Here is a 72,089-nt window from a genome sequence, read left to right as displayed (position 1 = left end):
CATTTGGTCAAGTTTTGACTAAATGTTTTAACGTAGAGGGGGGAATCGAGACGAGGGTCGTGGTGTATGTGCGTGCGTGTGTGTGTGTGTGTGTCTGTCTGTCTCTGTGTGTGTGTAGAGCGATTCAGACATAAACTACTGGACCGATCTTTATGAAATTTGACATGAGAGTTCCTGGGTATGAAATCCCCATACGTTTTTTCATTTTTTTGATAAATGTCTTTGATGACGTCATATCCGGCTTTTCGTGAAAGTTGAGGCGGCACTTCGGTATTGCATTTCAGCTTGGTGGCTTAAAAATTAATTAATGACTTTGGTCATTAAAAATCAGAAAATTGTAAAAAAAAAAAGTTTTTATAAAACGATCCAAATTTACGTTCATCTTATTCTCCATCATTTGCTAATTCCAAAAACATATAAATATGTTATATTTGGATTAAAAACAAGCTCTGAAAATTAAATATATAAAAATTATTATCAAAATTAAATTTTCGAAATCAATTTAAAAACACTTTCATCTTATTCCTTGTCGGTTCCTGATTCCAAAAACATATAGATATAATATGTTTGGATTAAAAACACGCTCAGAAAGTTAAAACGAAGAGAGGTACAGAAGAGCGTGCTATCCTTCTCAGCGCAACTACTCCCCCGCTCTTCTTGTCAATTTCACTGCCTTTGCCGTGAGCGGTGGACTGACGATGCTACGAGTATACGGTCTTGCTGCGTTGTATTGCGTTCAGTTTCATTCTGTGAGTTCGACAGCTACTTGACTAAATGTTGTATTTTCGCCTTACGCGACTTGTTGTTTTCTTTTTTCTTCATGGGTGTTGATTATTTGATGTGTATGCTTTTTGATCAAATTATTAACTCAGAACATGTCAGCATGTGCGATCATTTTCACATTCCAAAAAGATATCTTATAACTAGAATGTGAAAACAAACAGCGTGTTAGATCAGCCTGTTTAAAACACAACGGATTTTTTAAAATAAATTTTTAACTTTTAGAAAAACTCAATTATGAGTTCGTTACGTCAAGAAAACTTTACATCTAGCAAACTGGCTGTAAGTGAGACGACCCTGACAATTACACACGGTTTTAGTCACGCTGGCAAGGTACATGGACAAAGTTTAGGTTCTCGTCTTGCTTTGAAAACCAGCAGCGATGAGTATAAGTTCACACCTGCGATTAGTTCACACCTGTGATGTGTCGGCCTGTGACGACGCGCCGAGCGTGTTGCTCATTTCATTACCTGGTGAGATCAATGAAACATGATTGAGGTTTGATCATTATTACTGATTGCAACAACAACAACAACAAAAACGACAACAACAACAACAACAACAACAACAACAACAACAACGACGACGACAAAGACAAAGTTCATGGTAATTCAATCACCGGCCGTTTATGAAAGCCCAGTCAGTCAGCTCATCAGACTCCCAGTGATCACACCGCAGTCAGTCAGCTCATCAGACTAACACTCCCAGTGATCACACCCCAGTCAGTCAGCTCATCAGACTCCCAGTGATCACACCCCAGTCAGTCAGCTCATCAGACTAACACTCCCAGTGATCACACCCCAGTCAGTCAGCTCATCAGACTAACACTCCCAGTGATCACACCCCAGTCAGTCAGCTCATCAGACTAACACTCCCAGTGATCACACCCCAGTCAGTCAGCTCATCAGACTAACACTCCCAGTGATCACACCCCAATCAGTCAGCTCATCAGACTAACACTCCCAGTGATCACACCCCAGTCAGTCAGCTCATCAAACTAACACTCCCAGTGATCAGTCAGCTCATCAGAATAACACTCCCAGTGATCACACCCCAGTCAGTCAGCTCATCAGAATAACACTCCCAGTGATCACACCCCAGTCAGTCAGCTCATCAGACTAACACTCCCAGTGATCACACCCCAGTCAGTCAGCTCATCAGACTAACACTCACAGTGATCACACCCCAGTCAGTCAGCTCATCAGAATAACACTCACAGTCATCACACCCCAGTCAGTCAGCTCATCAGACTAACACTCACAGTGATCACACCCCAGTCAGTCAGCTCATCAGACTAACACTCACAGTGATCACACTCCAGTCAGTCAGCTCATCAGACTAACACTCACAGTGATCACACCCCAGTCAGTCAGCTCATCAGACTAACACTCACAGTGATCACACCCCAGTCAGTCAGCTCATCAGACTAACACTCCCAGTGATCACACCCCAGTCAGTCAGCTCATCAGACTAACACTCCCAGTGATCACACCCCAGTCAGTCAGCTCATCAGACTAACACTCACAGTGATCACACCCCAGTCAGTCAGCTCATCAGACTAACACTCCCAGTGATCACACCCCAGTCAGTCAGCTCATCAAACTAACACTCCCAGTGATCACACCCCAGTCAGTCAGCTCATCAGACTAACACTCCCAGTGATCACACCCCAGTCAGTCAGCTCATCAAACTAACACTCACAGTGATCACACCCCAATCAGTCAGCTCATCAGACTAACACTCACAGTCATCACACCCCAGTCAGTCAGCTCATCAGACTAACACTCCCAGTGATCACACCCCAGTCAGTCAGCTCATCAGACTAACACTCACAGTGATCACACCCCAGTCAGTCAGCTCATCAGACTAACACTCCCAGTGATCACACCCCAGTCAGTCAGTTCATCAGACTAACACTCCCAGTGATCACACCCCAGTCAGTCAGCTCATCAGACTAACACTCCCAGTGATCACACCCCAGTCAGTCAGTTCATCAGACTAACACTCCCAGTGATCACACCCCAATCAGTCAGCTCATCAGACTAACACTCCCAGTGATCACACTCCAATCAGTCAGCTCATCAGACTAACACTCCCAGTGATCACACCCCAGTCAGTCAGCTCATCAGACTAACACTCACAGTGATCACACCCCAGTCAGTCAGCTCATCAGACTAACACTCCCAGTGATCACACCCCAATCAGTCAGCTCATCAGACTAACACTCACAGTCATCACACCCCAGTCAGTCAGCTCATCAGACTAACACTCCCAGTGATCACACCCCAGTCAGTCAGCTCATCAGACTAACACTCACAGTCATCACACCCCAGTCAGTCAGCTCATCAGACTAACACTCACAGTCATCACACCCCAGTCAGTCAGCTCATCAGACTAACACTCCCAGTGATCACACCCCAGTCAGTCAGCTCATCAGACTAACACTCACAGTGATCACACCCCAGTCAGTCAGCTCATCAGACTAACACTCCCAGTGATTCCCAGTGATTACACCCCTAACCCTAATACACCACCGTCAACCACCTTCTGAAGTAAATCCTAACGATTCAGCAAGAACGAATTAAGATAACGCTCGTATAAGATGGTGCGTACGTGCGCGTGCGCGCGCGCGCGCGCGTGTGTGTGTGTGTGTGTGTGTGTGTGTGTGTGTGTGTGTGTGTGTGTGTGTGTGTGTGTGTGAGTATATCTGTATGTGTATGCATGTGTTTGCGTGTAGATATGTGTGTGTGTGGATGTGTGGGTGTGTGTATGTGTGTGTATGTACCAGTGACCAGTGTGTGTGTGTGTGTGTGTGTGTGTGTGTGTGTGTGTGTATGTGTGTGTGTGTGTGTGTGTGCACGCGAGAGAGTGTTAGTTAGTGTCACGAATACAGGACTCCTCTGAAGACGACCCTGGTAATGTACTATCAAATGTGTCGGCATCATATCATTGATAACACACCATACTATCGGATCGGTTAGTATCGGTGACAACACCCACGCCCACCTGATAAGCACACACTGACTGTATTAACATTACAATGCCCCGACACAATGACGACAACAACACACTGACACCGCATCTATCTGTAGTGGTGATAGTCGGTGCACAATATATTTGAGGTTTGCTGTTCTTTCTGATTAACACCCAGCTAGAAATAACATCATGAATACTGCACCATATTGATAATGTTAACCCCCTCATGAAAGGTAAAACTACTTGACGTGTGCTGTGTTTCTTTCACCTTGTTAATATATTGTTACTGTCCCAATTTGTAACCTATCTTTTCGGTGAAATCTACATGACGTGTGCTGTTGTTTCTTTTACCTTGTTAATATATCGTTACGGTCACAAGTTGTAACTTATCTGTACGGTGAAATCTACCTGACGTGTGCTGTTGTTTCTTTCACCTGGTTAATATATCGTTACAGTCACGGTCACAAGATGTAACCTATCTGTAAGGTGAAATCTATCTGACGTGTGCTGTTGTTTCTTTCACCTGGTTAATATATCGTTACAGTCACGGTCACAAGATGTAACTTATCTGTACGGTGAAATCTACCTGACGTGTGCTGTTGTTTCTTTCACCTGGTTAATATATCGTTACAGTCACGGTCACAAGATGTAACCTATCTGTAAGGTGAAATCTACATGACGTGTGCTGTTGTTTCTTTCACCTGGTTAATATATCGTTACGGTCACAAGTTGTAACTTATCTGTACGGTGAAATCTACCTGACGTGTGCTGTTGTTTCTTTCACCTGGTTAATATATCGTTACAGTCACGGTCACAAGATGTAACCTATCTGTAAGGTGAAATCTACATGACGTGTGCTCTTGTTTCTTTCACCTGGTTAATATATCGTTACTGTCACAAGATGTAACCTATCTGTACGGTGAAATCTATCTGACGTGTGCTGTTGTTTCTTTCACCTGGTTAATATATCGTTACGGTCACAAGATGTAACCTATCTGTAAGGTGAAATCTATCTGACGTGTGCTGTTTTTTTACCTGATTAACACACAATTACAGTCACGACACACTCTGACCTATCTTTAACGTGAAATCTACCTGATGTTTGTTGTTTGTTTACCTGAGTAATAAACAATTACATTCACAAAACACTGTAACCTACCTGTAACGTGAAATCTACCTGATGTTTGCTGTTTGTTTACCTGAGTAATAAACAATTACATTCACAAAACACTGTAACCTACCTGTAACGTGAAATCTACCTGATGTTTGTTGTTTGTTTACCTGAGTAATAAACAATTACATTCACAAAACACTGTAACCTACCTGTAACGTGAAATCTACCTGATGTTTGTTGTTTGTTTACCTGAGTAATAAACAATTACATTCACAAAACACTGTAACCTACCTGTAACGTGAAATCTACCTGATGTTTGTTGTTTGTTTACCTGAGTAATAAACAATTACATTCACAAAACACTGTAACCTACCTGTAACGTGAAATCTACCTGATGTTTGTTGTTTGTTTACCTGAGTAATAAACAATTACATTCACAAAACACTGTAACCTACCTGTAACGTGAAATCTACCTGATGTTTGTTGTTTGTTTACCTGAGTAATAAACAATTACATTCACAAAACACTGTAACCTACCTGTAACGTGAAATCTACCTGATGTTTGTTGTTTGTTTACCTGAGTAATAAACAATTACATTCACAAAACACTGTAACCTACCTGTAACGTGAAATATATCTGACGTTTGCTGTTTGTTTACCGGATTCACAAAAAAAATACATTCACAACACACTGAGACCTGCCTGTGAGGTGAAATATACCTGATTTTTGCTGGGGTGTTTATTTACCTGATTAACACAAAGTAACAGTGACATTATCGAGAACATTGCAGCATACTGACTGTGTAATTTACCTGTAAAGGGATGAGAATCCGCGTGAAATGTGTCTGACGTTTACCTGCGTATCACACACAGCAATTAGTACTCCATGTCGCCGGGTTCCTTGTGTATGATACACAACAATTAGTACTCCATTTCATTCCTGATTTTCGTCCAAACACTACTAGCGATTTTTGCGTGACAGTTTCCAGGCGATAACCTGACGAGGAAGACGCAAAAAGAAAGGCGGAAAAAGACGCACAGTATCAGCCAGTCACTGCACAGCAGGCACACAGTTGGAAGAGTCTATTGGTATTGATTGGCGAAGGGGTGGCAGGTTGCAATACCCACCTGCTGTCAATGCGCCACTCAGTTTCGCTGCCGTTGACACTGGAACAGGTAGAGACACAGACAGGTATGACGTTTGACGCAAGCTGTCGTCGTCGTAGCCGTTGGTTTTAATTTTGGTTGTTGTTGTTGTTGTTGTTGTTGTTGTTGTTGTTGTTGTTGTTGTTGTTGTTGTTGTTGTAGACTGAGACAGAGCGAGGCAAGTGTAGCTGCGTTTCAAGTAACTTGAATTGTAAGCGTATTGTATTGTATTGTATTGTATTGTATTGTATTGTATTGCACGTAATGGCCGGAAGACAAGATGTTTTTTTTAGATGTTGATCTACAGCCTTGTTTTGAGTTTTAAAACTCTTCCCGAATTTTGCATGACACGTGAAAAAAAAAGTAAGGGTGTGACGTAGGTTGAATGATATGTAACGAAATGATGAATGTAATGCTGTGAAGACTGTTGTATGATATGTGACCAAATGAATGTAATGATGTGAAGACGGTTGTATGACATGTGACCAAATGAATGTAATGATGTGAAGACGGTTGTATGACATGTGAACAAAGGAATGTAATGGTGTGAAGACGGTTGTATAATATGTGAACAAAGGAATGTATTGCTGTGAAGACGGTTGTATGATATGTGAACAAAGGAATGTAATGGTGTGAAGACGGTTGTATGATATGTGAACAAAGGAATGTAATGGTGTGAAGACGGTTGTATGATATGTGAACAAATGAATGTAATGATGTGACGAAGGTTGTATGATATGTGAACAAATGAATGTAATGATGTGACGTAGGTTGTATGATATGTGAACTAAGGAATGTAATGCTGTGAAGACGGTTGTATGATATGTGAACAAATGAATGAAATGATGTGAAGACGGTTGTATGATATGTGAACAAATGAATGTAATGGTGTGAAGACGGTTGTATGATATGTGAACAAAGGAATGTAATGATGTGACGAAGGTTGTATGATATGTGAACAAATGAATGTAATGCTGTGAAGACGGTTGTATGATATGTGAACAAAGGAATGTAATGGTGTGAAGACGGTTGTATGATATGTGAACAAAGGAATGTAATGGTGTGAAGACGGTTGTATGATATGTGAACAAAGGAATGTAATGGTGTGAAGACGGTTGTATGATATGTGAACAAATGAATGTAATGATGTGACGAAGGTTGTATGATATGTGAACAAGGGAATGTAATGATGTGACGAAGGTTGTATGATATATGTGAACAAATGAATGTAATGATGTGACGTAGGTTGTATGATATGTGAACAAGGGAATGTAATGATGTGACGTAGGTTGTATGATATGTGAACAAGGGAATGTAATGATGTGACGAAGGTTGTATGATATGTGAACAAGGGAATGTAATGATGTGACGAAGGTTGTATGATATGTGAACAAGGGAATGTAATGATGTGACGAATATTGTATGATATGTGAACAAATGAATGTAATGCTGTGAAGACGGGTGTATGATATGTGAACAAAGGAATGTAATACTGTGAAGACGGTTGTATGATATGTGAACAAAGGAATGTAATGGTGTGAAGACGGTTGTATGATATGTGAACAAATGAATGTAATGATGTGACGAAGGTTGTATGATATGTGAACAAGGGAATGTAATGATGTGACGAAGGTTGTATGATATGTGAACAAAGGAATGTAATGCTGTGAAGACGGTTATATGATATGTGAACAAGGGAATGTAATGATGTGACGAATATTGTATGATATGTGAACAAGGGAATGTAATGACGTGACGAAGGTTGTATGATATGTGAACAAGGGAATGTAATGATGTTACGAAGGTTGTATGATATGTGAACAAGGGAATGTAATGATGTGACAAAGGTTGTATGATATGTGAACAAGGGAATGTAATGATGTGACGAAGGTTGTATGATATGTGAACAAGGGAATGTAATGATGTGACGTAGGTTGTATGATATGTGAACAAGGGAATGTAACGATGTTACGAAGGTTGTATGATATGTGAACAAGGGAATGTAATGATGTGACGAAGGTTGTATGATATGTGAACAAAGGAATGTAATGCTGTGAAGACTGTTGTATGATATGTGAACAAATGAATGTAATGATGTGAAGACGGTTGTATGATATGTGAACAAATGAATAAAATGATGTGACGAAGGTTGTATGATATGTGAACAAAGGAATGTAATGGTGTGAAGACGGTTGTATGATATGTGAACAAATCTTCTTCTTCTTGTCGATCACTCAGATGGAAACGCCGGTTCTCCGCGCAAATGTTGCCGTGCGCTGTAGGTCGTCCAGACTGCCATAGAGCTTCCCTTGCACCGTGGTCGCCTCCGCCAGAACAAATGAATGCGGAAATGATGTGACGAAGGTTGTATGATATGTGAACAAATGAATGTAATGATGTGACGAAGGTTGTATGACATGTGAACAAAGGAATGTAATGGTGTGAAGACGGTTGTATGATATGTGAACAAAGGAATGTAATGATGTGACGAAGGTTGTATGATATGTGAACAAAGGTTGTAATGCTGTGACGAAGGTTGTATGATATGTGAACCAATTAATGTAATGATGTCGACCAAGACGGGTGTATGATATGTGAACAAAGGAATGAAATGATGTGACGAAGGTTGTATGATGTGTGAACAAATGAATGTAATGGTGTGAAGACGGTATGTGAACAAATGAATGAAATGATGTGACGAAGGTTGTATGATATGTCATATGGCGATAACTTCTTCTTGAGGAGCCAAATTCACTATTATAAACAAAGTGGTCTGTTACTCTTATCGGGGCCTGGAATCTTTTCGCGGCATGCGTCTTGGACAACCCGATAGCGGCAAGCCCCCACCCCCCACCGACCGTCGGCGCGCTGTGTCTGTTACACTAGGCCTTGGCAGAAACAAGATGGGTTAAAATCTAACAGGCCCCTGATCTTAAGACTTTTTTTTAATTGAAATAAAATCGAATTCATTAATATTATGTTGTCTGTGCGCTCGTCTTTACTCATACACTCACAGGTTTCGTACCAGTGTAACATCCCCCCCCAGCTTAAAACTCTTTGTTTGGCGACTTACTACTGCAGAACTTAAAACTGTTAACCCTCTAGTGCTCATGCTAGCAGCGTTTCTAAACTTGTTTTTTGTGATGTTTGGTAATTCATTATCTCCAGGCAAATATATGCACTTTTATACAGCCGCGAAGTGTGTTTCGAAGTGGTGTGTGTTGCGTGTGCCTATGCACACTAGCTTGGCTGAGGAGGGTGGAAAGCCATGCAGCTCAGAATCAGATACCGATCAAAGTCACTGTGAAACCTGCGATGAGACCCTCTTTAAAACACATCTCCATAATCCCGTAACTACAATATTCCTACAAAACGCAAAAGGGTTACTGGGTTGGTTGTTTCCAGAAGTTAATTTTAACCTCAAAGAGCAACAGTTTCTAATCATTTACGCATCACGTTGGTCTGCAATTTAGACTGCTTTGTGATCTTCGCAGGTTTCACTATCTCCTTTGGAATTGGGTCTGAATGAAGTTGGCGGCAACGAGTGAATTTGTTTGCCTCAAAGCGAATGTCCGATACCGGTCGTTGTCGTAAAGAAATAGCCTGGTCTCAGTAAATTTGCAAAAAATACACTATCCTCGTTTTCTAAGCCATTTTTCTCAAAGGTTTGGTAAACCGAGGCTTTTTTGTTTTCAAACGCATATGATTCCGTCAGAAACATCGAACACGCTTTAAATGTTGCAACAACAACATCATAATCCAAACGCAGGTAAAATACTCTCTAACTATACTGAATTTGTGTTTGTAGTGCTGTAGTACAAGTTCCTTCAGTTTTACACTACATTTTTAGCTTGAAGGGATTGTAGTATGTTATATTTTGCAATATGAATAATTGTACATATCAATATAATGAAAAAACAAGCAAATCGAGTCCAAACTTTTAGGTTTCCAACCTGGCAACTGAATAACAAGATGGCGTACATTTTGTCGTCTGCTTCCCCCTAACCCTTCATAAATGTAGAAAAAGTCCCAGAGTTTCCCCCTTCTTCTTGCCTTGGCTGCAATGTTTACGCGGCTGGGATTTATCACCGCGCGGCTCGCTGACAAGATAAAATAAACAAGCTCCCCCACTGGAATTGGGAACTAGTGGCCATATGAACAAATGAATGTAATGATGTGACGAAGGTTGTATGATATGTGAACAAATGAATGTAATGATGTGACGAAGGTTGTATGATATGTGAACAAAGGTTGTAATGGTGTGAAGACGGTTGTATGATACGTGAACACACACACATTCTACATTAACACACTGTAACCGGAGCCCTAGAGAGGGTCCGTAATTCTCATTATTCAGTGTTCTCAGGGGGAGGCTGAAGATTGCCGCCGAGGAGAGCAACTATTTATCTTCCTTTACTCAGTCTAGCCCTATGTAATGTAGTTGCACAATCAGTTTAGTCTATGCCTCGCGTTGTGTTCAATACATGTGCCTACAATACTAGCCGACCTCGGTATTCAGAGGAAACCCTGTGTGTTTCTTAGTGATCTAGACTGTGTGTTACATGAATATTGTGATGTGTGTTTTGGATGTTAGAGTTTGCCACGTACATTTTTAACAACACATGTTTACAGGACAACAGTCAAGGAGAGGCAGAAGTTACAATACATGACTGACACAAACCAAGCTCAGTCACACACTCACGTTCTTTCACCGACACACGCATGTTCACGCCGGCTCACCTCTCGTACGTATACAGTGGTGTTCACCATAACTCATAGGAAACAGTTACAAGGTTTTATTTACACTATATTACATGAAAAGCAAGTAAACAAACCCATCAAACAAAGCACCAAACAATCCTTAACTTTACCTAGCGTTCACCCCCAACTCAGTCTGATCAGTAGGCCTAACTATAGCGGCACCAACTCAGTCTGATCAGTAGGCCTAACTATAGCGGCACCAACTCAGTCTGATCAGTAGGCCTAACTATAGCGGCACCAACTCAGTCTGATCAGTAGGCCTAACTATAGCGGCACCAACTCAGTCTGATCAGTAGGCCTAACTATAGCGGCACCAACTCAGTCTGATCAGTAGGCCTAACTATAGCGGCACCAACTCAGTCTGATCAGTAGGCCTAACTATAGCGGCACCAACTCAGTCTGATCAGTAGGCCTAACTATAGCGGCACCAACTCAGTCTGATCAGTAGGCCTAACTATAGCGGCACCTACGGCTCTTTTCTTGTGTAAGCTTATCTCATTCCTGCTCTGTTTCACACACAAGACAGACACGGCAACAACACGTATGTTACGCGTGATTGTTCTGAAAAGTGACTATTACATGATTGTTCTGAAAGTCTACTATTTATTTCATCGTAATCATGTAAGCCCTCATACGTGATTGTTCTGAAAGCTTACTAATTTACATGATTGTTCTGAAACTCTACTAAAGGTAAACTTGCTTCACCCGTGAAATGTTGTCAGATATAGAACAATATGAATACCCCTGCCCAACGAAGTTGGAGGGGGGTATATATACTGGATTCACTTTGTCCATCTGTCTGTGTGTATGTCTGTATGTATATGGAACAATATTTTGATACAATGATACTAAATCTTAAGTGATATTGATATTTATACCCCAGCCCAATGAAGTTGGAGGGATATACTGGATTCACTTTGTCCGTCTGTCTGTGTGTATGTCTGTACGTAAATGGAACACTATTTTGATACAATGATACTAAATCTTAAGTGATATTGATATTTATACCCCAGCCCAATGAAGTTGGAGGGGGTATACTGGATTCACTTTGTCCGTCTGTCTGTGTGTATGTCTGTACGTAAATGGAACACTATTATGATACAATGATACTAAATCTTAAGTGAAATTGATATTTATACCCCCGCCCAATGAATACAAACTCAACAAGTAATACGTTTCATACATTGAACATGTCTTCTTTATTGTTCTCAACTCAAAATTGAAATTAAATGTTCAAAGACAAAACTTATTTATAATCTTCAAAAATGTAATGATTCTTCTTGAGTATTCCCAACTCAAAATTCTAATTACAGGTATTAAAGGGACACATAGAAATTTTTTATTTTTCCTCTTTGCCATGCTATGTGGCTAGGTCACCAAAATGGATTGATAGGCATGGCAAAGAGGGAAAATGGAAGCTACTTTTTGGCCCTTTAAAGACGAAAGGCACAACAAATAATTTTCACAAATGAAACTTTATCTTTTATTTTCATGAACTAAAAATTCAAGTGGAGAGGGGATGAGAGACGTGAGGAGATGGCCGTTGCGATATGGGTGGGGAGTCTGGGCTATAAAGTTCTTACACGCGAGACCATATACTTTTTGTGTGTGTGTGTGTGGGGGGGGGAGTATTTTGTTTATCAACTCTCTCTCTCTCTCTTTCTCTCTCTCTCTCTCTCTCTCTCTCTCTCTCTCTCTCTCTCTCTCTCTCTCTGTGAATATTTTTGTCATCCTAAATGTTGGGTGGGGGGGGGGGGGGGGGGGGGGGGGGGGGCAAAAAGACATGTTTGCCCCAACCCCCCCCCCCCCACCCCAGGACCAGCTGTCCCCCCCCCCCCCCCGTTTCCGACGCCAGTGCACTGAGTACATCCGCACACACACACACCACACATACACACACATGAAAGCTAAATTTATTAGCAAATCTCTGTTTTCAGTTACACTTTTTACATAGAGGGGGGAATCGAGACGAGGGTCGTGGTGTATGTGTGTCTGTCTGTGTGTGTGTGTGTGTGTGTGTGTGTAGAGCGATTCAGACTAAACTACTGGACCGATCTTTATGAAATTTGACATGAGAGTTCCTGGGTATGATAAGGCCAAAAAAAAAAAAGGTCTGTTTACGGTAACATTGGCCAAAAAAATAGGGTCGGTAGGTCGGGATTTATTTTTTTTATTTTTTTTTTCTTCCAAAAAAACATATTTAAGTTATTTTGCCAAAAAAAACCAAGATTTTTTTTTTTTTTTTTTTTTTTTCCCCCAAATGCCAAAAAAAAAAGTCTAGGGTCGCGCGAAAAAACTAGGGTCGGTCGGGTTACCGTACTGAACAGACCTATTTTTTTTTTGGCCTAACGAGGGAAAGAGAGCAAGCACTTATTCAGCGCTGACTGACGAGACTATGCTATGCTAAATTTCTATTTTTGTCCCCAGAGTAAGAATCTATTTGGGACATCCAGACAAAATACGAGGCGGTTGTACGCTTTTATACCCTCTCAAAGACTCAGTATCCTCTGTGATCGCTGTGGGCTGGCTGTAAGGGAGGGGATGGGGGTATCTACAGGAAAGGTGGGGGTGACTCAGTAGAAGGAAGGTAGGGTCACTGAGTACCTGCAACTCTGAGCTAGTAGGGCTCTCCCGCTACAACACATACACATACTGACATTCAAACACACACACACACACACATTCAAACACACACCCCGTCACACACACACACACACACACACACACACACACACACACACACCCCGTCACACACACACACACACACACACACACACACACAAGAAAAAAGCCAGAATGAAAGATAACCAACTGTACGAAAACGAAATACATTCATGGGACGCAACCCCTGCACTCTTTTTAAAAACCTGAGTAGCTTCCCTTGTTCACATTGCGCTCCCCAGATGGCGGAAGCAGGCACATGCACTGACTCAGTGTGCGAACTATCGGGCTGGCGAGTGATTGATTAAGTGTACACGGCTGATCCCATCCGAAATGGCCAGTGAAACTCTTCCCTGGACAATTTAGCTGACCACAGGCTTGGATCCAACAATAAGCCAAAAACATGCAAGGTAAGAGGGGTTCTTTCTGTTACAAGTTGCTACGATGTTTGGAAGTTGTGTGTGGTCTGCAAAGTCTAACTCGGCGCTTTTGTTCCTCTTTCGCAAGTGTGTTGTTAGCTGCTGTGGCCGCGGTGCCAAGAGGATGCGTTTTGCTAATTATGGTTCTGGCAGTTGCACACCGGTGCTGACGGAGTCCGATGCCTGCAGCAGGCGAAGTAATTGTGATGGGAGCACTCGCTTCCTTTCTGGTTTTGACAACTGCTACCGATCGAAATTAAACTCGGTCCACAACTTGTTTGCCTGAGCCGTGTTTTGAACCATGACTGACGGTGTGTACATGTATACAACTTGTTTCTCTGAGCCGTGTTTTGAACCATGACTGACGGTGTGTACATGTATACAACTTGTTTAGAACTCTGAGCCGTGTTTTGAACCATGACTGACGGTGTGTACATGTATACAACTTGTTTGTCTGAGCCGTGTTTTGAACCATGACTGACGGTGTGTACATGTATACAACTTGTTTGTCTGAGCCGTGTTTTGAACCATGACTGACGGTGTGTACATGTATACAACTTGTTTGTCTGAGCCGTGTTTTGAACCATGACTGACGGTGTGTACATGTATACAACTTGTTTCTCTGAGCCGTGTTTTGAACCATGACTGACGGTGTGTACATGTATACAACTTGTTTCTCTGAGCCGTGTTTTGAACCATGACTGACGGTGTGTACATGTATACAACTTGTTTCTCTGAGCCGTGTTTTGAACCATGAATGACTAAAAAGAAAACACACCAGTAACCAGGTTTTGAACCATGAATGACTGTATACTAAACGAAAGCATTTTATGCAACTTCTTTATCTGAGCCCTGTTTTCATGAATGACTGTATTAGTGTATACTTTACCGTATACATACATTTTATACAACTTGTTTATCTGATCTGAGCCCTGTTTTCATGAATGACTATTAGTGTATACATTGTACCGTATACGTATACATTTTATACAACTTGTTTATCTGAGCCGTGTTTAGAACCAGCAATGACTGTAAATATTTAGAAAAAATTTGATAAAACCTAATTCTCTGGAACATGTTTTGAATTTGAGCCATGAATGAATGTATACCTATACGTTTTATACAATAGTCAAATTGTTTCTGTGGGCCATGGATACATTATATGTTTTGAGCCCCAAATGACTGTATTATACAGTGTATACATTGCATACAACTTGTTTGTTTGAGCCGAGTTGTGAGCCACGAATGACTGTATTATACAGTGTATACGTATACATTTCATACAGTTTGTTTGAGCCGAGTTGTGAACCATGAATGACTGTAAGTACATGCACACATGTATACAGCTATAGTTTTTTCTGAGCGGTGTTAGGGTTAATGAAGTGTCAAATGACTGTGTGTATATAATATACGTAGATATAGGTGTGTAGGTTTGGGTGACTGTGCCATAGAGAGAGGGAATGTCAGGCGTAGGAGAATTGGCTAAATGAGGCAGAAGAGGTTTTCGCTGTATGCATGGAATGCACCCGGCTGCAGTTCCTGTATGTTTGTCAAGTCTCTTGAGATGTTCATATGAAAAGTAATGTTAGTACCCAAAGTTTGTTAATCTAGAAAAGTGCCGACACAGACATTCACACAAAAGTGCAAGGAAATTAGCAAGTTAACTTTAGTCACAACTTATGAACCCTAATAACCAAACTGTTGCGACAGCTTCACCGTCAGCCTACCTACCGTGTTGCATTTTAATGATGTGGCAGCATGACAAGGAATCGCTGTGCTGTCTGCATGCTGTTTAAACATGTGTCATGATCTAACTTCTGCTGTATAGTGAGGTAAAGTGTGCGTTTGTTCCAGGCGGCGTGCAATACTTCAGTCTTATCAAAGTGAAACAAAGGACTACACCAGGGTCATTCCCTGTACACAGGGCAAACAACTACAGTGATTAGCTGCACCAACAGGGGATGAGTTAGAGTAACTTGGACCCCTTCTGTCTAAATGAAGGGAAACAACTACAGTGATTAGCTGCACCAACAGGGGATGAGTTAGAGTAACTTGGACCCCTTCTGTCTAAATGAAGGGAAACAACTACAGTGATTAGCTGCACCAACAGGGGATGAGTTAGAGTAACTTGGACCCCTTCTGTCTAAATAAAGGGAAACAACTACAGTGATTAGCTGCACCGACAGGGGATGAGTTAGAGTAACTTGGACCCCTTCTGTCTAAATGAAGGGAAACAACTACAGTGATTGGCTGCACCGACAGGGGATGAGTTAGAGTAACTTGGACCCCTTCTGTCTAAATGAAGGGAAACAACTACAGTGATTAGCTGCACCGACAGGGGATGAGTTAGAGTAACTTGGACCCCTTCTGTCTAGATGAAGGGAAACAACTACAGTGATTAGCTGCACCGACAGGGGATGAGTTAGAGTAACTTGGACCCCTTCTGTCTAGATGAAGGGAAACAACTACAGTGATTGGTTGCACCAACAGGGGATGAGTTAGAGTAACTTGGACCCCTTCTGTCTAAATGAAGGGAAACAACTACAGTGATTGGTTGCACCGACAGGGGATGAGTTAGAGTAACTTGGACCCCTTCTGTCTAAATGAAGGGAAACAACTACAGTGATTAGCTGCACCGACAGGGGATGAGTTAGAGTAACTTGGACCCCTTCTGTCTAAATAAAGGGAAACAACTACAGTGATTGGTTGCACCGACAGGGGATGAGTTAGAGTAACTTGGACCCCTTCTGTCTAAATGAAGGGAAACAACTACAGTGATTGGTTGCACCGACAGGGGATGAGTTAGAGTAACTTGGACCCCTTCTGTCTAAATGAAGGGAAACAACTACAGTGATTAGCTGCACCGACAGGGGATGAGTTAGAGTAACTTGGACCCCTTCTGTCTAGATGAAGGGAAACAACTACAGTGATTGGTTGCACCAACAGGGGATGAGTTAGAGTAACTTGGACCCCTTCTGTCTAAATAAAGGGAAACAACTACAGTGATTAGCTGCACCGACAGGGGATGAGTTAGAGTAACTTGGACCCCTTCTGTCTAAATGAAGGGAAACAACTACAGTGATTAGCTGCACCAACAGGGGATGAGTTAGAGTAACTTGGACCCCTTCTGTCTAAATGAAGGGAAACAACTACAGTGATTGGCTGCACCGACAGGGGATGAGTTAGAGTAACTTGGACCCCTTCTGTCTAAATGAAGGGAAACAACTACAGTGATTGGCTGCACCGACAGGGGATGAGTTAGAGTAACTTGGACCCCTTCTGTCTAGATGAAGGGAAACAACTACAGTGATTGGTTGCACCGACAGGGGATGAGTTAGAGTAACTTGGACCCCTTCTGTCTAACCCTAACCCTAAATGAAGGGAAACAACTACAGTGATTGGTTGCACCAACAGGGGATGAGTTAGAGTAACTTGGACCCCTTCTGTCTAAATGAAGGGAAACAACTACAGTGATTAGCTGCACCGACAGGGGATGAGGTAGAGTAACTTGGACCCCTTCTGTCTAAATGAAGGGAAACAACTACAGTGATTGGCTGCACCGACAGGGGTTGAGTTAGAGTAACTTGGACCCCTTCTGTCTAAATAAAGGGAAACAACTACAGTGATTAGCTGCACCAACAGGGGATGAGGTAGAGTAACTTGGACCCCTTCTGTCTAAATGAAGGGAAACAACTACAGTGATTAGCTGCACCGACAGGGGATGAGTTAGAGTAACTTGGACCCCTTCTGTCTAAATGAAGGGAAACAACTACAGTGATTAGCTGCACCGACAGGGGATGAGGTAGAGTAACTTGGACCCCTTCTGTCTAAATAAAGGGAAACAACTACAGTGATTGGCTGCACCGACAGGGGATGAGTTAGAGTAACTTGGACCCCTTCTGTCTAAATGAAGGGAAACAACTACAGTGATTGGCTGCACCAACAGGGGATGAGTTAGAGTAACTTGGACCCCTTCTGTCTAAATGAAGGGAAACAACCACTGTGTCTGTCTGTCTGTGTGTGTGTGTGTGTCTGTCCGCAAATAGATATCCGATGTTTGAGAACAGATTTCAATGAAATTATGTGTGAGGCTGTCGTACAACCCAGGCTCGATCCTCTGCATAATTCAGGTCGGTGGGATAACTAATTGACCCTCACGGGCAAAAGGAAACCCAAGGTGCTATATAATATGACTAAAAACTGCAGGCAGTTCGATTACGTAATTGTCCAGTTGGGGCGGTATCCTGATAAATTTAATATCCTTTCTTCAGTCAAAATATAAATAACTAAGTTTCTTGGGGGAAATAGTCTGAGATTTCTTCAGTCAAAATATAAAACACCACATTATCTTTTTGAATGAAAACAACTCAGTGTTTTTATGAGAATATTCTTCGATTTGGTTCCCACAGCAGTGAAAAACACACGCACGCACATCCACGCACACATACACACACAAAATAAAAACAAATCAAATTGAATATCCTTTGTTCAAGCGTCTATAGTGAACCCTCGGACTAGTGGACCCTCGGACTAGTGAACCCCTCTCCTCAACGATGCTAGGTGAGTAGGTCTCTTCTGCTTTGTGCTACATATCAAGGTGTGGTTCAGTACTAGATCTAGTGCTCATTGATGCTAGGTCTCTTCTGCTTTGCACTGGATCTCAAGGTGTGGCTTAGGACCAGAGTGGTCATCGATGCTAGGTCTCTTCTGCTTTGCACTGGATCTGAAGGTGTGGTTCAGGACCAGAGTGGTCATCGATGCTAGGTCTCTTCTGCTTTGCACTGGATATCAAGGTGTGGTTCAGGACCAGAGTGGTCATCGATGCTACAAGGTCTCTTCTGCTTTGCACTGGATATCAAGGTGTGGTTCAGGACCAGAGTGGTCATCGATGCTACAAGGTCTCTTCTGCTTTGCACTGGATCTCAAGGTGTGGTTCCACATTACCCCATTATATATATAATGCAGAGCAGAAATGTATTTTGTTTGGTCACTGTCTTTATTGAATACTTATTGGCATACCTCAAAAGGGAATTTATACTGGGACCTATTATTAGCAGTATTACACGATTGCTGCTGTGACTCCTTCTGTGACTGCTCAGCCATGCTAGGGTTACGCCACCATTTATTCTGGCCCCCCAACAGCCTAGTTCTGATTGGCCATGCTAGTATTGCTTGGGTTACGCCACCGTTTATTCTGGTCCTCCAACAGCCTAGTTCTGATTGGCCATGCTAGAGTTACACCACCATTTATCTGGCCCTCGAACAGCCTAGTTCTGATTGGCCATGCTAGGGATACGCCACCATTTATTCTGGCCCTCCAACAGTCTAGTTCTGATTGGCCATGCTAGTGTTGCCAGGGATACCCCACCATTTATTCTGGCCCCCCAACAGCCTAGTTCTGATTGGCCATGCTAGGGTTACACCACCATTTATCTGGCCCTCCAACAGCCTAGTTCTGATTGGCCATGCTAGGGTTACACCACCATTTATCTGGCCCCCCAACAGCCTAGTTCTGATTGGCCATGCTAGGGTTACACCACCATTTATCTGGCCCTCGAACAGCCTAGTTCTGATTGGCCATGCTAGAGTTACACCACCATTTATCTGGCCCCCCAACAGCCTAGTTCTGATTGGCCATGCTAGAGTTACACCACCATTTATCTGGCCCCCCAACAGCCTAGTTCTGATTGGCCATGCTAGGGTTACACCACCATTTATCTGGTCCTCCAACAGCCTAGTTCTGATTGGCCATGCTAGGGTTACACCACCATTTATCTGGCCCTCCAACAGCCTAGTTCTGATTGGCCATGCTAGGGTTACACCACCATTTATCTGGTCCTCCAACAGCCTAGTTCTGATTGGCCATGCTAGGGTTACGCCACCATTTATCTGGTCCTCCAACAGCCTAGTTCTGATTGGCCATGCTAGGGTTACACCACCATTTATCTGGTCCTCCAACAGCCTAGTTCTGATTGGCCATGCTAGGGTTACACCACCATTTATCTGGTCCTCCAACAGCCTAGTTCTGATTGGCCATGCTAGGGTTACACCACCATTTATCTGGTCCTCCAACAGCCTAGTTCTGATTGGCCATGCTAGGGTTACACCACCATTTATCTGGTCCTCCAACAGCCTAGTTCTGATTGGCCATGCTAGAGTTACACCACCATTTATTCTGGTCCTCCAACAGCCTAGTTCTGATTGGCCATGCTAGGGTTACGCCACCATTTATCTGGCCCTCGAACAGCCTAGTTCTGATTGGCCATGCTAGGGTTACACCACCATTTATTCTGGTCCTCCAACAGCCTAGTTCTGATTGGCCATGCTAGGGTTACGCCACCATTTATCTGGCCCTCGAACAGCCTAGTTCTGATTGGCCATGCTATGGTTACACCACCATTTATTCTGGTCCTCCAACAGCCTAGTTCTGATTGGCCATGCTAGAGTTACACCACCATTTATCTGGCCCTCGAACAGCCTAGTTCTGATTGGCCATGCTAGGGTTACACCACCATTTATCTGGTCCTCCAACAGCCTAGTTCTGATTGGCCATGCTAGAGTTACACCACCATTTATCTGGTCCTCCAACAGCCTAGTTCTGATTGGCCATGCTAGAGTTACACCACCATTTATCTGGTCCTCCAACAGCCTAGTTCTGATTGGCCATGCTAGAGTTACACCACCATTTATCTGGTCCTCCAACAGCCTAGTTCTGATTGGCCATGCTAGAGTTACACCACCATTTATCTGGCCCTCCAACAGCCTAGTTCTGATTGGCCATGCTAGAGTTACACCACCATTTATCTGGCCCTCCAACAGCCTAGTTCTGATTGGCCATGCTAGGGTTACACCACCATTTATCTGGCCCTCCAACAGCCTAGTTCTGATTGGCCATGCTAGGGTTACACCACCATTTATCTGGTCCTCCAACAGCCTAGTTCTGATTGGCCATGCTAGAGTTACACCACCATTTATCTGGTCCTCCAACAGCCTAGTTCTGATTGGCCATGCTAGAGTTACACCACCATTTATCTGGCCCCCCAACAGCCTAGTTCTGATTGGCCATGCTAGGGTTACACCACCATTTATCTGGTCCTCCAACAGCCTAGTTCTGATTGGCCATGCTAGAGTTACACCACCATTTATCTGGCCCTCGAACAGCCTAGTTCTGATTGGCCATGCTAGGGTTACACCACCATTTATTCTGGTCCTCCAACAGCCTAGTTCTGATTGGCCATGCTAGAGTTACACCACCATTTATCTGGCCCTCGAACAGCCTAGTTCTGATTGGCCATGCTAGGGATACGCCACCATTTATTCTGGCCCCCCAACAGCCTAGTTCTGATTGGCCATGCTAGGGTTACGCCACCATTTATCTGGCCCCCCAACAGCCTAGTTCTGATTGGCCATGCTAGGGTTACGCCACCATTTATCTGGCCCTCGAACAGCCTAGTTCTGATTGGCCATGCTAGGGATACGCCACCATTTATTCTGGCCCCCCAACAGCCTAGTTCTGATTGGCCATGCTAGGGTTACGCCACCATTTATCTGGCCCCCCAACAGCCTAATTCTGATTGGCCATGCTAGGGTTACGCCACCATTTATCTGGCCCTCGAACAGCCTAGTTCTGATTGGCCATGCTAGTATTGCTAGGGTTATGCCACCATTTATTTTGGCCCTCCATCGGGCTTTCGGTTAGGGTTTGACAGTGCCGCCTCAAAAGCCGGATATGAGTCATGACGTTATCAAAGACATTTATCGAAAAAATGGAAGAACAAAATTCCAGGGATATCATACCCAGAAACTTGCATGTGAAGTTTCATGAAGATCGGTCCAGTAGTTTTCTCTGAATTGTTCTACACACACATTCACATACACCACCACCCTCATCTCGATTTCTCGTCTATGTTTAGATATTTAGACCCAATTTGACAATGTAAAAGTGTGGTTGGTAGGTTTTTTTTCTTCTTTTTTGAATGAAGTTTTTTTCTATCCTCATTTACACAGTCGTACTTGTCTTTAGGGTTAGGGTTACTATGTTCCTTGGATGTCGAAGAAAGGGTGACTTTACTTGCAAAGTTTGCAAACTCCAATTTTGTCCTTTTTATTTTAATCAGAATATTTTTGAAGGGTCCAAAAAGTTCTGGGGTTGTAAGGGAAAAATCGTGCTGTTCTGAAAAACAGAGACAAGGAAGGAACTTTTTTGTGCGTCAGCCCTTTATGGACAGACTGTACACACACGCACCTGCATACATACATTGGGAATATATAGAATGAAAAAAGCTCAGATTACATCAGAAGCTGAGATACTGGCATAGGTGACATTTTACACTAGTCAGTCGGCCGGCTGAGGACCGTTTTGGTTACTTTTTGGCGTCACGTTAGCAAACACATTTTTCTGGTAGATTTTAACACCACAACACTAAATCTAAAGTCGTGGTGCAATATTCCAAACCACCGGTGAGAAAAACGTTGGTTTGTGTGTATGTTTTGCTTCTTTGGCGTTACTATTCTCGTTTAGAGGGTTAATTGGGTTAGTGAAACGGACATAAAACTTAAACCGCTTGACAGAAATTCTATAACTGTAAATCATTCGAAAGGGAAGGCATTCATGTACATGTGTGTGCCACTTAAAATGACGTCATTATCTGCTTGTGCTTGTAGTTGTGAGGTAATTCAATGGGCTAAAATAAATCATAAAGAGGCAAGTAATCGACTTTGGTTTTCAGTGTAAAACATTTGAACAGTTCCAAGAAATGAAACATACACATGTTAAATTTAAAAGAATATACAAGGCAAATTAAAAAGAGCATCTTAATATCATTTGCAGGTTTAAACCTTTTGATTGTGAGTAGTTTCAACGCCGTATATTCGGCTATACTGATAGCGCGCTGACGCCAGGTGTGAACAAAGCGTTGTCGCCAACTTCACGGAAAGTGTCCCCCATTCAAAACAAAATGTGTCTCTTTGAAACCATGTACAGCTTAAATTCATAATTGTGGGAATGAGTAAGGTTTGTATTTAGTACATGTTTGTTTTTCAACGAACCCCCCGCGGGCTAGGGGGAAGAATTTACCCGATGCTCCCCAGCATGTGGTAAGAGGCGACTAACGGATTGTGTTTCTCCTTTTACCCTTGTTAAGTGTTTCTTGTATAGAATATAGTCAATTTTCGTAAAGATTTTAGTCAAGCAGTATGTAAGAAATGTTAGTCCTTTGTACTGGAAACTTGCATTCTCCCAGTAAGGTCATATATATTGTACTACGTTGCAAGCCCCTGGAGCAAATTTTTGATTAGTGCTTTTGTGAACAAGAAACAATTGACAAGTGGCTCTATCCCATTTTCCCCCTTCCCCCGTCGCGATATAACCTTCGTGGTTGAAAACGACGTTAAACACCAAATAAAGAAAGAAAGAAAGATTCTTAGGTGGTTGGGTTTAGCCATTTTTCGTTTTCCGAACTGTAGCTGCAAATAAAACGAACTTTCCAAAAAACATATTATCTAAAGTAACCCTCCCACTATAGCCAGCCAGGTGACTTCACTGGTTGGAAAACATTCTGAGCATTTGAACGTTGACATCTTGTTAGATTCAACAAGATTATATGCCTGAGAAGGGTGTTACTCTAATCTGTGTATTAAGTATGAGTGAAACTAAAACACTGGGATCTTGTTAGCTAGATTTAACCAGCTAATATGCCTGAGTAGGGTTTTTACTCTGGTCTGTGCATTAAATGTAAGTGGAACACTGGCATCTTGCTAGATTTAACCAGCTAATATGCCTGAGTAGGGTTTTTACTCTGGTCTGTGCATTAAATGTAAGTGGAACACTGGCATCTTGCTAGATTTAACCAGCTAATATGCCTGAGTAGGGTTTTTACTCTGGTCTGTGCATTAAATGTAGGTGGAACACTGGCATCTTGTTAGCTAGATTTAACCCGATAATATGTCTGAGTAGGGTTTTTACTCTGGTCTGTGCATGAAATGTAAGTGGAACACTGGCATCTTGCTAGATTTAACCCGATAATATGCCTGAGTAGGGTTTTTACTCTGGTCTGTGCATTAAATGTAAGTGGAACACTGGCATCTTGTTAGATTTAACCCGATTATATGCCTGAGTAGAGTTTTTACTCTGGTCTGTGCATTAAATGTAAGGGGAACACTGGCATCTTGTTAGATTTAACCCGATTATATGCCTGAGTAGGGTTTTTACTCTGGTCTGTGCATTAAATGTATGTGCATAAGAAGGGTTTTACTGTGGTCTGTGCATTAATTAAACCATTGGCATCCTGTTAAATGTATTGACACAGATTTGCATTAGTATCAGAACGATAACATGATGTTGGTGAATCAAACAGATTTGCATTAGGATCAAAACAAAGATATCATGTTAGATTGAAACAGACTTGCATATCAGAACGTTGACATCATGTTAGATTTAAACCCATTTGCATTAGAATCAGACCAATACATGATAGATTCAAACAGATTGACATGAGTGAGTTTTTACTCTGGTCTGTGCATTGGAACAATGACAAAATGTTAGAGTCAAACATATTGGCATAGTTTGGGTTAAATGGCTGGTATAAGAACAGTGACATCATGTTAGATTCAAACAGATTAGCATTAGTATGAGAACTATGGCGTCATGTTAGATTCAAACAGCCTGGATTGGCATAGTTTGGGTTTATCACGGATATTGCTGACCTTGATTGTGATTTGCTTCCTGTTTCTTTATCCCCACCTTCCTGGGCAGTGGTGGGTGTGGAGTGAATGCGGCAGTAACTTGTTTGAAGGAGGAAGTGATACGAGGCCCGCACTGTCTGTGGCTCAGTGTCTCTAGTTCCTTGTTGCTGTGTGTTGGGACTGAGTTAAAAGGAAACCCGGTCCTTGTGGGCCTTTTCCTTTGAGCTGTATAATCCATTTTGTGCACTTGGCTGTTGTTTTTTCATGCAGAGTGGATGAGTTGTAGGGATGTTAAAAACAATAACTAACCATCCCAGTGGCTGCGTTTGACACATTGGAATGCAGGATACTAATTTACTGTTGTGGTTCGTCATACTGCAAGGATTTAGGCTCCAAGTGGACAGGTTGCATGGACTATAAAAAAAAACCAATCACTTTTAAATCCACCCAGTGGCTGCAATTGGAAACGCAAGATACTGATCACTCACTGTTGTTGTTTGCGTCTGAGTTGTTCAGTATTAATCGTGTGTGGTTGTGTAGTGAAGAACTTTCATCTCTGGTGTCAAGTCTGTTGTTGTACACTTAGCTGTTGTGACTTGAAGTACCGCCACGGTGTAGTGTAGAACTTTCATCTCTGGTGTCAAGTCTGTTGTTGTACAGTAAGCTGTTGTTGTACACTAAGCTGTTGTGACTTGATGTGCCGCCACGGTGTAGTGTAGAACTTTCATCTCTGGTGTCAAGTCTGTTGTTGTACACTAAGCTGTTGTGACTTGATGTGCCGCCACGGTGTAATGTAGAACTTTCATCTCTGGTGTCAAGTCTGTTGTTGTACACTAAGCTGTTGTTGTACACTAAGCTGTTGTGACTTGATGTGCCGCCATGGTGTAGTGTAAAACTTTCATCTCTGGTGTCAAGTCTGTTGTTGTACACTAAGCTGTTGTTGTACACTAAGCTGTTGTGACTTGATGTACCGCCACGGTGTAGTGTAGAACTTTCATCTCTGGTGTCAAGTCTGTTGTTGTACACTAAGCTGTTGTTGTACACTAAGCTGTTGTTGTACACTAAGCTGTTGTGACTTGATGTGCCGCCACGGTGTAGTGTAGAACTTTCATCTCTGGTGTCAAGTCTGTTGTTGTACACTAAGCTGTTGTTGTACACTAAGCTGTTGTGACTTGAAGTACCGCCACGGTGTAGTGTAGAACTTTCATCTCTGGTGTCAAGTCTGTTGTTGTACACTAAGCTGTTGTTGTACACTAAGCTGTTGTGACTTGATGTGCCGCCACGGTGTAGTGTAGAACTTTCATCTCTGGTGTCAAGTCTGTTGTTGTACACTAAGCTGTTGTTGTACACTAAGCTGTTGTGACTTGATGTGCCGCCACGGTGTAGTGTAGAACTTTCATCTCTGGTGTCAAGTCTGTTGTTGTACACTTAGCTGTTGTTGTACACTAAGCTGTTGTGACTTGATGTGCCGCCACGGTGTAGTGTAGAACTTTCATCTCTGGTGTCAAGTCTGTTGTTGTACACTAAGCTGTTGTGACTTGATGTGCCGCCACGGTGTAGTGTAGAACTTTCATCTCTGGTGTCAAGTCTGTTGTTGTACACTTAGCTGTTGTTGTACACTAAGCTGTTGTGACTTGAAGTACCGCCACGGTGTAGTGTAGAACTTTCATCTCTGGTGTCAAGTCTGTTGTTGTACACTAAGCTGTTGTGACTTAATGTGCCGCCATGCTGTGGATTTCCTGTCAAACCCAGCTTTTTCTTCCAAGGTGTTAATATTTAACATAACAAGTTGAATCTCATGGAGAGATCAACATGATGTACAGCTGTCTTTCTCTGGACGTTAAGATTTAACATAACAAGGTGAATCTCATGGAGAGACCAACAATTTTAGGTGAATCACATGGAATAGATCACAGCGATGAACTGGCCGTTAAGATATATAACAGTTTCAGGTGAATCACATGGAATAGATCACAGCGATGAACTGGCCGTTGAGATATAACAGTTTCAGGTGAATCACATGGAATAGATCACAGCGATGAACTGGCCGTTAAGATATATAACAGTTTCAGGTGAATCACATGGAATAGATCACAGCGATGAACTGGCCGTTGAGATATAACAGTTTCAGGTGAATCACATGGAATAGATCACAGCGATGAACTGGCCGTTAAGATATAACAGTTTCAGGTGAATCACATGGAATAGATCACAGCGATGAACTGGCCGTTAAGATATAACAGTTTCAGGTGAATCACATGGAATAGATCACAGCGATGAACTGGCCGTTAAGATCACAGCGATGAACTGGCCGTTAAGATATATAACAGTTTCAGGTGGATCTCACGGAGAGATCAGAAAGAATAACGTCAGACATTCGAATAGATCACAGTGATGAACAGTTGTCTTTCTCTGGGCGTTAAGATATATAACAATTCCAGGTGGATCTCACGGAGAGATCAGAAAGAATAACGGCAGACATTCGAATAGATCACAGTGATGAACAGTTGTCTTTCTCTGGGAGTTAAGATATATAACAATTCCAGGTGAATCTCACGGAGAAATCAGAAAGATGAACAGTTGTCTTTTCCTGGGTGTTAAGATATAACAATTCCAGGTGAATCTCACGGAGAAATCAGAAAGATGAACAGCAGACTATCCCTTGACGTCAAGTCTTTCAGCACCGTGGACTTTGCTGCTCGGTCTCGAGCACGTGTGCGCCATTCTTACGATTATATCTCTGTGCTTGCAGATGAGAGGGACTCTCAACAGCTGCCCCCCTGGAATACCTATTGTGAGTATACATGCATGTAGTATTTCACGTGTGTTTGACTTTGAGTGGGGGGGGAGGGGGGGGGGGGGCGTGTCTGATAGTGTGTCTGTTAACATTAGTGTGTTTGTGTGTGATGATGTGAGTGTGTCAGGTGATAGTGTGTCTGTGTACTTTAGTGTGTTTGTGTGTGATGATGTGAGTGTGTGTGTGTACTTTAGTGTGTTTGTGTGTGATGATGTGAGTGTGTCAGGTGATAGTGTGTCTGTGTACTTTAGTGTTTGTGAAGCCTGTAGACTATTGTCAACTTTGGGTCGCTACTCTGACAATGAACAATGATTTCTATTTTCAGTGTATGGCTTGCAGCAGGAGGCGCCCAAACCATTCTGTGTAGCGTGCCAGCGAGAGGTCTGTATGGGTGTGTTTGTATACATGTGTGTGTCAGAACCATTCTGTGTAGCATGCCAGTGAGAGGTCTGTATGGGTGTGTTTGTATACGGCCAAGAATCTGTCAAGGAGTCTAAAAAGTGTTACAATTTTTAGACTTGTTTAAACCTCCTTAAATTTACATGAATAAACATCTCGGTATTCCTGTCCTTCAATTGCAGCATTTTATTTTCCAGTCAAGTGTTTGGTTTATCAAATATTTGCAGATAAAGCACAAATGATAATGTTACATTTACACCATAACATAATTTCAAGGTGCTGTCATTTCCTTAGGTTCAGCTTTAGGCAACTGTTTCACTATCCAATGGCTTGATGGCTGAATGTAGAGTTGATCTGTACTAAAGCAACACTTGAAAAAAGTTTCTCCTGTCTCAATATAAGCAAAATCATTTATCCGTTAGTTACTTTACACCAAAGCCCAGAATCAAACATACAATTCAACATTTACCTATTTACACTGTTTTTAAAACAATGAAATTCTCTATGGAAGTGCAGAAAAGGTTCCAGTAAATTTTCATGTCATTTGTTTTGCAAACCTTAACCTCAATCATCAGGTTATTATGTAATTTGAAAAAAGCACGGTCAGCGGTGTAGAAATTATTAATAAATCACCCTCTTTAAATATTTTTACACTATTTTGGTCCGCAGTTTTTTGAGTTACAAACAAGAAATCGTAACAAATCCTTTTCACGATAGAATAGTCAGGTTGGTACTCCACTACAGTACCAAATGTTAATTTTACCCATGATCTGTACGTTACTTTACACCAAACAGCAAGTACAAGGTACTAAATTTACATTTAATGGGCTATGCTCACATCAGTTAAACAGTATTTCTAACTTGTTTGTTCTATTTTAGCTACCTGTCTCAAGTCAAAATAAAGGGTTAAATTAATGGTTGTGCCTTTTTGGTTGTGTGTACATCTTTACACAAAAGGATGGTGTAAAGTAACATACAGAAGGCTCCGAAGATGTGCAGGTCCATTTGAAGGGTAATTTCTCTTTTATTTAGCTCATAAACCCTCAACAGACTGTTATGTGCTGTTTTTAGCATTATTATGAGCTGCATATGGTCTCAGTAAAAAAACAAGGTGATGTATGTTACTTTACACCAAAATGTCCCAACAGTGGTCCTTCTGAGGTAAATTTTGTCATTCAGTGTGCTTGTTTTCATGTTGAAACAAAGGTTTGGTCTTGCTGGTTGTTCTTAAGCACTGATAAGTTATCTTCTGTCTCTAAAACAAATTCATTGTCATTTTCAAGTACTTTCAGTATGTACGTTACATTTACACCCTTGTCAGAAGGCCTCACTTAAGTCTCTCTACAAGCCAACAGGTGCAAGCACTCTCAGTATGTACGTTACATTTACACCCTTGTCAGAAGGCCTCACTTAAGTCTCTCTACAAGCCAACAGGTGCAAGTATTCTCAGTATGTACGTTACATTTACACCCTTGTCAGATGGCCTCACTTAAGTCTCTCTACAAGCCAACAGGTGCAAGTATTGTCAGTATGTACGTTACATTTACACCCTTGTCAGAAGGCCTCACTTAAGTCTCTCTACAAGCCAACAGGTGCAAGTATTCTCAGTATGTACGTTACATTTACACCCTTGTCAGAAGGCCTCACTTAAGTCTCTCTACAAGCCAACAGGTGCAAGTATTCTCAGTATGTACGTTACATTTACACCCTTGTCAGATGGCCTCACTTAAGTCTCTCTACAAGCCAACAGGTGCAAGCACTAGGAATCCTGTGACCATAGTTTAACTACCAGGTGTCTGAGGTATAAGAAAACACACACTTTTGAGTATTATGGCATTATTTAAAGACTGTGACAAAACTTGTTTGGGCAAGTAGATACAATTTCATTTACACCAAACGCATATTTTTAACTTAGAAGTACAATTAAATTACAACAACCACAACTTTTTCGCTCAATTTAAAAAAAAAATACAATCATCATACCTAATGACCTTCCTCTGCAATGATTTTTAAGTAAGTTCGACCAGAAACATTTTTTTAAGATAGTTTCCCTTTTTTCATGATTATTTACACCAAATGTAACGTACTGACCAGCTAAAAAAGAACGCTCAAAATCCAAAACCTATGTTCAGATCAAACGTTCATTAATCTAACATATGTTTCTCCATCCATTTCTGGACCTATTAAAAATTAGATTGAGATGATACCCTTATCAGTAACTTGGTTATTCAATGCCCAATGTACCATGCGTTTCGTGTAACGCCTTGTGTGCCCAAAAAGGTGCTTTTTTTTTCTTGAACAAAGTCAATTTTCTCAGCATCCAGACGACTGACAGACATAATTTTGGTATGGATAGAATCTGCATGAGGAATACTTCATAACTGTATTGTTTATATTGTAGTCATTTAAAAACAGAACAAAATACAAAGTAAAAAGTATCCAGAACAGGATTTTTGCATTTGGACACCTTGACAGATTCCTGACCATACATGTGTGTGTCAGAACCATTCTGTGTAGTGTGCCAGCGAGAGGTCTGTATCAATCAATATGAAGCTATATAGCGCGTATTCCGTGGGTACAGTTCTAAGCGCTTGTCGAAGAGTTGTCAACACAGGACTAACAAAGAAACTAACATCTACAGACGGACACGAACCCTATCACACACTAGCAGACCCTGATAAACATACAACAAACAACTGTTTAACAACAATGTACACATCAATAGCTAGGTCCAAACAAAATAATATTAAACACAAAGAAAACACCTCTCACAGAGCACAGCACAAGAATGTAGCGTGTGTATGGGTGTGTTTGTATGTGTGTGTCAGAACCATTCTGTGTAGTGTGCCAGTGAGAGGTCTGTATGGGTGTGTTGCATGTATACATGTGTGTGTCAGAACCATTCTGTGTAGTGTGCCAGTGAGAGGTCTGTATGGGTGTGTTGCATGTATACATGTGTGTGTCAGAACCATTCTGTGTAGCGTGCCAGCGAGAGGTCTGTATGGGTGTGTTGCATGTATACATGTGTGTGTCAGAACCATTCTGTGTAGTGTGCCAGTGAGAGGTCTGTATGGGTGTGTTGCATGTATACATGTGTGTGTCAGAACCATTCTGTGTAGCGTGCCAGCGAGAGGTCTGTATGGGTGTGTTGCATGTATACATGTGTGTGTCAGAACCATTCTGTGTAGTGTGCCAGTGAGAGGTCTGTATGGGTGTGTTGCATGTATACATGTGTGTGTCAGAACCATTCTGTGTAGTGTGCCAGTGAGAGGTCTGTATGGGTGTGTTTGTATACATGTGTGTGTCAGAACCATTCTGTGTAGTGTGCCAGTGAGAGGTCTGTATGGGTGTGTTGCATGTATACATGTGTGTGTCAGAACCATTCTGTGTAGCGTGCCAGTGAGAGGTCTGTATGGGTGTGTTTGAATGTATGTGTGTGTCAGAATCATTCTGTGTAGCGTGCCAGCGAGAGGTCTGTATGGGTGTGTTTGTATATGTCGTATCCATTCTGTACAATTTGCGCATTATGTACAATGAGCAGCATATCTTGCACATTGTATACAATGTGCACCGAGTGAGCAAGATTGTTGAATGGCGTTCAAGCTACACTGATATATGAATCATAGTGAATGGTTGAATGGAATAATTGTGTGAGTAAAGTGTTCAAATAACGATGTTTGTTATGTTTAAGCATTGTTTTAATTCTCATTTCGCTAAAACTATACAGTGCATTAGGAATTTAATTATTGTGAATTAATTAAACAATAAAAACAAATACAACAAACAATGTTGTTTCAACACACGCACACACACATAACATTCGTTTGATCCATGGTGGTGGCGTTCTATCGCCGGGCCGCAGACTGACACTGACACCGAAACTAAAATACTGAAAGAAAGAGAATGGACAGACAATCCAAACAATTTCAAACACGAGTTCGGTTCAGTCCTATTTGGTCAAAATCGCACGTAGTTTGCAAGATCGTTATTTGAACCCTTTACTCACAAATAGAAAAAGTGTGAAAGGCGGTAAAAACGACGCTCTCATTAGCTGACGTTGTTGTTTCTATCTCTTACTTTTAGCATGAAATGACAATGTGAGCGTTATTATGATCGAATGTTATGTGTGTGTGCGAGTGTTGTATTTGTTTTTATTGTTTAATTTAAGAGGCAGTCAACAGGTTGCTGTCGTTTCATGTTTTCGGGCCAAAAAGAGATTGCTTACTCTTTACTCTTTACTCTAGGTAAATGTAACAAAAAATATATTTTTAAAAAAGAAAAGATTTTGAATATTTTTTTGAAAAAATTGTTTTGGATTTTTCGTTCCATTCTTTTTCTTATCACATGCACGCCAGTTCAAAACGCCGAAAGCAAAAAAAAAAACCGCATGCATATTGGTCAAATTTGAAGCGAGTTACGGCCGTTTTAAAATTAAAAAAATATGACGTCATTCTACTTCCACTACAAAGTTAAATTTTATTTCCAGCCAAACTAACAGCGCTATCAATGTGCGGTTTCACTAAAGTGGTTCCTATGCATCAAAGAATTTTTTAAAACACAGTTGTTTTTAGCTGTTTTTTGCCCCTTTAATTTACAATAATTAAATTCTTAATACACTGTTTAGTTTTAGCAAAATGAAAATTAAAACAATGCTTAAACATAACAAGCATTGTTATTTGAACACTTTACGGTTTACCATTCACTATGATTCATATATCAGTGTAGCTTGAACGTCATTCAACAATCTTGCTCACTCGGTGCACATTGTATACAATGTGCAACTTTATGGTCTTGCTCATTGGATATGCTGCTCATTGTACATAATGCGGAAATTGTACAGAATGGATACGACATATACATGTGTGTGTCAGAACCATTCTGTGTAGCGTGCCAGTGAGAGGTCTGTATGGGTGTGTTTGTATGTATGTGTGTATCAGAACCATTCTGTGTAGCGTGCCAGCGAGAGGTCTGTATGGGTGTTGTCACGTTTCACTATATCACTTAAGGTGATTATGAAATGGTTAGTTACTACTAACCAACTAACCACACCACGATCCACTCTCGCAGTCATACAATTTAATAGAGACAACAAAAGTATAAGTTTCAGACGCCTGTTTATGTAAAAAAACTCGCCACCTCCCTCGAGACTTCACTCAAAATATGTACTTTTACGTTCACAAAGCGTAAAAACCAATGGTCACTGACAAAATGCCAGTTAGAAAATAGAAAATTATAGTAACACGCTGATCCCGTGTAAAGATAAGAAAATACGACTGTTCTGCTCCAAAAGTGCTAGTTCATGCAGGTGTCACACACCCCACGTCGTCCCTACTCGAGTATAATCACAGATAACATAAAAGACAACGGTGGTCAACGGGGTGCATAAGACATGGTGCACTTAGCTTTCTTTCGCCACTGGGTGGACGTCCTGTAATTAGTCTTTTAGCCTCCACAACTGCTCCGTCGAATGAAGTGCTGGTTAGCGTGGTGACGAAGCAGGGAACTGTGGAGGCATAAGGCGCCGCACCCAGTCGCTGGTTAGCTGGTTAGCCGGTTCGCTGGTTCGCTGGTTAGCCGGTTCGCTGGTTAGCCGGTGTGCTGGTTAGCGTGGTCCCGCAGAAGGCAGCCGAACAGAAGTTAGGAAAACGAAGGCTGCAAACAGAAAGCATCGGTGCACTAAACATGTCAGCTACCCCTCACCCTCCACCTTTAAACATGTCATCTTTACATATCTCATCGAGCACGTGGGCCTGCACAAAATTAATGGACTTTTCACAACAACAAAACAGCCGTCTTTTCGTCTTTCTCTCCCTATCTGCAAAAACCATATACAGATTAGTATTTTAGCGTCACAGAGAGCAAATTATGCGCTAACCTGGAGAGAACAACAGAGAGTATTTCATTCCACAAACACAGACTCGTCAACAGCGTTAAATAATGATTTATTACCTCAAACAGCCTATGAATGTAGCACTCTCATGGAAGCAAAACCCGCTTCCTCCCTGGAATGGCCTCTGTTCGTCAACAGTGACAACAACATCCAGAAACCCCTTGTCGAATACTTATGCGAAGACCCTCGCACGACGAAGGAAAGATTTGACGACTCGTCCTCAGCAAAACATGTGGCAGTGAGAAGGTGATAACTCGTGGAAGTTCCCCTAGAGTGGCGAATATCCTATTCGGTGAAATCCATCATACTCTAGAAACTGTGTATTCGATCCTTCTTCTTCTGCCGCTGGGTGTCAAGTGCCAAGTTACCGTGTCTTAGACAGACAACCTTGACAATAACACGTGACTAACCTTGTCACATAACAAGTTCAGCTATCGACAATTCTGCCTCGCCAAGCAAAATTATCCCCCAAAAAACGTGCGGCACAAACCATCAATGGTCGCGCTGTCAGCAAAACTCTGCTGTATAGCCCGGACTCACGCACAGGCGCTTTCAGTCGCAATTGACCAAGAGAAGGCACCCTACTGAGTGACACTTTCTTGGTCTATGTCACTAGATCGTGACAGGTGTGTTTTTATGTGTGCGTCAGAACCATTCTGTGTAGTGTGCCAGTGAGAGGTCTGCATGGGTGTGTTTGTATACATGTGTGTGTCAGAACCATTCTGTGCCCGGCCGGGTCATACCTAAGACTTTAAAATTGGCAATATAGTGGCTGCTCCGCCTGGCGTCTGGCATTATGGGGTTAGTGCTAGGACTGGTTGGTCCGGTGTCAGAATAAAGTGACTGGGTGAGACATGAAGCCTGTGCTGCGACTTCTGTCCTGTGTGTGGCGCACGTTATATGTCAAAGCAGCACCGCCCTGATATGGCCCTTCGTGGTCGGCTGGGCGTTAAGCAAACAAACGAGAACCATTCTGTGTAGTGTGCCAGTGAGAGGTCTGTATGGGTGTGTTTGTATGTGTGTGTCAGAACCATTCTGTGTAGTGTGCCAGCGAGAGGTCTGTATGGGTGTGTTTGTATACATGTGTGTGTCAGAACCATTCTGTGTAGTGTGCCAGTGAGAGGTCTGTATGGGTGTGTTTGTATACATGTGTGTGTCAGAACCATTCTGTGTAGCGTGCCAGTGAGAGGTCTGTATGGGTGTGTGTCAGAACCATTCTGTGTAGTGTGCCAGCGAGAGGTCTGTATGGGTGTGTTTGTATACATCTGTGTGTCAGAACCATTCTGTGTAGTGTGCCAGCGAGAGGTCTGTATGGGTGTGTTTGTATGTGTGTGTCAGAACCATTCTGTGTAGACTGTGCCAGCGAGGGGTCTGTATGGGTGTGTTTGTATACATGTGTGTGTCAGAACCATTCTGTGTAGCGTGCCAGTGAGAGGTCTGTATGGGTGTGTTTGTATACATGTGTGTGTCGGAACCATTCTGTGTAGCGTGCCAGTGAGAGGTCTGTATGGGTGTGTTTGTATGTGTGTGTCAGAACCATTCTGTGTAGCGTGCCAGCGAGAGGTCTGTATGGGTGTGTTTGTATACATGTGTGTGTCAGAACCATTCTGTGTAGTGTGTGTCAGAATTACATTCATTGTACTTTGTAGCTTGCCAGTGAGAGGTGTGTGTTCTTTGTTTGCAGAAGTACATCCATCTTTAGGATTTTTGCGTATTTGAGCATGTTCGCTCTTTTGCATCTTTTTTTAATCTGCAATGCAACATGTTTATATTAAATTCGCTAACATTTTTTTCAATGCTTTTTACTGTGTGAAAACTCACCCAGCTGTCAGACATATCAAATACTCCGTGCTGTTCTGTGATAATTGCATCAGTGGCAATGAACAATATTCCCATTTCACAAAAGGTTTTTTTAATGTGTCAAAGTCAGCATGCTTCTGACAACAGCTGCCACCACTCCTGCATTGACAGGAGCTTAAACTGTCTCTTTATTTTGCAGGTTCCTAACAAGCCTGAATTTTATGGAAATGAGTAAGTCAATGCAAAGTCATGTATACACACTGGCAAACAGACAGATGAACACACATGTTGTCATGCACGCAGACATAGACACATATATATATATATACAAAAAGGCAGATGAACACACATGTTGTCATGCACGCAGACCTATATAGCTAAAAATACACACAGAGACTTAAACACATATGGTATCACGCACACAGACAATAACATACAAACACCCCGACACATAAATTAACACTTGTGTTATCACGCACACAGACATAGACCCAGACACAAACAGACTGTAGGTGAACACACATGTTGTCATGTACACAGACATAGGCGCAAAAACACACAGAGACTCAAACACATATGTTATCACGCACACAGACATAGACACATGTACAAACAGACGGGTGAACACACATGTTGTCATGCACGCAGACCTATATAGCTAAAAATACACACAGAGACTCAAACACATATGTTATCACGCACACAGACATAGACACATGTACAAACAGACGGGTGAACACACATGTTGTCATGCACACAGACATAGATACCGATACACTCAGACACTAACTGGCAAACAGACAGACGAACACACATGTTGTCATGCACACAGACATAGTTACAGATACACACTGCCAAACAGACAGATGAACACATGTCATGCACACAGACATAGTTACAGATACACACTGCCAAACAGACAGATGAACACATGTTGTCATGCATGTGGACATAGTTACAGATACAACAGCCACATTAACACACATGTTGTCATGCACACAGACATAGTTACAGATACAAACAGACACATTAACACACATGTTGTCATGCACACAGACATAGACACAGATACAAACAGACACATTAACACACATGTTGTCATGCACACAGACATAGATACAGATACAAACAGACACCTTAACACACATGTTGTCATGCACACAGACATAGATACAGATACAAACAGACACATTAACACACATGTTGTCATGCACACAGACATAGATACAGATACAAACAGACACATTAACACACATGTTGTCATGCACACAGACATAGTTACAGATACAAACAGACACATTAACACACATGTTGTCATGCACACAGACATAGATACAGATACATTAACACACATGTTGTCATGCACACAGACATAGTTACAGATACAGACACATTAACACACATGTTGTCATGCACACAGACATAGTTACAGACACATTAACACACATGTTGTCATGCACACAGACATAGATACAGACACATTAACACACATGTTGTCATGCACACAGACATAGATACAGATACATTAACACACATGTTGTCATGCACACAGACATAGTTACAGATACAGACACATTAACACACATGTTGTCATGCACACAGACATAGTTACAGACACATTAACACACATGTTGTCATGCACACAGACATAGATACAGACACATTAACACACATGTTGTCATGCACACAGACATAGATACAGATACATTAACACACATGTTGTCATGCACACAGACATAGTTACAGATACAAACAGACACATTAACACACATGTTGTCATGCACACAGACATAGATACAGATACAAACAGACACATTAACACACATGTTGTCATGCACACAGACATAGATACAGATACAAACAGACACCTTAACACACATGTTGTCATGCACACAGACATAGATACAGATACATTAACACACATGTTGTCATGCACACAGACATAGATACAGACACATTAACACACATGTTGTCATGCACACAGACATAGATACAGATACAAACAGACACCTTAACACACATGTTGTCATGCACACAGACATAGTTACAGATACAAACAGACACATTAACACACATGTTGTCATGCACACAGACATAGTTACAGATACAAACAGACACATTAACACACATGTTGTCATGCACACAGACATAGTTACAGATACAAACAGATACAATCATTAACACACATGTTGTCATGCACACAGACATAGATACAGATACATTAACACACATGTTGTCATGCACACAGACATAGACACAAATACACACAGGCAAACAGACAGGTGAACACACATGTATGTTATCATGCAAAAATACACTGATACACACTGATAAACAGACAGGAGAACAAACAGATAAACAGACAGGTGAACACACAGATAAACAGACAGGTGAACACACAGACAAACAGACAGGTGAACACACAGACAAACAGACCGGTGAACACACATGTTGTCATGCACACAGATACACACAGACACACACAAATAAACAGACAGGTGAACACACATGTTGTCATGCACACAGATACACACAGACACACACAAATAAACAGACAGGTGAACACACATGTTGTCATGCACACAGATACACACAGACACACACAAATAAACAGACAGGTGAACACACATGTTGTCATGCACACAGATACACACAGACACACACAAATAAACAGACAGGTGAACACACGTTATCATGCACACAGACACAGGTACACACTTGCATACATACTGACAGACACACATGTTTACTGATGACTTTGAATGTGTTGTTATGTTGTGTTTGTGTGTCAGATTCCATGGCAACGTAAGCCGTTCTGGGGTTGTCATGTTATCTTGTGTTTGCGTGTCAGATTCCATGGCAACGTTAGCCGTTCTGGGGCGGACAGCCTCCTGGTGGAAGACGGATGTTACCTGGTCCGCAAAAGTGAGCGAGCACCCGATGCCTTCACCTTGGCCATCAGGTGCGTGCAACAATAGGGTGGGGGGTGGGGGTGATGTTTTCTTGGCTGTAACAGTGAGCGAGCACCCTAAGCCTTCACCTTGGCCATCAGGTGCGTGCAACAATAGTCTGGGGGGGGGGGGGGGGGGGGGGGGGGGGGTGATGTTTTCTTGGCTGTAACAGTGAGCGAGCACCCTAAGCCTTCACCTTGGCCATCAGGTGCGTGCAACAATAGTCTGGGGGGGGGGGGGGGGGGGGGGGTGGGGGTGATGTTTTCTTGGCTGTAACAGTGAGCGAGCACCCTAAGCCTTCACCTTGGCCATCAGGTGCGTGCAACAATAGTCTGGGGGGGGGGGGGGTGGGGGGTGGGGGGGATGTTTTCTTGGCTGTAACAGTGAGCGAGCACCCTAAGCCTTCACCTTGGCCATCAGGTGCGTGCAACAATAGTCTGGGGGGGGGGGGGGGGGCGGGGTGGGGGTGATGTTTTTTTGGCTGTAACAGTGAGCGAGCACCCTAAGCCTTCACCTTGGCCATCAGGTGCGTGCAACAATAGTCTGGGGAGGGGGTGGGGGGGTGGGGGTGATGTTTTCTTGGCTGTAACAGTGAGCGAGCACCCCAAGCCTTCACCTTGGCCATCAGGTCCATGCAACAATAGTCTGGCAGGGGGAGGGGGGGGGGGGGGGTGGGGGTGATGTTTTCTTGGCTGTAACAGTGAGCGAGCACCCCAAGCCTTCACCTTGGCCATCAGGTCCATGCAACAATAGTCTGGCAGGGGGAGGGGGGATGTTTCCTGGTCTGTAACAGTGAGCAAGCACCCGATGCCTTCACCTTAGCCATCAGTTGAGTGCAACAATAGTAAGAGGGTATAAATAGATGTATAATGATGTGTGCAGGTTTAACGAGGAAACCAAGAACTTCAAGCTGTATTATGATGTGTGCAGGTTTAACGAGGAAACCAAGAACTTCAAGCTGTACTACGATGGCCAGCACTTTGTCGGGGAGAAGCGGTTCGACACGGTGTACGACCTGGTGGCAGATGGACTCATTCACTTCTACATCGAGCTGCGGGCAGCGGATTACATCAAGCAGCTGTCGAGCGAGTCGACCTACGCTGAGTCCCCCTACATGGCCTACAACCAGTGTCGTCTGCGTCACGACAAGACGCTGAGGGTCAGGGGTGCCGGCACCAATCGCCGTCATGGCGTCAGTCCAAACTCCGACTCTGCTGCCAACGACAGTTCTGGGACTGCAGACGGTTTGGTGAGTCAGTTTGTTAGGGTTAGGGTTAGTGTTAACCAATTCTGACTGGTAAGGGTTAGGGTTAACCCAACTCTGACTCTGCTGCCAACGACAGTTCTGGGACTGCAGACGGTTTGGTGAGTCAGTTTGTTAGGGTTTGTGTTAACCAATTCTGACTGGTAAGGGTTAGGGTTAACCCAACTCTGACTCTGCTGCCAACGACAGTTGTGAGAATGCAGACGGTGTGGAGAGTCAGTTTGTTAGGGTTAGTGTTAACCAATTCTGACTGGTAAGGGTTAGGGTTAACCCAACTCTGACTCTGCTGCCAACGACAGTTGTGAGAATGCACACGGTGTGGAGAGTCAGGTTGTTAGGGTTAGTGTTAACCAATTCTGACTGGTAAGGGTTAGGGTTAACCCAACTCTGACTGCTGCGAACGACAGTTGTGAGAATGCAGACGGTGTGGAGAGTCAGGTTGTTAGGGTTAGTGTTAACCAATTCTGACTGGTAAGGGTTAGGGTTAACCCAACTCTGACTGCTGCGAACGACAGTTGTGAGAATGCACACGGTGTGGAGAGTCAGGTTGTCTTCCTTTTTGGATTGAACTCTGCCAAAAACTTATTGCACCCATATTTGTAGCCCAGCTAAAGCATTCATTCCCTGAACATTCATTCAAACTTTCTATGACATTAAAGGCCTTGCACTTGGCTACCTGGCCCACTGTGTATGACATTAAAGGCCTTGCACTTGGCTACCTGGCCCACTGTGTATGACATTAAAGGCCTTGCACTTGGCTACCTGGCCCACTGTGTATGACATTAAAGGCCTTGCACTTGGCTACCTGGCCCACTGTGTATGACATTAAAGGCCTTGCACTTGGCTACCTGGCCCACTGTGTATGACATTAAAGGCATTATGTGTTTGTCCTCTTTACCCCTTCTCATAGGAGTAATAGAGAGTCTCTGATATGACTGGCATTATGTGTTTGTCCTCTTTACCCCTTCTCCTCATAGGAGTAATAGATAGTCTCTGATATGACTGGCATTATGTGTTTGTCCTCTTTACCCCTTCTCATAGGAGTAATAGAGAGTCTCTGATATGACTGGCATTATGTGTTTGTCCTCTTTACCCCTTCTCCTCATAGGAGTAATAGATAGTCTCTGATATGACTGGCATTATGTGCTTGTCCTCTTTACCCCTTCTCCTCATAGGAGTAATAGAGAGTCTCTGATATGACTGGCATTATGTGTTTGTCCTCTTTACCCCTTCTCCTCATAGGAGTAATAGATAGTCTCTGATATCACTGGCATTATGTGTTTGTCCTCTTTACCCCTTCTCCTCATAGGAGTAATAGAGAGTCTCTGATATGACTGGCATTACGTGTTTGTCCTCTTTACCCCTTCTCCTCATAGGAGTAATAGAGAGTCTCTGATATGACTGGCATTATGTGTTTGTCCTCTTTACCCCTTCTTCTCATAGGAGTAATAGAGAGTCTCTGATATGACTGGCATTATGTGTTTGTCCTCTTTACCCCTTCTCCTCATAGGAGTAATAGAGAGTCTCTGATATGACTGGCATTATGTGTTTGTCCTCTTTACCCCTTCTTCTCATAGGAGTAATAGATAGTCTCTGATATGACTGGCATTATGTGTTTGTCCTCTTTACCCCTTCTCCTCATAGGAGTAATAGATAGTCTCTGATATGACTGGCATTACGTGTTTGTCCTCTTTACCCCTTCTCCTCATAGGAGTAATAGATAGTCTCTGATATGACTGGCATTATGTGTTTGTCCTCTTTACCCCTTCTCATAGGAGTAATAGATAGTCTCTGATATGACTGGCATTATGTGTTTGTCCTCTTTACCCCTTCTCCTCATAGGAGTAATAGAGAGTCTCTGATATGACTGGCATTATGTGTTTGTCCTCTTTACCCCTTCTCATAGGAGTAATAGAGAGTCTCTGATATGACTGGCATTATGTGCTTGTCCTCTTTACCCCTTCTCCTCATAGGAGTAATAGAGAGTCTCTGATATGACTGGCATTATGTGTTTGTCCTCTTTACCCCTTCTTCTCATAGGAGTAATAGATAGTCTCTGATATGACTGGCATTATGTGTTTGTCCTCTTTACCCCTTCTCCTCATAGGAGTAATAGATAGTCTCTGATATGACTGGCATTACGTGTTTGTCCTCTTTACCCCTTCTCCTCATAGGAGTAATAGAGAGTCTCTGATATGACTGGCATTATGTGTTTGTCCTCTTTACCCCTTCTCATAGGAGTAATAGAGAGTCTCTGATATGACTGGCATTATGTGTTTGTCCTCTTTACCCCTTCTCCTCATAGGAGTAATAGATAGTCTCTGATATGACTGGCATTATGTGTTTGTCCTCTTTACCCCTTCTCCTCATAGGAGTAATAGATAGTCTCTGATATGACTGGCATTATGTGTTTGTCCTCTTTACCCCTTCTCATAGGAGTAATAGATAGTCTCTGATATGACTGGCATTACGTGTTTGTCCTCTTTACCCCTTCTCATAGGAGTAATAGAGAGTCTCTGATATGACTGGCATTACGTGTTTGTCCTCTTTACCCCTTCTCATAGGAGTAATAGAGAGTCTCTGATATGACTGGCATTATGTGTTTGTCCTCTTTACCCCTTCTCATAGGAGTAATAGGGAGTCTGATATGACTGGCATTATGTGCTTGTCCTCTTTACCCCTTCTCATAGGAGTAATAGGGAGTCTGATATGACTGGCATTATGTGCTTGTCCTCTTTACCCCTTCTCATAGGAGTAATAGGGAGTCTCTGATATGACTGGCATTTTGTGCTTGCTATAGTTGAACAGCAGGCACTGAGCTAGCCTTGCACAATATAGGCTGTATTCAATAAAGGGGAGGTTCATAATCTGAAAAAGAAACCAATGAATCCAGAAACTAAAACCGAGGTGCACATCTGCGGATCCTATGCAGTGTTTATGCACACTATGTTGTTCCTGTCCCTCAATTGCCATCTCTGAGGTATGGTGACCACAGACAGAGAGACAGACACACATCCATTTTTATATATATATATATATATATGTAATAGATTGATGGATAGATAGGTAGATAGATAACAGGTAATTGTTGACATGTTATGCAATCTTCAAAAAAAAATTTTTAAATTCGTCACAGGTTTGTGTGCTAACATCTAAAAACAAGGACGCTGCGGCGTGATTAACCATTCAGTCAAGCGAATGCACGTCAGTATACATCCCGTTTTTCTTTCGCCTTACGACCGGCACACACACACACACACACACACACACACACACACACACACACACACACACACACACACACACACAATCACACTTGCACACACAATCACACTTGCACACACACACAGCAACGCCCACACCCACACCCACTTTTTTCACAGAGAGAGAGAGAGGTGGAGTTAGAGAGAGAGAGGTGGAGTTAGACAGAGAGAGAGGTGGAGTTAGAGAGAGAGAGAGAGGGAGGGAGGGAGGGTAGACAGAGAGAGAGGTGGAGTTAGACAGAGAGAGTGAGTTGTGGTCTGTGTTTGGTCATTCAAGACCCTTGATTTGAATTATTTGAGCACTTTTCCGGATTATGTACTTTTTGCAAGCTTCCAAAAATATCTGTGATCATTGAATTGAATTGAACTTTATTCAACAAGGATTAAGATTTAGGGCTACGCCTTTTCTATCAATCTGTCCTTGGGACGCACAGACGCACAATGATAAAGTTAAAAAATTAAAAATTAACACCAGAAGGAGGTCGTCAACCTTAAAATTGTGATGAGGATGATGTGCCCCAAAAGACATTCTTGTGCTGTGCTCTGTGAGAGGTCTTGTGTTCTGTGAGAGGTGCTGTGCTCTGTGAGAGGTGTTGTGCTCTGTGAGAGGTGTTGTGCTCTGTGAGAGGTGCTGTGCTCTGTGAGAGGTGCTGTGCTCTGTGAGAGGTGTTGTGCTCTGTGAGAGGTGTTGTGCTCTGTGAGAGGTGCTGTGCTCTGTGAGAGGTGCTGTGCTCTGTGAGAGGTGCTGTGCTCTGTGAGAGGTGCTTTGCTCTGTGAGAGGTGTTGTGCTCTGTGAGAGGTGTTGTGCTCTGTGAGAGGTGCTGTGCTCTGTGAGAGGTGTTGTGCTCTGTGAGAGGTGCTGTGCTCTGTGAGAGGTGTTGTGCTCTGTGAGAGGTGCTGTGCTCTGTGAGAGGTGCTGTGCTCTGTGAGAGGTGCTGTGCTCTGTGAGAGGTGTTGTGCTCTGTGAGAGGTGTTGTGCTCTGTGAGAGGTGTTGTGCTCTGTGAGAGGTGTTGTGCTCTGTGAGAGGTGTTGTGCTCTGTGAGAGGTGTTGTGCTCTGTGAGAGGTGCTGTGCTCTGTGAGAGGTGCTGTGCTCTGTGAGAGGTGCTGTGCTCTGTGAGAGGTGTTGTGCTCTGTGAGAGGTGTTGTGCTCTGTGAGAGGTGTTGTGCTCTGTGAGAGGTGCTGTGCTCTGTGAGAGGTGTTGTGCTCTGTGAGAGGTGCTGTGCTCTGTGAGAGGTGTTGTGCTCTGTGAGAGATGTTGTGCTCTGTGAGAGGTGTTGTGCTCTGTGAGAGGTGTTGTGCTCTGTGAGAGGTGCTGTGCTCTGTGAGAGGTGTTGTGCTCTGTGAGAGGTGTTGTGCTCTGTGAGAGGTGCTTTGCTCTGTGAGAGGTGCTGTGCTCTGTGAGAGGTGCTGTGCTCTGTGAGAGGTGCTTTGCTCTGTGAGAGGTGTTTTCTTTTTGTTTAATATTATTTTGTTTGGACCTAGCTATTGATGTGTACATTGTTGTTAAACAGTTGTTTGTTGTATGTTTATCAGGGTTTGCTAGTGTGTGATAGGGTTCGTGTCCGTCTGTAGATGTTAGTTTCTTTGTTAGTCCTGTGTTAATTGTTGACAACTCTTCGACAAGCGCTTAGAACTGTATCCACGGAATACGCGCTATATAAGCTTCATATTGATTGATTGATGATGATGATGATAATAATGATAATAATAATAAAACATTCTTTTATAGCGCTGTTCACCGCCGAATGGCAGTCTCATGGCGCTTTACATTAGACATTAAAATTTAACATTTTACATAAAAAGTTTTTTCGTAAGAAATAACATACATGTACAAGCATTAAAAACAATTCATAGACAACGACCACTTATAGTTATATAAAATAATCTAGAAAAATTGTTTTTAAAAAGATGAGAAAAAAACCGAGAAAAAAAACACGTAAGATAAGTAATAGACACATAGCTACACATAAAAAGTCTGACAATAAAACAGAACTCACATAAAAGCGTACAGATCTAAAACAGAACGAAGATGTAACATAGACTGTGGGGCAACAATTTAAACAACTAATGATGATGATGATGATTATGATGATGATGATGATATTGGCATGAAGAGCATACACATGTGGTTATTCATCAAATCAAATGCATACTATGCAGAGAGAGAGAGAGATATTAAAATAAGCTCCACAAGCAGTATGTAGAGGCGCAGAGTGATGTCATTCTTCACTTTTCTTTCTTTATTTGGTGTTTAACGTCGTTTTCAACCGTTCAAGGTTATATCGCGACGGGGAAAAAGGGGGGGGGGGGGGGGGGGGGGGATGGGATAGAGCCACTTGTTAATTGTTTCTTGTTCACAAAAGCACTGATAAAAAATTGCTCCAGGGGCTTGCAATGTAGTACAATATATGACCTTCCTGGGAGAATGCAAGTTTCCAGTACAAAGGACTTAACCCTTCTTACATACTGCTTGACTATAAAATCTTTTCAAAAATTGACTATACAAGAAACACTTAACAAGGGTAAAAGGAGAAACAAAATCTGTTAGTCGCCTCTTACGACATGCTGGGGAGCATCGGGTAAATTCTTCCCCCTAACCCGCGGGGGGAATGTGTGTCTTCCAAAGGAGCTGGTGTACAGTCAATACAGGCTTTATATTAAGCATTATTTCCTGTCAAAGATTTTCTTAATTGTAAGCATATTTTCAGTGCCAAACACCATGAAACTATACATTTTTGTTATCAGCACATGGTATATAAGGAATAGAGGAATTAATATATTTGTTTGTGTTTTTATTTCACAATAAAGAAAGTTTCTATTTAAAGTTTTTCTTTATTTTAAGCCCATTTTTCAATCCAACATAACTAAACTTTTATATTTTACAGGAAGCAATACAGAATACAATAATGTTACCTTTGTGAATGAAATATTGATTTTTTAGGAATTGAAAAAAATCATCCAATTTTGAGTGAATTTGTCATAAGCGAATTTGGAAGGTACCAAGCTGAAATGCATAATCCCGTAGTCCTGACCAAGGCAAAGATCATCTAACGAAAATATAAAAAAAATTGATGAAAAACTGCAGGCGGGAGAGTGCCACCTCAACTTTTGCAAATGGTCAAATATTACATCATCAAAAAGCCCTATGAAAAATCGGCGAAAAAGCTTTGAAGCAAATGCTCTCAAAAATGTCTGTACCAAGTTTCAGAATAATCCGTCCAGTATTTATTTGAGAAAAGCTTTTTTCCATACTGCTTCCCGCTCTTGTTAAGTGAAGACTTTGCATGCATAAACACAAATAATGTTTACAAGTTCTGCCAAAGATTCATTTGAATATGACCACTGGCGGAAATGTGCAAGTCATGTAAACACATCAGAAAAAAATGGAACATTCAGGCTGTTTACTATTGACAGTGGTTGTTGTGTAGTGACTCTCGAAACATTCTGCAGTCATGTGTGACAGGGCATCGCTGTAGCACAGTTCTCATGAAACATTCTGCAGTCATGCGTGACAGGGCATCGTGACAGGGCATCGTGACAGGGCATCGTGACAGGGCATCGCTGTAGCACAGTTCTCATGAAACATTCTGCAGTCATGCGTGACAGGGCATCGTGACAGGGCATCGTGACAGGGCATCGTGACAGGGCATCGCTGTAGCACAGTTCTCATGAAACATTCTGCAGTCATGCGTGACAGGGCATCGTGACAGGGCATCGTGACAGGGCATCGTGACAGGGCATCGTGACAGGGCATCGTGACAGGGCATCGCTGTAGCACAGTTCTCATGAAACATTCTGCAGTCATGTGTGACAGGGCATCGTGACAGGGCATCGTGACAGGGCATCGTGACAGGGCATCGCTGTAGCACAGTTCTCATGAAACATTCTGCAGTCATGCGTGACAGGGCATCGTGACAGGGCATCGTGACAGGGCATCGTGACAGGGCATCGCTGTAGCACAGTTCTCATGAAAGAAAATGTGATCGTGTTTGCAGGACTAAACATAAACTAGTGGTTGTATGCAAATGAAACTTCGGCAGTATTTGTAACAATCATTAATCATGATTTTTTTTAATGGAACTTGTAAGCTTAGAAACCTACAACGAGTTTAAAAACGATACACAATTTCACCTGAAGTATGTCCTGTGTGTATTTTGTCAGGTCAATTTTTGGGGTGCCCTCATTTCGGCGGCAGGCATGTAACCCCTGTAAAAGATATCTTTGATCCGAAAAATGTACTTGGTGAAAGGTGATTGTTATTTGATAAATCTGTGGTCAAAACTCAGGTAATTGTTATGTGATGAATCTGTTGTCAGAACTCAGGTAATTGTTATGTGATAAATCTGTGGTCAAAACTCAGGTAATTGTTATGTGATGAATCTGTTGTCAGAACTCAGGTAATTGTTATGTGATGAATCTGTTGTCAGAACTCAGGTAATTGTTATGTGATGAATCTGTTGTCAGAACTCAGGTAATTGTTATGTGATGAATCTGTTGTTAGAACTCAGATAATTGATATCTGATGAATCTGTTGTCAGGACTCAGATGATTGTTATCTGATGAATCTATTGTCAAAACCCAGCTGATTGTTATCTGATGAATCTGTTGTCAGGACTCAGATGATTGTTATCTGATGAATCTATTGTCAAAACCCAGCTGATTGAAAATGTTATGTAATTTTTCTGTTGTCAGAACTCAACTCCAGAAAACGATGAACCTGAACAGGACGTTGACTGGACAAAATATGAAAAGCCACACGTATTTAAGGTATTTACCATTTTGGATAAGATCTTGTTATCTTCAAGTTATTTAAGGTATGTACCATTCTGGATAAGATCTTGTTATCTTCAAGTTAAAGGACCCCAACAGGCTATTTTTGGTGTCAAAAACGCGTTTATTTGCGTTTTGGCGTGACTTAGGTTAATATACGCATGCCGTAGGAAATTGTTTTCTCACCTTCCCTCACAGGGTTTAGTTTATTTCGGAATTGTTTAGGCCATAATCCGACGAATTTCGTGGCTGAAGCAAAGCGTTTTCGCGTTCCGATCTGGCGGCCATTGTATCTCGAACGTCCGCGAGAGTACGGAAGTGGTGAATTGTGGGTAAAATTTTCGATGACGTCAGAAGCCGTATTCATAGAAGCAACTTTAGCTGCTGAACCTTACAGTTTTGAGCCTGGGAGTTAAAATCAAGGGTCTGCGCGCCCCGTGATTTGTAATCATTTTTTTTACAAATCACGTTAATGTTCCCGATATCTTCTTGTCATTCCAAAAGTCAAGGCACAAAAACAAAATCCCTTGACTTTTGGGGTAGCGCGACTCCTTTGATTTTGTTTTCTTTCTCCATATCATTACTAGATTGTCCCGTCGCTGGGAAATTCGGATCACTTCCTCCCAGTGGAAAGCTACCAGCAAGAGTCGCGATACCCCAAAGTGAAGGGAGATCTATGGGATTTTTCTTCCTTTTCTTTATTGTCCCATCGCTGGGAAATGTGGGTCGCTTCCTTCGAGTGAAAAGCTAGAAAAAACAGAGTCGCGCTACCCGAAAGTCAGTGAATCTATTAGATTTTTTTTCTCTATTTTTTCTCCCATCACATTCCACAACTTGGACACATACCAAAACTTGGACACATGACGATATTACCATGTCTTTGACACATACCACATCTTGGACACATACCACAACTTGGACACATACCACATCTTGGACACATACCGCAACTTGACTTGGACACAGACCACATCTTATACGCATACCACAACTTGGACACATACCACAACTTGGAAACATACCACATCTTGGACACATACCATAACTTGGACGCATACCACATCTTGGACACATACCACAACTTGGACACATACCACATCTTGGACACATACCACAACTTGGACACATACCACATCTTGGACACATACCACAACTTGGACACATACCACATCTTGGACACATACCACATCTTGGACACATACCACAACTTGTACACATACCACAACTTGGACACATTCCACATCTTGGACACATTCCACATCTTGGACACATACCACAACTTGGACACATACCACAACTTGGACAGATACCACATCTTGAACACATTGCACATCTTGGACATATACCACAACATTGCACATATTGGACACATACCACAACTTGGACACATTCCACGACTTGGAAATTTCCACAACTTGGACCACAAGCGCGACTCTGTTGCTGCTAACTTTTCACTGGGAGGAAGCGATCCGAACTCGCCAGCGATGAAGGAAAATAACGAAATGGAAAAAGAAAGAAAAACAAATCTTATGGATCCCTTGACTTTGGGGTAGCGCGACTCTGTTGCTGCTATCTTTCCACTGGGAGGAAGCGATCCGAATTTCCCAGCGATGGGACAATAGGCTGAATAGAGAATTTTTATTTTTAATTTTTTTAAATGTTTTTACAAATCGCGGATTTAGGTTCGACGTAATTTGTACAATATTTTTACATTTTTACAAACCACGGGTTAACAGCTCAGTTGGAGGTTTAATTGGTGCCAGTGTGTAGACATACAGGCTGGGGGAGTGGCTTAGGAGCGAGCAGATAGCTGTATCGTTATCAGCGTCTGTTACTGGAGATCGTTTTTACTGCGACGTCCGAGTTGAGACGGAAGTGTCCCACCTATTTGGGTTGATAATCGGGAATTAATGTAGAATTGCATCCTCTTAGTCAGGTTTGAGACACAAAGTGTACGAGGAAAAAACATTCTCTCTCAAGGGTGGAAGTAAAATGTCTGCCAGACTCAACAAATAGATTAGGCAGCCCATGATCACTGTTGTGATTGTAGTTGAAGTTCTATCGGATTTGTTGTTGGCTATGTTGTTGAAGACGTATAATTATGTTCTCGAATTTAAGTTGATGTTGTTGTTGTCGTCGTCGTAGATGAAATTAAGGTTGTAACGTGTCAAATCAATCGTGTTCCACCTACAGTTTATCAGTGTAAAGCTGTTGTTGTTGACATTGTAGTTGTTCTTGGTTTTCGAGTTGTTGTCAGTGTTATTGTCGTCGTTGTAATTGTTACCCAGTCGGATAGAAACAAATAAAAACTCAAGCTTGAGTCTTTTTTTTGCAACTCCGAACATTCGGCAGCAGCACGCTCTCTCGGCATGTTGTCGGGAGCATGCGCGCATCCACAGCTGCAGCAAAGACGCACACCGAGCGTTGCTACTTTCGCTTCTGGCTCCCCCTTGTGACGTCACAGCCAAGGGCTTGCCGCCGCGGGGAATTTGAAGTCTCGCTTTTTGAGCATGCATTTTGTGTAAAATTAGACTGATGCAACACAAAACCTGAGATTTACTGATCGGTTTTTGCATCTGTAGATGCTTACCTATATCATTAAATCAACCCCAACTGCTTTATCTGACCTTAAAAAGAGCCTGTTAAGGTCCTTTAAGTTGTTGTTCTTTAGGTACAAGGTATTTTAACAGTTGAAAGTGCAAGAGTGGAAAAACCAACCAAAGAACCAAATTAACAGAGTAAAGAAAATGAAGGAGAAAATGAAGGGAAATGCCTTTTGTCTGGTGTTAATATGAGTTTTGCTGCACATAATGCATACTTTGATTGTTTGTTAGAGTTAACCCTAAATGATGGTAGCATCCTGAAATTGGATTAGAACTTTTTTTATAATTAACAAGTGGCTCTATTCCATCCCCCCCAGCCCCCCCCCCCCCCCCCCCTTTCCCCGTCGCGATATAACCTTGAACGGTTGAAAACAACGTTAAACACGAAATAAAGGAAAGAACTTTTTTATGCTGTGATTTTAGGTTCAGAATTTCAATGACATTGATTTATTCAGTGATTTCAGGTTCAGAATTTCAATGACATTGTTTTTATGCTGTGGTTTCAGGTTCAGAATTTCAATGGCCTCAACTGGTGTGAGCTGTGTGCTAACTTCATGTGGGGCTTGATAGCACAAGGGGTCAAATGTCAAGGTCAGTGCCTGTCACATTGGTTTACTGTAAAAATTGTCATAGTTGCGTTGGAAATCTGGTTCATCCGAGTTGAGTTTGATGTTTTCCAAAAGTATGTGAGTATAAGATGTTGAAGAAGAGGGGCAAATGTATGTGAGTATAAGAGTCAAGTCAAGTCAAATTTTTATTTCTAGAAACCCCATGGGGGTACATGAAAAGAAAAAAAAAATACAAACAAATACAAGAACAATAAAGAGAGGAATGCAGGTTGTTCCATCAATATTGACGAGATTGAAGAAGAGGGACAATGTGAGTATAAGAGATTGAAGAAGAGGGACAATGTGAGTATAAGAGATTGAAGAAGAGGGACAATGTGAGTATAAGAGATTGAAGAAGAAGAGGGACAATGTGAGTATAAGAGATTGAAGAAGAAGAGGGACAATGTGAGTATAAGAGATTGAAGAAGAAGAGGGACAATGTGAGTATAAGAGATTGAAGAAGAAGAGGGGCAATGTGAGTATAAGAGATTGAAGAAGAAGAGGGACAATGTGAGTATAAGAGATTGAAGAAGAAGAGGGGCAATGTGAGTATAAGAGATTGAAGAAGAGGAACAATGTGAGTATAAGAGATTGAAGAAGAAGAGGGACAATGTGAGTATAAGAGATTGAAGAAGAAGAGGGGCAATGTGAGTATAAGAGATTGAAGAAGAGGAACAATGTGAGTATAAGAGATTGAAGAAGAAGAGGGGCAATGTGAGTATAAGAGATTGAAGAAGAGGGGCAATGTGAGTGTAAGTGGTTGAAGAAGAGGGGCAAATGTATGTGAGTATAAGAGATTGAAGAAGAAGAGGGGCAATGTGAGTATAAGAGATTGAAGAAGAGGGACAATGTGAGTATAAGAGATTGAAGAAGAAGAGGGACAATGTGAGTATAAGAGATTGAAGAAGAAGAGGGACAATGTGAGTATAAGAGATTGAAGAAGAAGAGGGACAATGTGAGTATAAGTGGTTGAAGAAGAAGAGGGGCAATGTGAGTATAAGAGATTGAAGAGGAGGGACAATGTGAGTATAAGAGATTGAAGAAGAGGAGGGGCAATGTGAGTATAAGTGGTTGAAGAAGAGGGGCTATGTGAGTATAAGAGATTGAAGAAGAAGAGGGGCAATGTGAGTATAAGAGATTGAAGAAGAGGGGCTATGTGAGTATAAGAGATTGAAGAAGAAGAGGGGCTATGTGAGTATAAGAGATTGAAGAAGAGGAGCAATGTGAGTGTAAGTGGTTGAAGAAGAGGGGCAAATGTATGTGAGTATAAGAGTCAAGTCAAGTCAAATTTTTATTTCTAGAAACCCCATGGGGGTACATGAAAAGAAAAAAAAATACAAACAAATACAAGAACAATATTGACGAGATTGAAGAAGAGGGACAATGTGAGTATAAGAGATTGAAGAAGAGGGGCAATGTGAGTATAAGAGATTGAAGAAGAGGGGCAATGTGAGTGTAAGTGGTTGAAGAAGAGGGGCAAATGTATGTGAGTATAAGAGATTGAAGAAGAGGGGCAATGTGAGTATAAGAGATTGAAGAAGAAGAGGGGCAATGTGAGTGTAAGTGGTTGAAGAAGAGGGGCAAATGTATGTGAGTATAAGAGATTGAAGAAGAGGGGCAATGTGAGTATAAGAGATTGAAGAAGAAGAGGGACAATGTGAGTATAAGAGATTGAAGAAGAGGGACATTGTGAGTACCGTACTTGGTGACAAGGCGCTTCGTAATACAAGACGCAGCCCCTTCTTTTTAAAAAAAATTGTAATCCCGTCACCCATTGGGCGCAGGGGGCCAATAGGACGCACTAAAATTGAAAAAGTATACCGGTAACAAACGGTCGAAGAATGAAAATAAGCCGCACATCAAAGGCAGGTCCATTGTTTATAGACACGACCTTCTTCTAAGGGGTCAATGACCCAGTTTTTGCCATGAGAGGGGGTTCCCCTGTCATATCTGAGAGAGGAAACACTTCCTGCACTGGGGTCAGTGACCGAGTTTAACAGAGTGGAAATATGTGTGTTCTGTGTGTGCGGCGCCAGATCAAAGGCAGGTCCATTGTGATAGCTGGGTGGCTTGAGAGCTCGAGGAAACTTGGCCAGGGCAGTACCTAGTAGCTGAAACATGCATTATCACAAGTTGTTTGACTGGTACTCAGGCGGTCTCTTTGATTTTTTTCGTATTTCATACACGGATTAGACGCTTCGTTATACAAGACGCAGGGGTCGAACTCGAGGAAAAAAGTCGCGCCTTATGACCCGGAAAGTACGGTATAAGAGATTGAGGGGCTATGTGAGTATAAGAGATTGAAGAAGAGGGACAATGTGAGTATAAGAGATTGAAGAAGAGGGGCTATGTGAGTATAAGAGATTGAAGAAGAGGGGCAATGTGAGTATAAGAGATTGAAGAAGAGGGGCTATGTGAGTATAAGAGATTGAAGAAGAGTGGCTATGTGAGTATAAGAGATTGAAGAAGAGGGACAATGTGAGTATAAGAGATTGAAGAAGAGGGGCTATGTGAGTATAAGAGATTGAAGAAGAGGGGCAATGTGAGTATAAGAGATTGAAGAAGAAGAGGGACAATGTGAGTATAAGAGATTGAAGAAGAGGGGCTATGTGAGTATAAGAGATTGAAGAAGAGGGACAATGTGAGTATAAGAGATTGAAGAAGAAGAGGGACAATGTGAGTATAAGAGATTGAAGAAGAGGGGCTATGTGAGTATAAGAGATTGAAGAAGAGGGGCTATGTGAGTATAAGAGATTGAAGAAGAAGAGGGACAATGTGAGTATAAGAGATTGAAGAAGAGGGACAATGTGAGTATAAGAGATTGAAGAAGAAGAGGGACAATGTGAGTATAAGAGATTGAAGAAGAGGGACATTGTGAGTATAAGAGATTGAAGAAGAGGGGCATTGTGAGTATAAGAGATTGAAGAAGAGGGGCAATGTGAGTATAAGAGATTGAAGAAGAAGAGGGGCAATGTGAGTATAAGAGATTGAAGAAGAGGGACAATGTGAGTATAAGAGATTGAAGAAGAGGGGCTATGTGAGTATAAGAGATTGAAGAAGAGGGGCAATGTGAGTATAAGAGATTGAAGAAGAAGAGGGGCAATGTGAGTATAAGAGATTGAAGAAGAGGAACATTGTGAGTATAAGAGATTGAAGAAGAGGGGCAAATGTATGTGAGTATAAGAGATTGAAGAAGAGGGGCAAATGTATGTGAGTATAATCAAAGTGAATGTACGCTGCCCAAGTTCGGTTCATTCAATGAAATCAGTGTATTGTACAGATGAAAGCTAACCTAGGTAAGAGGCGACTAACGAATTGTGTTTCTTCTTTTACCCTTGTTAAGTGTTACTTGTGTAGAATATAGTCAATGTTTGTAAAGATTTTAGTCAAGCAGTATGTAAGAAATGTTAAGTCCTTTGTACTGGAAACTTGCATTCTCCCAGTTAGGTAATATATTGTACTACGTTGCAAGCCCCTGGAGCAAATTTTTGATCACTGCTTTTGTGAACAAGAAACAATTGACAAGTGGCTCTATCCCATTTCCCCCCTTTCCCCGTCGCGATATAACCTTCGTGGTTGAAAACGACGTTAAACACCAAATAAAGAAAGAAAGAAAAGAAAGTCCACAGTATCACAGGGTCTAATGCTGTCCACAGTATCACAGGGTCTATTGCTTTCTACAGTATCACAGGGTCTATTGCTTTCCACAGTATCACAGGGTCTATTGCTTTCCACAGTATCACAGGGTCTATTGCTTTCCACAGTATCACAGGGTTTATTGCTGTCCATAGTATCACAGGGTCTATTGCTGTCCACAGTATCACATGGTCTATTGCTTTCCACAGTATCACAGGGTCTATTGCTTTCCACAGTATCACAGGGTCTATTGCTTTCCACAGTATCACAGGGTTTATTGCTGTCCATAGTATCACAGGGTCTATTGCTGTCCACAGTATCACATGGTCTAACCCTTTCCACAGTATCACAGGGTCTATTGCTGTCCATAGTATCACAGAGTTTATTGTTTTCCATAGTATCACAGGGTCTATTGCTGTCCACAGTATCACAGGGTTTATTGCTGTCCATAGTATCACAGGGTCTATTGCTGTCCACAGTATCACAGGGTCTATTGCTGTCCATAGTATCACAGATTTTATTGTTTCCATAGTATCACAGGGTTTATTGCTGTCCACAGTATCACAGGGTTTATTGCTGTCCACAGTATCACAGGGTTTATTGCTGTCCATAGTATCACAGGGTCTATTGCTGTCCACAGTATCACAGGGTCTATTGCTGTCCATAGTATCACAGAGTTTATTGTTTCCATAGTATCACAGGGTTTATTGCTGTCCACAGTATCACAGGGTTTATTGCTGTCCACAGTATCACAGGGTTTATTGCTGTCCATAGTATCACAGGGTCTATTGCTGTCCACAGTATCACAGGGTCTATTGCTGTCCACAGTATCACAGGGTTTATTGCTGTCCATAGTATCACAGGGTTTATTGCTGTCCATAGTATCACAGGGTTTATTGCTGTCCACAGTATCACAGGGTCTATTGCTGTCCACAGTATCACAGGGTCTATTGCTGTCCACTGTATCACAGGGTCTAATGCTGTCCACAGTATCACAGGGTCTATTGCTGTCCACAGTATCAGGGTCTGTTGCTGTCCACATAATCACAGGGTCTATTGCTGTCCACGGTATGAGGGTATATTGCTATTTCATATGTTACGTGGATTTCCATTGATCAATTGGGCAAAACTGAGCTCAGTGCAAAACTGATATCGACGACCTCTTTATTGCTTCCCCACTTCAAAAACAAAAACACCTACATTTAAAAACAAACAAGGGCGGGGATGTAGCTCAGTCGGTAGCGCGCTGGATTTGTATTTAGTTGGCCACTGTCAGCGTGAGTTCGTCCCCACGTTCAGCGAGAGATTTATTTCTCAGAGTCAACTTTGTGTGCAGACTCTCCTCGGTGTCCGAACACCCCCGTGTGTACACGCAAGCACAAGACCAAGTGCGCACGAAAAAGATCCTGTAATCCATACCCACAGACCTGTTTACCCTTACGATTTTGGCGTAATTTATTACGATTTTCTGCAAAAAATACGCCATTCCGCTATCCGTGTCAAGACTACAATTTTCATAAATAAAAAAATTTAATTTTTTTAAAAATTTTTTTTAAATTTTTTTTATCAATTCACATGTTTGGCATTGTTTTTTTCAATGGCAAAATGGGGTGAAAAAGCACAGGACTGACCAGAGATCATGTCTGTCTTATGAGACGCTGGAGAGCCTTATTCTAGTGGTGAAGTCTCGCCCTCACTCATTCGGCAAGCGCAAGTACAGTAGAGAAGCGCTTGACACACTGAAAAAGGCCTACTACGAGCAAAAGAAAAAGAATCAGTGATGCATGTGCTTTTCATGTGATCTTCTTTGAAATTATGATGACTACAAAAACTGACTGATGTGTTTTGTTTGTAAATGATGGATATATGTGCATGATTGCGTTTCGCAGGCACAGTTGTCATGTGCCGCGGCGTTGTAATTGGCGACGAATGCTGGATGATTACTATTTTTGTGCCAGGATTACTATTTTTGGGGCTGAGCATTACTCCAAAACACTTATGGGGGTAAACAGGTCTGTACCCAGCATGCTTCCTCCAAAAACAGCGTATGGCTGCCTAAATGGCGGGGTTAAAAACGGTCATACACGTAAAATTCCACTCGTGCAAAAAACACGAGTGTACGTGGGAGTTTCAGCTAACGAACGCAGAAGAAGAAGAAGAAGAAAAACAAAGAAATATATATGAAAATGTAATTATCCCAGAATTTAGTTGAGCAAGTGACTAAAGACTTTTTGAAAGAAAAGACATTTTGAAATACTGAAAAATACAAGAAAAGAGTGAACAAAAAGAAATAATAATCAGAGGGAGGGATATGGAACAGCCAAAACTGAGACAAATACTTTTGTAATTTCTTTACAGTAATTACAAAATGTCCAGAGAATTAGCAATATATCTAACATTGACTGACTGTGTGACGATATCTTCTGCTATTGGTCTGTTTCGACAGTGATATTAAAATCGAGACCTATCAACCTCCGGTCTCGATTTTGATATCACTGTCTCATCAGACTATAGCAGAAGATATCATCACACAGTCCGTCAATATTGGGTAATATTGCTGTAGTATCGGGGTCTCTTTAAATACATCAAGCGGCTGTGCACGTGTGATGATAGATGTGTATGTGTGTGGTGATAGATGTGTGTGTGTGGTGATAGATGTGAGTGTAATGCTAGATGTGTGTGTGTGTGTGTGTGTGATGATAGATGTGTGTGATGATAGATGTGTGTGTGATGATAGATGTATGTGTGTGATGATCGATGTGTGTGTAGATGATCGATGTGTGTGTGATGATAGATGTGTGTGTGTGGTGATAGATTTGTGTGATGATAGATGTGCGTGTAATGCTAGATGTGTGTGTGATGAAAGGCGTGTGTGTGTGTGTGATGATAGATATGTGTGTGATGATAGATGTGTATGTGATGATAAATGTGTGTGATGCTAGATGTGCGTGTAATGCTACATGTGTGTGTGTGATGATAGATGTGTGTGATAATAGATGTGCGTGTGTGAATTGCTAGATGTGTGTGTGATGATAGATGTGTGTGTGTGATGATAGATGTGTGTGTGATGATAGATGTGTGTGTGTGTGTGTGTGTGTGTGTGTGTGTGTGTGTGTATGTGTGTGGTGATAGATGTGTTCGTGTGGTGATAGATGTGTGTGTGATGATAGGTGTGTGTGTGTGTGTGTGTGTGTGTGTGTGGTGATATATGTGTTTGTGTGGTGATAGATGTGTTTGTGTGGTGATAGATGTGTGTGTGTGTGTTGATATGTGTGTGAGTGTGTGTGTGTGTGTGTGTGTGTGTGTGTGTGATGATAGATGTGTGTGTGTGATGATAGATGTGTGTGTGTGTATGTGTGTGGTGATAGATGTGTTCGTGTGGTGATAGATGTGTGTGTGATGATAGGTGTGTGTGTGTGTGTGTGTGTGTGTGTGTGTGTGTGTGTGTGGTGATATATGTGTTTGTGTGGTGATAGATGTGTTTGTGTGGTGATAGATGTGTGTGTGTGGTGATATGTGTGTGAGTGTGTGTGTGTGTGTGTGTGTGTGATGATAGATGTATGTCTGTTTGTGCAGACTGTGGGGTTCAGACCCACAAGAAGTGCTCAGAGAAGATGCCCAATGTGTGATGATAGATGTGTGTCTGTTTGTGCAGACTGTGGGGTTCAGACCCACAAGAAGTGCTCAGAGAAGATGCCCAATGTGTGATGATAGATGTGTGTCTGTTTGTGCAGACTGTGGGGTTCAGACCCACAAGAAGTGCTCAGAGAAGATGCCCAATGTGATATGATAGATGTGTGTCTGTTGGTGCAGACTGTGGGGTTCAGACCCACAAGAAGTGCTCAGAGAAGATGCCCAATGTGTGATGATAGATGTGTGTCTGTTGGTGCAGACTGTGGGGTTCAGACCCACAAGAAGTGCTCAGAGAAGATGCCCAATGTGTGATGATAGATGTGTGTCTGTTTGTGCAGACTGTGGGGTTCAGACCCACAAGAAGTGCTCAGAGAAGATGCCCAATGTGATATGATAGATGTATGTCTGTTTGTGCAGACTGTGGGGTTCAGACCCACAAGAAGTGCTCAGAGAAGATGCCCAATGAGTGCATGCCTAACATGAAGTACATCAAGCGGCTGTACGGCGTGGACCTCACCACCGTCTCCAAGGCCAACAAGCAAACCCTGCCCTCTGTCGTCGAGAGATGTGTCAAGGAGATTGAGAAAAGAGGTCTGTCTGTCCGTCTGTCTGTCCGTCTGTCTGTCCGTCTGTCTGTCTGTCTGTCTGTCTGTCTGTCTGTCTGTCTGTCTGTGTGTTTGTGTGTACTAGACAGTGAAGAAAAGGGGCAAATGCAACAGTACAATAATCATCACATGGACCGTATTCAGTCATACACAACAGTACAATAATCATCCCATGGACCGTATACAGTCATACACAACAGTACAATAATCATCCCATGGACCGACTTCAGTCATACACAACAGTACAATAATCATCCCATGGACCGTATTCAGTCATACACAACAGTACAATAATCATCCCATGGACCGTATTCAGTCATACACAACAGTACAATAATCATCCCATGGACCGTATTCAGTCATACACAACAGTACAATAATCATCCCATGGACCGTATTCAGTCATACACAACAGTACAATAATCATCCCATGGACCGTATTCAGTCATACACAACAGTACAATAATCATCCCATGGACCGTATACAGTCATACACAACAGTACAATAATCATCCCATGGACCGTATTCAGTCATACACAACAGTACAATAATCATCCCATGGACCGTATTCAGTCATACACAACAGTACAATAATCATCCCATGGACCGTATTCAGTCATACACAACAGTACAATAATCATCCCATGGACCGTATTCAGTCATACACAACAGTACAATAATCATCCCATGGACCGTATTCAGTCATACACAACAGTACAATAATCATCCCATGGACCGTATACAGTCATACACAACAGTACAATAATCATCCCATGGACCGTATTCAGTCATACACAACAGTACAATAATCATCTCATGGACCGACTTCAGTCATACACAACAGTACAATAATCATCTCATGGACCGACTTCAGTCATACACAACAGTACAATAATCATCCCATGGACCGTATTCACTTATACACAACAGTACAATAATCATCTCATGGACAGTATTCAGTGATACACAACAGTACAATAATCATCTCATGGACAGTATTCAGTCATACACAACAGTACAACAATCATCTCATGGACAGTATTCAGTCATACACAACAGTACAACAATCATCTCATGGACAGTATTCAGTCATACACAACAGTACAACAATCATCTCATGGACCGTATTCAGTCATACACAACAGTACAATAATCATCCCATGGACCGTATTCAGTCATACACAACAGTACAATAATCATCCCATGGACCGTATTCAGTCATACACAACAGTACAATAATCATCCCATGGACCGTATTCAGTCATACACAACAGTACAATAATCATCCCATGGACCGTATTCAGTCATACACAACAGTACAATAATCATCCCATGGACCGTATTCAGTCATACACAACAGTACAATAATCATCCCATGGACCGTATTCAGTCATACACAACAGTACAATAATCATCCCATGGACCGTATTCAGTCATACACAACAGTACAATAATCATCCCATGGACCGTATTCAGTCATACACAACAGTACAATAATCATCCCATGGACCGTATTCAGTCATACACAACAGTACAATAATCATCCCATGGACCGTATACAGTCATACACAACAGTAAAATAATCATCCCATGGACCGTATTCAGTCATACACAACAGTACAATAATCATCTCATGGACCGACTTCAGTCATACACAACAGTACAATAATCATCCCATGGACAGTATTCAGTCATACACAACAGTACAATAATCATCCCATGGACCGTATTCAGTCATACACAACAGTACAATAATCATCCCATGGACCGTATTCAGTAATACACAACAGTTGGTTACTTTGTTGACATGTATGTGTTTTACTGTTCACTGTTCAGTGTATGTGTTGTACTGTTCAGTGTATGTGTTCTACTGTTCAGTGTTCCGTGTATGTGTTCTACTGTTCAATGTTAGAATGTATGTGTTGTACTGTACAGTGTTGGAGTGTATGTGATTTACTGTACAGTGTTAGTGTGTATGTGATCTACTGTTCAGTGTTGGAGTGTATGTGATCTACTGTTCAGTGTTAGTGTGTATGTGATCTACTGTACAGTGTTGGAGTGTATGTGATTTACTGTTCAGTGTTATTGTGTATGTGATCTACTGTACAGTGTTGGAGTGTATGTGATTTACTGTTCAGTGTTAGTGTGTATGTGATCTACTGTTCAGTGTTACCATGTATGTGATCTACTGTTCAGTGTTACCATGTATGTGATGTACTGTTCAGTGTTAGAATGTATGTGATCTACTGTTCAGTGTTAGAGTGTATGTGATGTACTGTTCAGTGTTGGAGTGTATGTGATCTACTGTTCAGTGTTGGAGTGTATGTGATCTACTGTTCAGTGTTAGAGTGTATGTGATCTACTGTTCCGTGTTAGAGTGTATGTGATCTACTGGTCAGTGTTAGAATGTATGTGAGAGTGTATGTGATGTACTGTTCAGTGTTAGAGTGTATGTGATCTACTGTTCAGTGTTAGAGTGTATGTGATGTACTGTTCAGTGTTAGAGTGTATGTGATCTACTGTTCAGTGTTAGAGTGTATGTGATCTACTGTTCAGTGTTAGAGTGTATGTGATCTACTGTACAGTGTTACCATGTATGTGATCTACTGTTCAGTGTTAGAGTGTATGTGATGTACTGTTCAGTGTTAGAGTGTATGTGATCTACTGTACAGTGTTACCATGTATGTGATCTACTGTACAGTGTTGGAGTGTATGTGATCTACTGCACAGTGTTACTATGTATGTGATCTACTGTTCAGTGTTAGAATGTATGTGATGTACTGTTCAGTGTTACCATGTATGTGATCTACTGTTCAGTGTTAGAGTGTATGTGATCTACTGTTCAGTGTTAGAATGTATGTGATGTACTGTTCAGTGTTAGAGTGTATGTGATGTACTGTTCAGTGTTAGAGTGTATGTGATCTACTGTTCAGTGTTAGAGTGTATGTGATCTACTGTTCAGTGTTAGAGTGTATGTGATGTACTGTTCAGTGTTAGAGTGTATGTGATCTACTGTTCAGTGTTAGAGTGTATGTGATCTACTGTTCAGTGTTAGAGTGTATGTGATCTACTGTTCAGTGTTAGAGTGTATGTGATGTACTGTTCAGTGTTAGAGTGTATGTGATCTACTGTTCAGTGTTAGAGTGTATGTGATCTACTGGACAGTGTTACCATGTATGTGATCTACTGTTCAGTGTTAGAGTGTATGTGATGTACTGTTCAGTGTTAGAGTGTATGTGATCTACTGTACAGTGTTACCATGTATGTGATCTACTGTACAGTGTTGGAGTGTATGTGATCTACTGCACAGTGTTACTATGTATGTGATCTACTGTTCAGTGTTAGAATGTATGTGATGTACTGTTCAGTGTTACCATGTATGTGATCTACTGTTCAGTGTTAGAGTGTATGTGATCTACTGTTCAGTGTTAGAATGTATGTGATGTACTGTTCAGTGTTAGAGTGTATGTGATCTACTGTTCAGTGTTAGAGTGTATGTGATCTACTGTTCAGTGTTAGAGTGTATGTGATCTACTGTTCAGTGTTAGAGTGTATGTGATGTACTGTTCAGTGTTAGAGTGTATGTGATCTACTGTTCAGTGTTAGAGTGTATGTGATCTACTGTTCAGTGTTAGAGTGTATGTGATCTACTGTTCAGTGTTAGAGTGTATGTGATGTACTGTTCAGTGTTAGAGTGTATGTGATCTACTGTACAGTGTTGGAGTGTATGTGATCTACTGTACAGTGTTAGAGTGTATGTGATGTACTGTACAGTGTTAGAGTGTATGTGATCTACTGTACAGTGTTGGAGTGTATGTGATCTACTGTACAGTGTTACCATGTATGTGATCTACTGTTCAGTGTTAGAGTGTATGTGATGTACTGTACAGTGTTAGAGTGTATGTGATCTACTGTACAGTGTTACCATGTGTGTGATCTACTGTTCAGTGTTAGAGTGTATGTGATGTACTGTTCAGTGTTAGAGTGTATGTGATCTACTGTTCATTGTTACCATGTATGTGTTCTACTGTTTCATATCTTTTTACAGGACTGGACACAGAAGGCCTGTACAGACTAGCTGGTTTTCATGATGATGTTGAAGCCATTCGAGTTGCCTTCGACAAAGGTAAGGTCCTGCACATTAAATTTTGATTATTTTAAATGTGACAGGTAGACTACTGTTGCCCTTCACAGCAGGCTCTGCAGAGTTGTTGGCCTTGGAAAGCGCAAGCTATTTATAGCTCGCTGGCTAGACACCTGTGGATTGTAGAGTTCTGTTAGTGATGGGGTCTTGCAGCTGCTGTGTGCCTGTGTGATATTGGTTTTCTTAGCGTAACCAGAACAGTTTATATAGGGCTAAGAAATTAGCTCTAAAATACTCTATCCTGTTTGAATGGGTTTTGCTTCCAAAGGTGGTTCGTGTGTTTCGGCACTTGGTGGAAAAGAACTCCAGCTTCTCTCTGTCTCTGTCTCTCTCTGGGTTAAGGGTATGAGGTTGTGGGGGCGGTATGTTTGGATCTACATGTAACTAAAGGCATACAATCAGATCTACATGTAACTAATGGCATACATTAAATTACATATTCTTACTCCAATTCTTATGAATGCATTGACTTCAGTCTCACATGCTCGATGTCGAAAAACCACTCAAATTACCTGCCCTTAGAAGGGTGGTAACCAAGCAAAACGAAACGCCATAGCCGTTGCTTACTGGAGATCAGATGAGGTTTTCATCGGTTTTTATCTTCGGGATATCTCCTGCACTCGTTTTGTCGGCTTCAGTTTGTTGCCGGTCTTGGTTGCTGCAGGACAGGTTCTTTCAAGGACATAAGTGGGTTCCCTCCACCTTTAGGTGGAATCTGCATTCATGAGAATTGGAGTAAGAATATGTAATTTAATGGAAAATTTTTAAGTAAATTTTCATTTGATTAATATACTTACCCAATTCTCATTGTTAATACCCTCCCGATCCCATCCATCCCCGCTGACTTATATCCTTGGGGTGTTTTAATAGTATCGAATGCTTATTACGGATGCTGGCGCTCACGTGGTGCGCAGGGTGTTATGGGTAACTGAGCAAGGTCAGTTCATAGCAACGGCTATGGCGTTTCGTTTTGCTTGGTTACCACCCTTCTAAGGGCAGGTAATTTGAGTGGTTTTTCGACATCTAGCATGTGAGACTGAAGTCAATGCATTCATGAGAATTGGGTAAGTATATTAATCAAATGAAAATTTACTTAAAAATTTTGCAATCAGATCTACATGATCTACATGTAACTAAAGGCATACAATCAGCCATTGTTGCTGTTAATAATGCCAGACCATGGAAGCTGAACAATGACACTGTATGCAGACACAGACATCATTGCCGTTAGTAAGGCTAGACCAGGAAGCTGAACAATGACACTGTATGCAGACACAGACATCATTGCCGTTAGTAAGGCTAGACCAGGAAGCTGAACAATGACACTGTATGCAGACACAGACATCATTGCAGTTAGTAAGGCTAGACCAGGAAGCTGAACAATGACACTGTATGTGCAGATACAGACATCAGACATTGTTGCCGTTAGTAAGGCTAGACCAGGAAGCTGAACAATGACACTGTATGTGCAGATACAGACATCAGACATTGTTGCCGTTAGTAAGGCTAGACCAGGAAGCTGAACAATGACACTGTATGTGCAGATACAGACATCAGACATTGTTGCCGTTAGTAATGCTAGACCAGGAAGCTGAACAATGACACTGTATGTGCAGATACAGACATCAGACATTGTTGCCGTTAGTAATGCCAGACCAGGAAGCTGAACAATGACACTATATGTGCAGATACAGACATCAGACATTGTTGCCGTTAGTAAGGCTAGACCAGCAAGCTGAACAATGACACTGTATGTGCAGATACAGACATCAGACATTGTTGCCGTTAGTAATGCCAGACCAGGAAGCTGAACAATGACACTGTATGTGCAGATACAGACATCAGACATTGTTGCCGTTAGTAATGCCAGACCAGCAAGCTGAACAATGACACTGTATGTGCAGATACAGACATCAGACATTGTTGCCGTTAGTAATGCTAGACCAGGAAGCTGAACAATGACACTGTATGTGCAGATACAGACATTGTTGCCGTTAGTAATGCTAGACCAGCAAGCTGAACAATGACACTGTATGTGCAGATACAGACATCAGACATTGTTGCCGTTAGTAATGCCAGACCAGCAAGCTGAACAATGACACTGTATGTGCAGATACAGACATCAGACATTGTTGCCGTTAGTAATGCCAGACCAGGAAGCTGAACAATGACACTATACCGTGTGTGTGTGTGTGTGTGTGTGTTTGTGTGTGTGTTTGTGTTTGATTGTGTATGTATGTGTGTGTGTGTGTGTGTGTGTTTGTGTTTGATTGTGTGTGTGTGTGTGTGTGTGTGTGTGTGTGTGTGTGTGATTGTGTGTGTGTGATTGTGTGTGTGTGATTGTGTGTGTGTGTGTGTGTGTGTGTGTGTGTGTGTGTGTGTGTGTGTGTGTGTGTGTGTGTGTGTGTGTGTGTGTGTGTGTGTGTGTGTAGATGGCGAGAACACAGACATCAGCCAAACAAAGTACGAAGACGTCAACACAATCTGCAGCGCCCTCAAGTTGTACTTCCGCTTGCTTCCCATCCCGCTCATCACCTTTGACATCTACAAGCCCCTGTTGGACATTATTAGTAAGTGTTGCAAGCCCCTGTTGGACATTATCAGTAAGTGTTGCAAGCCCCTGTTGGACATTATCAGTAAGTGTTGCAAGCCCCTGTTGGACATTATTAGTAAGTGTTGAAAGCCCCTGTTGGACATTATCAGTAAGTGTTGAAAGCCCCTGTTGGACATTATCAGTACGTGTTGAAAGGCCATGTTGGACATTATTTGTAAGTGTTGAAACGGATGGTGAAAGAGATGATAATGTTGTTTTGTGTGTTACAGAGAAGGATAATTACACATTGTTTGTTTGTTTGTTTGTTTGCTTAACGCCCAGCCGACCACGAAGGGCCATATCAGGGCGGTGCTGCTTTGACATTTTAACACAGAAGTCGCAGCACAGGCTTCATGTCTCACCCAGTCACATTATTCCGGACCAACCAGTCCTAGCATTAATCCCATAATGCCGGACGCCAGGCGGAGCAGCCACTAGATTGCCAATTTTAAAGTCTTAGGTATGACCTGGCCGGGGTTCGAACCCAGGACCTCCCGATCATGGGGCGGACGCCTTACCACTAGGCCAACCGTGCCGGTGTAATTACACATTAACATGCTTCCATTTGAAACTTCGAGGCTTCAATTAGACTTTGGGAGGGCGTCAATCCACGATGAAGACCGAGAAGTTTCAAATGGAAGCATGTTATTGTAATTCAATATGACGACGATCTCTTTGCTGCTTTCATGCGGTTGTAAACAGACAGAATCGGTTCTGTTCTGTTCACACACTACTTTCAGTCCACCAACCTGCAAGGGTCAAGTCCCAAGAAATATGTTTCTGTATTCCTATCGTATCACTCTGCTCCTGTTTTGTTTTCTTTCACACACATTTTCCCTTTCTTTTTTTGACGGGTTTGTGGACAGCAAACTCTAAAACAAATTCTTTTCATCACAGAAGCGATCTTTGGAATTGACTGACGTAGTCCGGAAGAATTCATGCATCAACTTCCGTCACGTATTCGACGTCATCACTTCGCATACCTTATGGTCTCGGTATTTCGTTGGCCTTCATATTTCCCACTTGTAAAATGACCCTTAAAGCTAACCGAGACTAGTTGAGGCTGTATCAATGGGCCTCGCCAGCAGGTTCTTAATGGATTTTTAATGAGTTGGGGCATTCTGACCAATCACAGGATCTGTTTCATTAAAACGCAAACTTGATTGAATTACAATATGGCCGAGGGGGAGATGGTGAAAGAGATGAGAATGTTGTTTTGTGTGTTACAGAGAAGGAAAGAGATGAGAATGTTGTTTTGTGTGTTACAGACAAGGATAATATGGCCGAGGAGGAGATGGTGAAAGAGATGAGAATGTTGTTTTGTGTGTTACAGAGAAGGATAATATGGCCGAGGGGGATGGTGAAAGAGATGATAATGTTGTTTTGTGTGTTACAGAAAGAGATGATGAAAGAGATGAGAATGTTGTTTTGTGTGTTACAGAGAAGGATAATATGGCCGAGGGGGAGACGGTGAAAGAGATGATAATGTTGTTTTGTGTGTTACAGAGAAGGATAATATGGCCGAGGAGGAGATAGTGAAAGAGATGATAATGTTGTTTTGTGTGTTACAGAGAAGGATAATATGGCCGAGGGGGAGACGGTGAAAGAGATGATAATGTTGTTTTGTGTGTTACAGAGAAGGATAATATGGCCGAGGGGGATGGTGAAAGAGATGATAATGTTGTTTTGTGTGTTACAGAGAAGGATAATATGGCCGAGGAGGAGACGGTGAAACAGATGAAGGATGTGATGGCTAGACTGCCCCCTGCTCACTTTCACACCTTGAAATACCTGACAGCACACCTTGTCAGGTGAGTGTTATATTGACTGTTATCAATGAGTTGTAGACCTTGAAATATCTAACTGGTCAGTCAGGTGAGTGTTATATTGACTGTTATCAATGAGTTGTAGACCTTGAAATATCTAACTGGTCAGTCAGGTGAGTGTTATATTGACTTATTGCTGACTTTCACACCTTGACACCTGACATCATACCTACTCTATACTGACCACAGAGGTAAATTGAACCTGACAACACACGTACGACAATACACTTACTCTATGCTGACCACAGAGGTAATTTGAACCTGACAACACACTTACTCTATGTTGACCACAGAGCTACATTGACCATTGTTTACGTGTGCAGGTTGACTGAGCACAAAGCAAAAAACATGATGTCCGCAGAAAACCTATCCATTGTCTTTGCCCCGACCTTGATGCGACCTTTGGAAACGAATCCCATCGTCAGTCTGATGGCCGCCAAGTTTGAGCAGAAAGTAATTGAGTTCATATTGAACCACCAGAGAGATATTTTTGGTCGATGATGACCACTGAGTAGAGTAACTCTCTCTTTGTGCTAAGTCGTAGATTTACTCTCTGTTTGTGCGATGGTTGTTTGAATACACTCTCTCTTTGTGCGACGGTTGTATGAATACACTCTCTCTTGAATACACTCTCTCTTGAATACACTCTGTCTTTGTGCTAAGTCGTAGATTTACTCTCTGTTTGTGCGATGGTTGTTTGAATACACTCTCTCTTTGTGCGACGGTTGTATGAATACACTCTCTCTTGAATACACTCTCTCTTTGTGCTAAGTTGTAGATTTACTCTCTGTTTGTGCGACGGTCGTATGAATACACTCTCTGTTTGTGCGACGGTCGTATGAATACACTCTCTGTTTGTGCGATGGTCGTATGAATACACTCTCTCTTTGTGCGGCGGTCGTATGAATACACTCTCTCTTTGTGCGACGGTCCAGATATTATTATGTGCTCAGACCTTTGAGATGTTATGTTGACTCTGCACGGTAACGGGAGCTGGACTTTTACCAGGGTGTTTTGGTGACCTGTTTTAAAAAGACCACAACTGCTGGCTTTGTTTTGTTTTGTTTTGTTTTGTTTTGATTTGATTGTTTCACGGTTTCCTGATTGATTTTTTTTTTAAATTTTGTTAATTGAATTATGTAAGTAATAGTGATGAAATCATGTAGATAAAGGCAATGGGGTAGTGATGAAATCATGTGGATAAAATGAATGGAATCATGTGGATGAAATGAATGTAATAAAATCATGTGGATCAGATGAATGGAATAAAATCATGTGGATTAGATGAATGGAATAAAATCATGTGGATTAGATAAATGGGATCAAATCATGTGGATTTGATAAATGGGATATTATCATGTGGATTAGATGAATGGGATCAAATCATGTGGATTAGATGAATGGGATACAATCATGTGGATTAGATGAATGGGATAACATCTAGTGGATTAGATAAATGGGTTATAATCATGTGGATTAGATGAATGGGATACAATCATGTGGATTAGATGAATGGGATACAATCATGTGGATTAGATGAATGGGATAACATCTAGTGGATTAGATGAATGGGTTATAATCATGTGGATTAGATGAATGGGTTATAATCATGTGGATTTGATGAATGAGATACAACCATGTGAATTAGATGAATGGGATACAACCATGTGAATTAGATGAATGGAATCAAATCTAGTGGATTAGATGAATGGGACACATAGATGAACAATATGGTTGTTGCTTGAAATCGCCTTAACGGTAACAAAGTAAAGAATGAATGCACGCTGAATCTAACAGTAAGAAAGGAATGTTTTCTAAAATTGCCTTAATTGTAGTAAAAGAGAATGTTTGGACACATTATGAATGTAACAGTTTTTTGGACTGTGTATTGTGAAATCAAACACTGACATGCGAGTTAGACCAGTGAAAGTAATTGTGGCCTCTTGTGAAGCCCACCTGAAGCATTACACAACTATGAATCATTACACATCCTAACTATGAATCATTACACATCCCAACTATGAATCATTACACATCCCAACTATGAATCATTACACATCCCAACTATGAATCATTACACATCCCAACTATGAATCATTGCACATCCTAACTATGAATCATTACACATCCTAACTATGAATCATTACACATCCTAACTATGAATCATTACACATCCTAACTATCAATCATTACACATCCTAACTATGAATCATTGCACATCCTAACTATGAATCATTACACATCCTAACTATGAATCATTGCACACCCTAACTATGAATCATTACACAACTATGAATCATTACACATCCTAACTATGAATCATTACACATCCCAACTATGAATCATTACACATCCCAACTATGAATCATTACACACCCTAACTATCAATCATTACACACCCTAACTATGAATCATTGCACATCCTAACTATGAATCATTACACATCCTAACTATGAATCATTACACATCCCAACTATGAATCATTACACATCCTAACTATGAATCATTACACACCCTAACTATGAATCATTGCACATCCTAACTATGAATCATTGCACATCCTAACTATGAATCATTGCACATCCTAACTATGAATCATTACACATCCTAACTATGAATCATTGCACATCCTAACTATGAATCATTGCACATCCTAACTATGAATCATTACACATCCTAACTATGAATCATTACACATCCCAACTATGAATCATTACACACCCTAACTATCAATCATTACACACCCTAACTATGAATCATTGCACATCCTAACTATGAATCATTACACATCCTAACTATGAATCATTACACATCCTAACTATGAATCATTACACATCCTAACTATGAATCATTACACATCCTAACTATGAATCATTACACATCCTAACTATGAATCATTACACATCCTAACTATGAATCATTACACATCCTAACTATGAATCATTACACATCCTAACTATGAATCATTACACATCCTAACTATGAATCATTACACATCCTAACTATGAATCATTACACATCCTAACTATGAATCATTACACATCCTAACTATGAATCATTACACATCCTAACTATGAATCATTACACATCCTAACTATGAATCATTGCACATCCTAACTATGAATCATTGCACATCCTAACTATGAATCATTACACATCCTAACTATGAATCATTACACATCCCAACTATGAATCATTACACATCCTAACTATGAATCATTACACATCCTAACTATGAATCATTACACATCCTAACTATGAATCATTACACATCCCAACTATGAATCATTACACACCCTAACTATCAATCATTACACACCCTAACTATGAATCATTGCACATCCTAACTATGAATCATTACACATCCTAACTATGAATCATTACACATCCTAACTATGAATCATTACACATCCTAACTATGAATCATTACACATCCTAACTATGAATCATTACACATCCTAACTATGAATCATTACACATCCTAACTATGAATCATTACACATCCTAACTATGAATCATTACACATCCTAACTATGAATCATTGCACATCCTAACTATGAATCATTACACATCCTAACTATGAATCATTGCACATCCTAACTATGAATCATTGCACATCCTAACTATGAATCATTACACATCCTAACTATGAATCATTACACATCCCAACTATGAATCATTACACATCCTAACTATGAATCATTGCACATCCTAACTATGAATCATTACACACCCTAACTATGAATCATTGCACATCCTAACTATGAATCATTACACATCCTAACTATGAATCATTACACATCCTAACTATGAATCATTACACATCCTAACTATGAATCATTACACACCCTAACTATGAATCATTACACATCCTAACTATGAATCATTACACATCCTAACTATGAATCATTACACACCCTAACTATCAATCATTACACATCCTAACTATGAATCATTGCACATCCTAACTATGAATCATTACACACCCTAACTATGAATCATTACACATCCTAACTATGAATCATTGCACATCCTAACTATGAATCATTGCACATCCTAACAATGAATCATTACACACCCTAACTATGAATCATTACACACCCTAACTATGAATCATTACACATCCTAACTATGAATCATTACACATCCCAACTATGAATCATTACACATCCCAACTATGAATCATTACACACCCTAACTATGAATCATTACACATCCCAACTATGAATCATTACACATCCTAACTATCAATCATTACACACCCTAACTGTCGTGTTTTTCCTTTCGTCACTCTCAGTCGCAAAGGAGACACAACGATTTGTGTAGGTTCTGTAGATTTATTAACAGCTGGAACAACGGTGACAATATCTCTCAGCACAGTGTAAGAAAGAACAAGTGCAAGACTGGTAAAGAACAACAATACGTGTGCGCAGCCCTACTTATATAGTTAATGGACATACGAGAATATTCGGGAAACATCGACACTAATCTGGTTAGATCTACACAGTCCCATCTGTTCGATGAGCGTCTACGCTTACGTCATGAGTGACTGCGCACTTAATCAAAGTAAGTTCCATAATGTTCTTTGTCCTTCCATTCGATTCCAGTGGTATCTAGCGATCTCCACAACACCTCCCCACCTAAACTGATGCTACTCCTCAAGCATCAACAGCAAAGTCTCTCTGTGGGTTTGCGTGTTCTCTTTGACCGTCTTGGATTGTCTGGTCCATACTCTGGAACGGATGGAGTACCTTTGGGTTTGG

The 72,089-nt window shown here is 41.6% G+C and overlaps 2 protein-coding genes across 9 annotated transcripts in view; one reads left to right on the top strand and one right to left on the bottom strand.

Annotated features, from left to right (window-relative positions):
- LOC138947875 (mucin-4-like) overlaps positions 1-5,921 on the bottom strand; it is a gene marked incomplete in the record, with an annotated part of 178,564 nt that extends 172,643 nt beyond the window's left edge. The window contains 1 exon segment of the mRNA XM_070319444.1: positions 5,683-5,921.
- Positions 5,922-13,680: 7,759 nt separating this feature from the next.
- Positions 13,681-69,183, top strand: LOC138947874 (N-chimaerin-like). 8 transcript variants are annotated; one of them, XM_070319440.1, is made up of 13 exons: positions 13,681-13,848; positions 27,293-27,334; positions 27,663-27,718; positions 35,626-35,657; positions 38,278-38,388; positions 39,308-39,626; positions 47,600-47,674; positions 50,787-50,871; positions 58,575-58,748; positions 62,812-62,889; positions 65,340-65,477; positions 67,200-67,311; positions 67,650-69,183. In XM_070319440.1, exons 1-13 carry the CDS (start codon positions 13,842-13,844, stop codon positions 67,825-67,827), a joined length of 1,407 nt encoding a protein of 468 aa, XP_070175541.1. In that variant the 5' UTR covers positions 13,681-13,841; the 3' UTR covers positions 67,828-69,183. The 8 variants fall into 8 exon arrangements, with proteins under 8 accessions (XP_070175541.1, XP_070175543.1, XP_070175540.1 ...); XM_070319439.1 differs by lacking the exon at positions 13,681-13,848 and adding an exon at positions 24,658-24,944 and having other exon boundaries at positions 26,487-27,334; XM_070319438.1 differs by lacking the exon at positions 13,681-13,848 and adding an exon at positions 24,658-24,944 and having other exon boundaries at positions 26,432-27,334.
- Positions 69,184-72,089: the final 2,906 nt, after the last annotated feature.

The sequence above is a fragment of the Littorina saxatilis genome, linkage group LG14 (assembly GCF_037325665.1).
Source record: "Littorina saxatilis isolate snail1 linkage group LG14, US_GU_Lsax_2.0, whole genome shotgun sequence".
Classification (NCBI taxonomy): Eukaryota; Metazoa; Mollusca; class Gastropoda; order Littorinimorpha; family Littorinidae; genus Littorina; species Littorina saxatilis.
Note: the sequence above shows the minus strand (reverse complement) of the source record. Positions and strands in the feature narration are given on the sequence as shown.

Coding starts and splice junctions, on each gene's coding strand:
- LOC138947874 (XM_070319439.1), top strand. CDS start 27,184: ATGAACAGCAGACTATCCCTTGACGTCAAGTCTTTCAGCACCGTGGAC. Junction 27,335..27,662: donor GCCCCCCTGGAATACCTATT/GTGAGTATACAT, acceptor TTCTATTTTCAG/TGTATGGCTTGCAGCAGGAG. Junction 50,872..58,574: donor ACAAGGGGTCAAATGTCAAG/GTCAGTGCCTGT, acceptor CTGTTTGTGCAG/ACTGTGGGGTTCAGACCCAC.